Source organism: Rissa tridactyla, chromosome Z, assembly GCF_028500815.1.
Source record: "Rissa tridactyla isolate bRisTri1 chromosome Z, bRisTri1.patW.cur.20221130, whole genome shotgun sequence".
NCBI lineage: Eukaryota > Metazoa > Chordata > Aves > Charadriiformes > Laridae > Rissa > Rissa tridactyla.
Genome location: NC_071497.1, coordinates 75,026,479 through 75,086,304, shown reverse-complemented (window position 1 = coordinate 75,086,304; position 59,826 = coordinate 75,026,479). Strand labels below are relative to the sequence as shown.

The following is a 59,826-nucleotide window of genomic DNA, read 5'->3' as shown; positions in this document are numbered from 1 at the left end:
AAAGCATGGATGTGTGCAGAGCTTCCATTCCAGAGTGGTAAATCACTGGCAGGACTCCCCCTTTGACTTTGCACCATGTCTGGATCAAGGTCTGGAGATTGCTTTTAGTAATTACGCTTCCAATAGTGACACAAAAGATTTTGAAGTAGCAGCTGGAAAGAGAATCCCACAAAGTTACCATTTGCCAAGGCTCCACAATCCTCTTTTTCTATCCAGAAAAGCTACCTGGGTAGAATTTGGAGATTTTTATGGCTTTATGCTTGCCTGGGCATTACCAGAACAATTGTCCTTAGGTGTAGAAATCTCAGTATTTCTATAGTATATGCATAATTAGTCTGACACTTCCCAGAGTGTCGCAGATGGCCGTGCACGCTCTGAAGGTAGCAGGTGTCCCAAAAGTGTTGGATTTACCCTGAGTATACAGAGATTGGTTATGCATGCTGGGTCTGATACTCCTTATTTCTATTGTTCAATTAAATAACTCAGTTTAGGGCTTAGTATATTAAACAGTATGAGAGTACCACATTAAAGTAGCTGAAATCAGTATGCATTCTCTTCATAGAATCAGTATTCTCTTCATAGAGAACTCCAAGGTAACATTTAGAGCAGTGGAATATAAGCATTCTCATTTACTAAGTGTATGTTCAGAGATTGTGTACTACAGTCCTATACGTGAATTCTTTATCTTTTATCTTTGTTGCAGTGTTCTTTCTTTACTGACTGTATTTTGTGTTTCAATGTTTTAAGCAGACTGTTCTGTTCATTTTGTGAGAACCTGATTTCTTTGGGGAGGCTTTTCCCAGTCAAGGGAAAGCAGCTCTCTACCAGGTTTCTTCAGCTGAAACCTCCGTCTCCGACTCCTGCACCATCCCGTGTCTCAGTCCGGGGACACCATGTGCCCAGTTCCTCCCTGAAGGTCATTGAAGAGATGCGTTTTATGTCTTAACTAAAGCCATCTGCAAGGTCTCACGTGCCCCTTCATGACTCAGATGGCAAGCAGGAGTTCCTTCAGTGATAGCAATACAGACTACTGCAATTTCGTGTTCATCCCCTAGTTACTGAATGTTTTTGTTCTGCAAGGGCCTTCCAGAGCCAATGAGCAAGCTGAAATTTTAAGGCTTGGTCAAGTGATAATCTACATAGTAAAAGGCTGTAGAGAGGGGGCATTCCACCACTTACCAGTGGAAGCCATTTGGGGCATATAGTGCCAAAACATGAATGCAGAAGACTGCAAAACTAAATTAACAAGTACATAATGAAGAGTAGGACAGAGGCATTAACTGCTGAGAACACACCCTGGACCATAGTGTTTACTTTAGTCATAGAGACGCAGCTGGGAATTACATGCTTTAAACTTAAGGATAGAAAGCAAAGTATTGCTATGAGAGCTCAGAAAATTGAGGGAACAAAGCACCTCACATCTAATAGCAAAACCACCCCCTTTTCTTAGCTACAAGTGGGAGAAGAGGAAGTGAGTAACTAATAACTCTACCCACCCAAGGAAGCATGGGTATCAGAAACAAGAACACAGGAGTAGGGAAGTTCCCCACCTTTTTTTAGCTGTCTTGAAAGCAAACACAATTACTTGTTCATGGGCACACACAGACTTCTTTGTTGTGTGGTGAACCTCTTCCTTTTGTTCTCCAGAAGGCTATGAATCCAAATTACTTCAGTTAGGAGACTTCTCCTTAACACTAGTCAAAGGGTGAGCCAACACCCATCTGTATCAGGAGAAAGCCTGTGCCACGGCTGGATGTGAGGCAGAATTAAATCAGGGCTCACGTCTCACCCTCGTTTCTTCTCAACCTGCAGATGCTAAGGATCATAAGACCTTAGAAAGCAAGCAAGAAAATTGGATATATGGTCCTCCTGACATCAAAGAGCTTGAATGGACTATTGGAATGTCTTGGAATGAACCCCAGGAAAGAAAAGATCAACATTCAGCTCCCAATTTGGATGCCAGTCCCTGAGCTGGGTGGAGGAAAAAGTTGCCAAGGGTTCCTTGCTGGAGTTACTGGGCAGCCCTGATTCTTTCTGCCCAAGTAACTTCTCCAAACACAATGTGGTTGGAAAGTCCTTGGGGAAGATTTCCAGCTATTAATCACCAGCTGAGAATGTGGTCCCTCTAGTTAAATAGCCCTCCCTTGTAGGACTCTCTGTGCTGGACATGAGGACTTCTGCTCTGGGAGGAGAGAAGCCAGTGAGAACTGTTCTGTGTCCAAGTCATAGGGTAAAGGACAGGCAGGTTCCACTGTATCCGTCGGGAGAAATATTCAGTATTAGGCCTAGTGAGTAGCCTTGTCTCTTTGGGAAGTACACATAGAGACTTGAAGCTTTTGCTAGTGGCATCTTGTCTCTTCTGTTCTTTCCTTTAGCGGTGAAAATGTATCTGGTGCATGACTGAAGTAAAACATGTGCTTGTTTTACTTTGCCTACCAGGACCTTGACATGCTCTTGGCTTTGATTTCCTAATGAAAAATGCATGTGCAAGTCAATAACCATGTATCTGGGGTAGTGACAGAAGCTATCCAGCTAAATGCTCATGCTGTCATCCCCAGCTCCCCTACAGCTGCATACACAACTGAAAATTCCAGGCCAGATAATTTAAGAAACAGGCATAAACCTACCCCTTAAGGAAAGCTACATGCTCTTTAGCAGAAACTAATGATAAACCACAAACGTTGAGTCTAGAAGTTGGCTCTAGCTTCCCGTTTTTGTCCCTGACTCGAAAACAACCTTTGTCTAAGCAAGGTAAATCTTTATTTGGCTAAGACAAATGATTCTTTGAAGCAGCAAACCTTGTAGAAGCAGCAAGTCTTATAAAAGAAATCCATAAAACTGTATATTCTTTCTTCCGTGTTAGCAACTGTCTTTGATTTGCTATAACATTTTTCTCCAGAATTGCTGTGGTTTTCACCTCCAGGCCTTTGGAAAGTTTTGTGACCAAACTTTCTAGAATTAAAACATATTCACGCTGATGTCTGCACGGGAATTTGGCACACCTGGATGTCAGATGGGTATTTGGAAACATTTGTCTCAGGGACTCTAGAACTCACCTGTGTTTCCAGAACTCCAGAAGGTTTTTCCAAGGAAATAAGTTATTTTAAATCTTCTATTCTTTTCTGATGCGTGGGCAACATCTGTAGAGGGACTGCTCCTAAAGGGAATATATAAACCAGCAGAGAGTTTGTGGAAGTTTCTTGTGTGGACTTTGTTGCAAGCCCTTGGCTTTTTGTTTTCTCTCACCCTGCTTCGCTGCTCCTAAGGAAACACTTCAGCCCTGGCTGTTCCTGTAATAAGAGCTCTGAATTGGTCATACAGCTTGTAAATTGGCACATCTCATGCTTTTGGATATGCTGGAGAACATGCTGGGGACATTAGTTAAAGCCTCCAGAATCCTGATTTATGATTTACCACTGCCATATGAGGAATTCTTATCCTGAATCTATTGCCCTGAAAGGACCCCTGGCAGCAGCTGCAAGAAGTTTCTTAAGAAACGGATGCAAGGAAACAAAAATGCCTAATTGCATCTGAAACGTCCCTCTCCTCCTGTTGCCAGTGATTTACCAGATATACTCTTCTGACATTCATTTTCTCAAGTATTCCTTTATAACCTCTTTTTCTGTTCACCTTCCTCAGCAGGAATCCTTACCTGGGAGAACTTCTATAGCTCATTTCTTATTTGCAGCCCCCCAGTGACTCTGGACAAATTGAATCTTCTCCTATGCCTACTCTGAAATGTTTCAGTTCTTTACCCCCAAAAGTATTTACTTCTAATTTATTCATGAGATAGTGCTGATTGTGTTTCTAACTACTGCTCTCTCCTTAAGCACTAGCAGAGATTTTGTATTGGGTTTTGCTGCCATGGCAACTTAGCTGCATATTTATTTATTTATTTATTTTTAAATTCTTTTAAAATGCATTCTTTGGCAATCGAGAGGAATGCTGGAGTAGCAGAAACATCACAGTTTTTCGCTTTGTGCATTTCACAGCTAGGGGAAAATCAACTCTGCCTTTCCAACTGGAAGCTGCTGCTTAACGACACAGCGCTCTCTGCTGTCGTGAGCACACGGAGATGTTTCAAATATTAGCCCGGCTAAACCTGTTGACTTGCTGTGTAACACTGCACTGGTTTTTTTTTTAGTGGTTTTTTTTTTTTTTTGGCTGTGCAGCATTCGTTTTGATTTCCAAGTGTTTGGAGAAGGGTGCTCACACACTCCCCAATACTCTCCTCTCCGTTCACACGTAAGGGAGCAAGGCACGGACACGAGATGCATGGTTTTGTCTGTGAAGTACGATAGACGCATGAAAGGTCAGTCCCTTCTCTTCATCTTTCCCTTCACCTTTCCTCCCAGCTCATTTGTGGGGACATTTCATGTAACATTTATTAACACCTGGCCTAAACCATTTCAGCCTTAACCTCCTCAATCACCTGGCACTTCTTTTTTCCTCTCTGTGGAGCACTGCAGTTTCTGCATGAGTGGCAAATCACATACTGCACTAGGTCTTCTCTCTCTATGAAATAGAGTCTTTCTCTTCATTTTCCCCCACTATTTTTGTAGTTTGTAGCTGACTGTTTTACTACTTGATGTAACTTTTCTTTCATTTTTATTTTAGCTTTGATTTGTAGCTCTCTAATGGCCTTCCTCATTTTATTTCTTCAGTTCAACCCATTTATTCAGTTCTGTTCTCCTTTCTGATAGCATTTTTCTTGTTTTTTTTTTTTCCTCTTTCTTCTCAAAGTCATAATTCACTCAAAGACTACTTCTTTTCACCATAAAAATGCAGCTATTGAGGCAATTGATTGTCAAAAGGAAAAAGGCTGGGAAGAGCGGCTTGCTAAAATATGTGTGCCCTTCGTTCTGTAAAAGACCACCAAAATGATAATGAACTTGAAACAGGATACATTATTGGAAACAATACATTTGGGAATGAACATGTGTTGGTTGACACTCTTGATACCTGTGGCCACAGAAAGCTGGTTGCTCTGTATGAGAAATGATGGGAAACATTGTTCCGTTCAAGGTATTTCTCAATGATCTGGATGCAGGAGTTGAATGCACCGTTAGCAAGTTTGATGACACCAGACTGGGAGGTGCTGTTGACTCTCTTGAGGGACAGCAGGCCTCGCAAAGGAATCCAGATTGGAGTACTGAGGAATGATTAATGGGATAAAATTTAACAAATCTAAATGCCGGATTCTGCACCTGGGACAGAGTAACGCCGGCACAAGTACAGCTGGGAGAGGAGCGTCTGGAGAGCAGCCCTGGGGAAAGGGATCTGGGGGTGCTGGTGGGCAGAGGCTCCGTGTGAGCCAGCAGTGAGCCCTGGCAGCCAAGAGGGCAAACCGCATCCCGGGGTGCATCAAGCCCAGCACAACCAGCTGGTGAAAAGAGGGGACTGTCCCACTGTATTCAGCGTTGGTGCCACCTCCCCTGGAGCGCTGTGTGCAGTTCTATTTAAGAAGGATGTGAAGGGACTTGAATGCGTCCAGAGGAGGGCAACAAAGGTGGTGAGAGGGCTGGAAGGAATGTCCTGTGAGGAGCTGCTGAGGGCTTTGGCTTGTCTAGTTTGGAGGGAAGGAGGCTGAGGGGAGACCTCATTGCCCTCTACAGATCCCTGAGGGGGGGACATGGAGAGGGAGTGCTGAGCTCTTCTCCCTGGGATCCAGTGACAGGACACATGGGAATGTCTCAAAGCTGCACCAGGGAAGGTTTAGACTGGACATTGGGAAGCATTTCTTTACCGAGAGGGTGGTCACACACTGGAACAGGCTTCCTAGAGAGCTGGTCAATGCCCCAAGACTGTCAGTGTTTCAGAGGCATGTGGGCAGTGCCCTTAATAACACACTTCTTTAACCTTCGGTCAGCCCTGAAGTGCTCAGGCAGTGGGACTAGATGGTTGTTGTAGGTCCCTTCCAACTGGAACTATTCTATTCTATTCTATTCTATTCTATTCTATTCTATTCTATTCTATTCTAATTCTATTCCTTCTCAACTTACAAAACAAACACACTAAAAAAAATTATTGAAGTTACTGTAAGAAATTGGGATGGCTTTTAATTATCATAGGCACTTTACTGTGACCAGCATACTCCCTTGCTGATACTACAATGCTTCCTTCATCCCACCTTCCTGAAGTTGCAGTTTCACATGATATATTGGTGACACTCTGGATCACATCATCTCCATTTCTTAGAATTACCTACACTTTCCTCTCACGTGTGTAAATACATGGTATTTACCTAAACAATGCCATTCTAGATATCCTAAGGTATCTGAGGTATCCACAGGGGGCTGGCAGCTATGGGCCTGAACCCGTCCCCTTTTGGAGTGGCACATACCCTAGGAACATGCAAAATGACAGTAAACCCCTGTATTCAGGCACCGTCATCTCCCCCATTATGTTCTGACTTGCACTGTTAGCAATGCAGCTCTGCTTACTGTCTTACTAAGAAAACGTAAACTTGTATAACCAGCAAATCACTGGCAAATTTAAATATATGCCAGAAGTTACGTCTGTGATAAGGCTGTCTTACGTATTCTGGACAGAACTTCCTAATCACATATGCATACAATTAATACAAACATAATGCAGCATGCAGAAAAGGAAAGAAAGAAGCTTATATAGGGAGCAAGGTTTGTGATTCTTATGTAGAAACAAGAGGCTTTTTGTCTCCCTTCTAATATTAAAGTAACCTTTTACTATAGAAAAAGCCATTTATTTTCTCTTGGTCAGCTATTCCATTCTGCAATCTTATATAGAAAACTTCAAAAATGCATAAAGATTTCTTGATGCCACTCTATGTTTCTTTGGATTTAGGCTACCTACATCTATTGATGTAGAATATACGTGAAAGTATTTAAGCTAGGCTGAGCATCTAAAAGCTGATAAACTTTAAACTACCCTGCAATAAATGAATTGCTGGCTTCAGAATAAATATTAATGGCCGTGGCTTTGCAAAATAGCTTAAGAAAACACATATTAAAGAAGACAACTTTTAATGACTGTTGCTAATGCAGGTACGTTACGGCTGTGTTAAATGGGAAAGTGTGCACTGTGCAGGATAAAAATCCCCAGCAACAGCTGCCAACTGGGTACCAGTGAAAAACAATGACCTTTACCCTGTTAGAAACTTTAGACTTGCCCAGTATTACTAGGGCAGCATTTCTTAAAATGCTAACTGTAAAACATCAGAAAGCAGTTCAATAAACAACAGTGAACTTCTCTCAGTACTGGGAATATATATGCACATTTTCATAATCCAAATGAGAAAGTGGAACAAATGACAGAATACAAATTAACGGGTATTTACAGAATGAAGCCTTATTTTTGTTTGGATATAAATCAAAACCATTGTGATAACTCTGTAGATGACACTCCTTGGACTTCTTTTCTCCCCCAGAAGACTAGATGTCTGTTTCATCTTAAAAGGCTAAGTACCACACTGAAGGAAAAAAGAACTCTTGAGAAGATTTATAAAATAATCACTCGGGAGAAAATTTAATTTGATAGCCTTTTTGACTAGAAAGCTCTTTGGCTTACAGCTTTCAGAGAAAAAAAACGCCAACAAGCAGAAGGAAAACAGATGTTTTTGTTGAATCTATCATTGTACTTTGTAAACCTACATTGTAAGTGCAAAAAACCAGACTGCAAATTGTGCCTACTACTTCTTTTTGCCCCGTCTATTATTACTGCTATGCTATTAAAATCCATTTGGGTAGTCCAAACAAGTCTTAATTGTTTAATAAAGAAATGAATTCGGCATTGTGTGAATACTTAACAGACTAATGATCAGCAGATATTCAACCAGCAACAAGAATGTTAAATATGCGTACAAATTGTTGAAGGCATATTTAAAGTTGATTCCAACTCTCAGAAATTTGCTAGGTACAACAATTTTAAGTAGTATTAAATCACTTCTGAGTAGTGAAATAGGTCTAAAAATAGAAGCAGCAGATGAACCCGTCACATTCAGTAACTCTATAAGATTAACAGTTCATCTAGAATTTCGTAATAGGGCAAGATGTTGATGGACTGTGTCCAACAGACTTTAATTTCTAGCAATGCCTCTAGAGAGGAATCCATGTGAAACCACCACGCTGCTCACAGACAGGACAGACTAGGCAGACAAGTCAAAAGTTTGAAAAAGCTTCAAAACAGAACAGTCACATTTTCACAAACTGTTCCTCTGAGGTGGGCGCTGAGGGGGAAATTCTTGCTGTGTGTGTTTCTCTGCTGTGCATGATGACTGTGGTCATCACGTGTATGATTACGGTCATATACATATGAACGTGTATGATTTAACACACAGCACTGCTGAATAAAAAAGGCAAACACTGCTTATTAGTAAGCCACTAGCGTTACCAAACCATAGGATATTAAAATGATTACTCGCTCATAAATTGATTACTTGGTCTCGGTTTTGTCTTCCTAAGTGCACAGTGTCGTATTTGAAGTCAAAGCTAGGTCTGTGCTTTTTAAAACCTTGTTTTTCCATTCTTTTTAGATTAACAAGAGTCAGAAGTTACCCAAAACAGCCCACTAAAATGGGCAGGAAAACCAGAAACAAACTGCAAATTCATTCTTCACCACACAGCGCAAAAATAATGGTCACAGCTTCATATTTAATGTGGAATCACTTTTAAGTATACAATATTTCAAAAGATCCAGAAACTGGTTAAGAGTTAAAAGCCAGTAGAACAAAAATACAGGAAATCCAAAACACATCTTTGACCTTTTTAATCCTGAATTTTAGGGTCACATGCCTGAATAGACAAGTTTGCTTTATGAGGAAGGAAACTTTGGTATGGAGTTGAACAAGCCACATGAATAGCACCTGTAGCTTTCAAAATAAATAGTAATAGCTAACTAGACACCATGGCAGCAATATACCCTCTTAAAAAAAGATCAAGAACATGCTTGGAGCTATGCATCAAGACTGGACAACAGAAACTAGTGTAACCTTTTTCTAAAGCAACTTTAAAGCATTTCTGCTTTCTACATTTCTGATGCTGAAATCAGCACGAAATCTTTCCTACAATGAGAAAGCTTTCCGTTTATTTGCTAACCACTAATAATCACTCCCTTAAAAATTGCACTCTGATGCTTGAAGAACACTGTATTAAATTTTTTTCTTTAAGTCTTTAGACTTCCTCTATTTTTCTAAAATATTGTATTTTTATTCCACAGGCCCATGCTGTTAGCAGTAAGTGTTGCAAACAGAAACATCCCCATACTCCGAGTTACTTATTAAAAAGGTCAAAGATAAATTTGACCTCAAAATGGAACAAAAGGGTTTTTTAATAAATGGTGCCAGAAATAACAAATGAGCTTTGTAATGTGTGGTACTCTCCTACAGCCATCACTAAAGTAATTACCGGAATGTTAGTCTATGTTAATCTGTGTTTTATGGGTTTGCAACGAAGTTTAATACACATCGAACAGAGTGAGTGAAACTTCAGTTACCGGTGTATAAATGAGTTTTAGTCATTTAATAAATTTTCGTTTTTATCTGTGTGTTCCACTGTAGTGCTGTGACAACAAATCACACCTGTGTACCAGAGCATACATCAACAGTATGATGTAACTTTACTTACACCACTGCTATATTTAGCTTTTTGAAAGAGACATAAGCATACACTATGGCCACATCAAATAATTTTCTGGGTTTTTGCTTTAATAGCCTTCACTTTTTCAGTAATATTTCACTTTGAAAATGTGAATTATTGAAAAAAAATCACAGAAAGTTTATACAGGAATAGCTATAAGGAATAACCTCACAGGCACTGATATGACAAACATTTATTTTAAGGGCTAAGAGGCATTAATCGACAAAGTCGACTAAAAAGAATGACTAACTTTGTCTAAATGGGAAATGCCTGCTTTTGCTTGTATGTTGAGAAAAGAAATTCAGAAAGTTATTTTTTGGCCTTGCTATTTCACAAAGTCAATCATACAAAGACCTACGCGTTTAACCTAAAAGGATAGTTTTAACAGCCCTTCTATCAAAAACATCATGCAAAACTTTGATCAATTATGCAGCTGCTTTAGAACTGTTGCAAGACCATACTGTATATATTAGCTTTTATACTGCTAATGCACAACTAACAGCAAACTTGATTAGATTAACACAAATTTGTCTTAATTACACTGTTATATCACACTAAGGAGACAAATGCCACAAGATTGGCAAAAACATTTAATTCTGAGCACTCAAACGGCAGGATAATTATGTGTTGTAACCCCTTCACATTTAGGAAAAAAACCATAATCCTGCAGTCTCACTTTACAAAAAAATGTTCTGTAAAATATTAATTGGGAGGGGAACAGTTTATACTACCTAAAACAAAGTAACTTACACAACTAGTGTCAAAGGCAAACAAAAAAACTTCTAAATAAAAAAATCAAAATACACATAGCAACAGAAGCATTAAATACATAAAAGATAAGAAGACAATGCAGTTGTTAATAAAAAAGACCAAAAAAAAGAAGAAAAGTTACTAAAGTTAGCAACACATTTAAAGAAAACGCAATGAGGGAAAACTACTCTTTCCTACAACAACAGAGTTTCCATTTGCAGTCTTTCCATCCATAATTTGTCTGGTACAGTACATCCATTAAAATACTCAGAATCTCACAGAAGAGCTAGGTTGTTCTCTTCCAAATCTAATTCCACAGTTGGTTTTGGATGTTTTAAACAGACATTATTATGAATGAAGTAAAAGCAAGGCAACAAATGGACTTTTTATCACCTTTGATCCTAGCATTGCTGACAAACATTTTTAAAAGTTATCATAATCTTTTTTGTCTTTTTTTCCCTCTGCTTCAAATCCATCAACCCCATCACTGTCCCTTCTCCTTTTCCTATTGTTATGGATGTTGAAGCGTTGATTCATCTGTGGTAATGGATCCATTCCCAAAACTTTGTGTATTTGACGGAATGCAAGGAGTCTCAGTGCAAACTAGAAAAAGGGCAGAAAGAAGATATTTCTGTTAGAAACAAATGTCTATTTTGAGTACGTTGTCAAACAATTCATGAAGAACATTAGCAGCTGTATTACCCTTAGCTCTCATTATCCCTTCTTCCTTCCCCCAACAAAGTCAGCACAATAATATGTGTATGTCACATTTGCTGCTTCTGTACAAAATACAGCATCTTACCTAAAAAGTAACGTACATGTGTTTTAGCTGCTGGACTTGCCCTGAAGCAGCCAAGGTTTGTCACATGTCCCTTTACACGTTAGTAATCTTTAGCAAAAGGACCAAATGAAGAGGAAGGGCCTTAACCTCTTAAGCTGCTAGCATGAATTGTCAATACTGTGGGCAGATACAATAAATATTAAAAATTAAACTTACACAGATTTATTAATAAAATATTAAATGCCACTGCAGTTTTAAATCTAATAACATACCACTGTAGAGTGCTTCAAAGTTTTCAGGAAAGTATGTTAATTTTAGTGCAAAAATGAACAGTATTATACATCCTCTGGTTGTGGTATTTTTATTGCCTAGCTTAAGACCAATCATCTGAAAGACCGAACTACATTCTAAGAAAGGAAAATTCATGTCAATCATGTAACTCCATTTAAAAAAACAAACAAAAAAAAAACCCTTCAAAAACCAGCCATCAAATTTAGCTACTTCACACATGCGTTTTCTTACCTGTGCACTCGAAGTAATGTCCTCTCGTTGCTGATCTGTCATTACAGCAAGTGTATCAAAAGGATCTTTTTCACAAGGGTCCAGAAGGCCAGGACCACCTACAACGGTTAGGCTAATTAGTAGCACATCTCCACCTTATTTCAACCAAGATTACAGATTTTACATTAGTTAAGCATAAGTATACAGATACTGATCAAATGCAACTTGCCTTTAAGGATGATTCCTGAAGATATACACTCAAAAACTCTTCTCAGAGCATCCCCAGGACTCTGTGGTCCAGTAGCGCTGCTAATTGCTTTTTCCACAAGCAACTCCATAGCCTAGAGCAACAGTAAGAAAATCAGCCAATTTAGAAAACAGATTAAAACAGAAAAAAGCTGTTACTGTTGTTCAACACAGAACTATTGAATCTGGAATTTAGAAGAACACTACACATCACAGAACACTTTCAGTTAAAATGAAAAAAAATTCAGTATTTTATAAAGATGAATAAAAAGAAAGCTGGTGCAAGATTAATATTGAGTACTGATACTGATATGCTTCTTCTCAACTTAAGCTGTTTAAAAGTTTTGTAGGAATACATACAGAAGTAGCCTACATATGCAGGCAGACAACTTGCTCGGCCATTTTTTGAGAGAGTGTGAAACATGGTGGGTCGCCCACATCTGTCAGCCGCATGAATAGACAGCACACAGTGTATCTGATGAAATTAACAGGATGCTATAGAAAAATTAATCTTTTTCTACAAGGGTACAGAAGCTTAAAGCATCAAAACTTTAATGATCTTTTACTGTTTAAGTGGTTACTAGTTCTTCAGTTTAGCAAAACTGAAGTTCATAGTGTTAGACTATGTTAGGAGAAAACTTGCTAACTCAGATGTTAAACAAGTGCAAAAAACCATTGATGATAAACAGGTTTTCTAAAATGTATAAATTGCTTGATATTAGTTAAAATGGTTTAAATTATTATCTGTATTTTAAATATTGTTTTTCCTGTGAATATTTCCATTGTTTACTTTTATTAGACAATATTTTTTTCCAGAAAAAACATATAAAAGGTATTTGCAAAAGTAAAGAATAGTTTTCCTTAGGTTTTTTTCAGCATTAAATGGATGTTTTAATACCACCTCCTTAGTAACTTTAATTCTCAAACAATCTCTCTTGTTTCTTTGGTGGGTTTTTTGAGGGGTTTGCTTTTTGGTCCTCCCACTCCCCACTGAGTTTACGGTTGTTCAAATGTTGCCTTTTATTTTTACTTACCAGGAGTCAATGCCTATTCTGACGCATGCAAGTAACTACAGGCAGTGTTGATTACAATCCTTCACTAAGGGTGCCCATTCCTTTCCATTTTAGCTCCATTTAACTGACAAATTTAATTTCTTGAGCATGGTATTTCCATACTCCCACTGTATCACTCAGGATTTAGCAACAGTAATATAGTTGTTTTCAAGTATGAACCAAAATAGAGCAGGAAAGAAAAAAAGCAGACATGTTTTTGCATTTATTCAAGCCTAGTTCTTTTGGATGCTCATACAATACACTAGAGCCTGCAACTTCATCCTAGGAAAATGTGAGTTAGGATGCCCCGGTGTTTACATGCACGAAAGGCTGCATTCCAAGTTTGAAAAATCAACCCTGAATAGTAGTTCCTTCTAACTTGCAGGAACCTGACAAAATTCTTCTAATTTCATTTTTATGTTTAGGTATATGAAGAGGGTGCTATTAATGTCAACATTTAGAGTTCCTAATATTGTCTATTTTTACAACTACTTAGATTTCTTTTGAAAAGATATGGCATCTCTTTGATTTGTAACAGAGCTCTAGCACACAGGTTAGGAGAAGTTCTGCATCTAGATAAATATATTTCTACAATCTACGAAATTCCACCTGTGACTGGCAGAAATGACATATATTTAAAAATCACCATCTTCATTCTGTCATTGTTTTTATCCGTAAGACTTTGCCAACAGGCTGACTACACAGACTTCCATGTTGATCCATGTCACTGACAATGCATCAGGTACCAGGAGCAAATCAGGAATCACTTTTGGAGGGAGCTGAGACACAGCAAGGCCTGACACATGGCTTCATACCTCTCTTCCCTTCTGGATATGCCTCAGAACAGATGATGTGAGAAATAAGAAACAGCATTCCTTGTTCTTCATCCATGTGCCTGCTGCGTGTTGCAATAACACTAAGGATGCTTTTCTAAATGTATGCCAGGGTTTTTTCTTCGGCAACTAAGAATCATAGTGATATTAAGAGGGTACTTACATACTTAGCTTCTCTTAAGCTTTATTTGACAGTGTATCTTTCATGAAATGTAGTACAGAAACCGGCACTATTTTTTTTTACTTTAAATATTTTAAATCCAGAAATAACCGTACCACATTTTTTCCAGAAGCAATAAATATTATCAGAAGTAATTTAATAGAATTTTCTGCAAGCTTAGTACAGTTGTAAGACTGTAATAATAATAATGCCAAATGCTCAAACTGTCTTGACAATGTTAGCGCTCTTCCTGCCAAAACTGAAATGGAAGCACTACAGTGCAATAGGATTTTGTCTGTGAAACAAAACAGTCGAGCAAAGTTTACTTCCACACTATACACGAAACAAAGATTTTGTTTCAGACTAACTTTATCCAGTTCACAGACTGAACATCTGTTAATATTTGGAGCACAAGTTGCACTCCTGGAGAGCATCATTTCCGATCGTCAATGCAAAAGGAATGTTCCAAGAACAGTCGTCTGCAAGAATTCAGAGAGGTAACCCTGTACAAACTAGAGATCTAAGTGACTCTGATTAAAATACTAATAGTGACATACCCACAGACTGTACTGAAGTACTGTGGCATTTCATCTTGCGGAAGGGGCAAATTAACGATCACAGGAATTACTGTGATTTATTCTTTCAAGTTATCTGAAAGGTCGCAGAACTATCTGGCCACAGCTGACATTATTTTAAGTAAGTTTAAGTAAACTCCAAGCAATTCAGAATACATGGTTAGCAAAAATTAGATTCTTTTATACAAAGTAAAGGAAAAAATGCTAAAATCTAGAATAAGAATGCTACCCACAAAGAATACAAAAGAACAAGAAAATTCCTTTTGTGGAAAAAAAAAATAAATCCAGCTCCAAATGACAAAACCTCAGAAAATTAAATTTTTAGAGGAAATCTGGATCATTTGCTGGGGAAAAAAAGCAACTAAAAAACCCCTTACATTACTTCTTGAAAAGTCTACATTTAAAAACTGTAGTAACAATTCCCTGTGCTTCCCTGGCAGTACCATGTGTATTAAAAAGACTCATTCAAAAGAACACTACTCACCCAGCTTGGAAAATCAGACCAAGTTGGAACTCGCTGACAGAGGTCACGAAGAATACGTATGATAATCACACAGGACTGCAGACCATTAGCTCTAGCCTTGAGAGCAATACAAAATCAAATTAATTAATCCCAGCACCTACAGCAAATAGGACTTGTTGAAAGACTAAAACACCACTGTTCAATGGAAGCTCGGATACAAGATTGAAACAAATCATTCTACAACTTTACTCCGTGAGCTGCCATTTACAGCAGTATTTTATACAGGGTTAGTAATTTAAGGTGGTAGAAGTCAAAGTGCACAGGTTATACAAGAATAACATTTCTTGATCCCCTGTACACTTTGACCTGTGTTCACTTGTAACAATAAATACAGTATCTTTCTATATTAGAAATAAAAAGGATAAAGTAAAGATCTAAGAAATAGGTATAGAGACTGAAAGGTCAAGGGAATCTGTTTGGTTTCTTTATTGTGCCTTTGCCAGAAGGCAAAGTCACTAAACCAAACAGTTGCTTCTCACCTTTCATTCCCTACACTTAATGCACTTAAAGAAATAGGAAAAAAAGTCTTAAATCTAAACACAAAGCTTTAAACACATATTCCATTATTTAAAGCAAAGTTACTCTGCAGCCTTATGGAATATATAACAAATACACAACATATGATCACCCCAAGCCGAGTCAAGCTTTCAACATTGCCTTCTCCGTGACCAGAAAAAAAAATCATGTCAAATGAGCAATAACTGCATAAAGCAGTTCCTCCGTACTCAACCTTCTACATTTAAATTTAGGGACCAGAAAAATATTAAGTATTATTAGCATGAACAACACTGAGTGTTTCCACACAATTAAACATTCATATTGCAACTGAACTAATCTCTCATAAGGCTACAAGAAGAAAGTAAAATGATGTTCCGAACCTGGAACCACTTAGCGTGGCGTAGAGCAGCCAGAGCGTCAAGGCATTTTTGCCTGTCCAAGACGTCCGGTGGGTCTTTCACCATACCCGAGGTTACATCTAAAATGGATTGAATTGGCAAAATGCAGTGAGGAATGGGTGTTTGACCAGGTGAGCAAGACACTTCCTTACAGTAGCTTCAATGTCACACATGCCATTTAAAGTTTAAACCCTTGAACAACGAATGTAAATGTTCAATAAAAGCCATTCAATTAGGATTCGGGCATCAACCCAGTATGAAGATCAAGAGCATATTATACTTTAGCTCTGAGGTTATTTTCAAATGCACTGCAGATTATGCAATGCGTAGTACTTCTTTATTTAAACTAACACTGGAAAAACACATATCCCCTAAAATTAAATACTGAAGGAAGGATGGTTGGACACAGTGCACCAGCACAGAGAACACAAGACAGAAGGAACACAAAAATCCACTTTAACCAAGTAGAAACATTCAAACTTAGTTTCTTCTAAATTTTAATGGTCACGTGTTATTTGGGACCTATTCTTTAAAAGAAAGACTAACAAATCTTAAAGGCGCTAAATGTTTAGTAATGATGTTATTTGCCTCAAACCTCAAACTAGAAATTATTTTGCTTTAAAACCTGACTAAAGGAGTATGAAATGGTCTTCAATATTACAGAGTTCCGTTATTTTCTAGTACCCTCTCTCTTATTCCTATAAATAAAATTCCTCGGCCCATAATGTATGTGGCTCCAACATCATTTAGGATTCAAGGAAGAATCTGAAAAGGGACTGCTTTACTTAAGATTCAGCAGGAAAAAAAACCAGCAAGGAATAGAAGGAATAGTTTAAAAAACATCTGAAAGATAATAAAGAAAATATAGTAGATCTTGTATAGTTAAATGTTCAGAAACAGATTTAATTACCAAGCTGACTGCTTTGTTACCAACAAGGAAGAGACCAGAGGCCCTTTTGGAAGTGGTTTAACCCTTCACACTGGCACCACTGAACAATGTAAAATAGTATCCTCAGGTTAAAAATTGTACAGATATAATACAGTAATCAGCTTTAAAAGTTCTTTGTTTTACTAATTATGAAAATGGCTATTGTGCCTAGTAACAATGTATTTTGGTAGTGTAACTGGTGATACACCAGGTAAGATGAAACAAAAAGCCCTCAGTCAATGGCACTCATTTCACAGGAGCTGGCTGTATGGAACAATATAGTTTACTCCAGCAAGATATAAATTTAGGTAAAACAGAGACTAAAATAAAATAATAATAAATAAAAATATTAAGACTCATGAAACATGCCTGCAGGGAGAAGCTTTTACGGATGCTGCAGAAAGACAGCTCTGAAACCACCTATTTTACACAAACGTAAAATAGAATAGGGGGATACTTTACTAGACAGAGAGCTAAAAGGCCATGAATGAATATGGTGGTACAACTTTGCAATATAACAATTAAATTTAGTCTGAAGTACTGCATTCAGATTTGAGTATTTTTTATAGGATAGTCCCATTGCTCTGCACAGAGATAAAAGGGGGAAGATTTCAAAATAAGAACGAAGCTGAGAAGAACATAGGTATCTTCTCACAGATATTCCAACTTATGGGCTATGTGTTAAAGTGGAAAGATGAAAATCTGCACTAAAGGCAATTACAGAGCAAATGAAGATGTTTAAAGTGCTATTTCCTTTAAAATAAAACAAAAACAAACCAAAAAAAAACAACCCTAAACCTATACAAGAGAGGTGCCAGGTAAGGTAATTGATGAAACAAGTACGATCTAGATATAAGAGACAAGGAGTACATTTAGAGAAAAACCACAGCAGGGAAAAAGTGGCAAAGTAAGGTTGAGAAATTAAAAATAAAAATATGGGTTGTTGGGCCTAGTAGCCTAATCAGTCAATTATTTAAATTCTTCTAAAGCTAATATGCAAATAGGTGACACTGCAAACTTTTAGCACAGTAATTCATTACATAATTTGAAACTCCAATTACTTCTAGCTCTGAAAAACTTCCATTTTGAAAATAATTTTACTAAAAGGAATTAAGTATAGTTGAAGAGCACAGAAAAGAATCTTACTCAGTACTGGAAATGTTAATCTAAAATGTGCTACTAATAGATTATCATATCAACACCCTTGAAACTTAAAAAGACTCTAAAAGTCAGAAGTTGCCAAGGCACCTATTGCACTGACAATACATTGACTGAAAGAAGGTATCAAGGTAACTCTTGTAATATTTAATCTGTGGATTTTTGCATCTGTTTCACATTTCAGGATTAACCCCTTAAAGACTATTTAGCTAAATTCAGATGCCTAACTTACGACCTTGTTAAGCTAAGGCAAAAAAACTGAATTAATTTACAAAACCGAAGCTCAAATTCTTACCCTATATAACTTAATTTATTACTAGCCTAAATATAAGGGGTTAATCTTCAGTTAGACATGCTGTGTCCACACTACCTCTTCATTAAAAGTTAACAGGTATACCAAATTTTGGTAAGTTTTATTATGGGAAATACATTTTACCCAGTCAACTATTTCAAGACTAGTGTGAACACTGCTTAATTCTAGGAGAGACAAAGACGAAAAGAAAAAAAAAAAAAAAAACCACACGAATTAACAGCAGATGCTAGGACTATGCATCCAAACCCCCTCCTTTGTAAAGCATGGCAGGTGTGACACTGAGCTTTAGAAAACCTTGGTCAAAAATCCTTCCGATGTCTTGGCAGCAACCCCTGACAGGAATCAAGTCCCTCTGCTAGAAGGCTTTGGACCGGGGCTGTTAGCTAAGGATAAAAAAGACACACGCGCACACATATATGCGTTTACAAGTATGTACACTTTGTTTGCGGAAGGAAAGATTCCACAGCAGGGGTTAGAGCACTTTGAATATAGCAGATTCGGTAAACTGTCAAACGCACCATACTGTAAGAAACAGTAGCTATGCGGTTAACAATTTTATTTCACTGTATTTTTTTTTTTAGCCTTTTATCACGTAATGGGATTATTACACATCAAACATGATTCTACTCCAGGTGCAAGTCTCAGTCTCATCTTTACATAAACTGGTTCTTCCGGTAAAGCCTTCCTTATCACCTGAACTAGCTCCCCAAGCGGGCTAAAAAAAAAAAGAAAACTTTAAACCATTGTAAGACACAGAGCATGAGAAGCTGCAGTAAGAAAAAATACAAATACATACTGTTACTCTGCAGCAAATAAGTAGCAGTCTTCATAACAAGGCCTTCTTTGCTGCAATAATTTGCAATTCAGTCTTCTATTTGCTCTAGTTTCAAAAGCGAACTTTTCTGCACATCCATTTTATACTGCTCAGTGTCTTGAAGAGAAATCTAACTTGATTTTGCCTGCCTAGAGGCAGTACTGCGTTCAGCAGTGAATAAACTCACAATGATCATTTTAACTCAAGTGTGGGTCAGACAAAAATACAGATTTGTTTCCTTTAAGTGGTATAAATTAAGGGATTGATGGTAGTAGTTTGAAATTTGTTTTATTTTCAGTCCATATCTTAGATTTTAGGCCAGAAACCACGTAATTGAAATTGCGTATTGTGGCAGGGATCAATACTGCACTTTTGCAGAATACATTAAGGAATAAACATGGTGTTTAAGGTTAACTTCATTTAATGGTTAATCTAATAATCAAATCTTTTAAGTTAAAGGATTGTTAAATTAAAGTATCAAGTTAAAGAACTTGAATAATATGTGAAGTCTGATTCAGCATAGACAAACCAAGAGTCACGTTACACTTTATCAAAAAAAAGGTAGAATTGGTTGGGTGTGACAGTACATGTACAAAGCCTTTATAGCTAGGATAATATTCACAAGTTAAAAATCATGTACAAAGCACTCTTAAAGACTCTTCAGTAGTCATCCAAACCAGAGAATGCATCTTTAAATTTTTCTTTTTGATTACGTAGGACGACTTTGTTAACACTGCTTGCTTACGATGCACTGGTCACAGCTACAGAACATTTACTAATGCAATATAAAAACCTCAAGTATTTTAGAGGACATGTAATGATGAGATGAAATAAAAAAACCTCCGTGGCTTATATAAATACGTATATACACAAGCACATGTATACATACACACATACAATTTTTTTCGACCTGCATATGAGAAGTGTTAAGATAGCCTCAGATTTCCTATTTGTAGGTTCACTGGCAAACACCAGAACCCTGTTTGCCATTGATCTCTTTCCACTATGAAAATACTGGATTAAAAGGAAACAAAAGTTAATTTTATCTGACCCGTAAACAAAAAGAACCAATGTACTGCAGACGTTAATCATGCTTGTTGGCTTAAAAGCTTCTGGAGCTTTGAAAGTGTTACAGAACAGACCCTAAAGCAACACTGCTGGCACCAGAGAAACTGTGGACTTCAGAAAAGTAAATTGATTTACAAGCTCCCCGTTCTGCTTCAGCTCAACGACAAAGCCATTTCTCTTGTTGTACTAGTCTGGGTTTGCCAGTTGGATAGAAGACTGATTGTAATACCAGGAGCCTAAATATACTCAAAAAAGCACTCCAGACCAAAAAGCAACCTCAGAGAGCTGGAAAAAATCGCATTGCCTTTTAAAGTTAGAAGCACTGTTACCACCAAAAGTATCATGAAAATGCATTTCAAGTGGCGCTGCTATTTGGAATGTGTAAGTGATGGTAATACTGATCCAGTTAAACCCAAAAACCTGTGATTTGATTTTCTAAAACCATACAATCTTTCTCTTAGGGCAAGACTCCTCTAGAAAGCCAGTTTACAGCCACTTGCTATAAAGTACTTATTTTTCCACATAATTTTAAAAGACAGGAAAAAAATAGTCAAGTTTGTACCTTTTCCAGAAAGCTGAGGTTGGACATGAAGTTAGAAATTTTTAAAATTAAATAAACGCATCATATAAGCATTTATTTTAACCAACTGTTCTCTACCGAGACTGGTTGTTAAAAAACAAGGTTTTGATCAAATACACGTGCCAGCATGTTGCCTTCCAGGACCTTAATGCCATCTTAAGCAGAACATAGATAAACATAAAAAAACAGGTGAGAAAGAATTAACATCTTTAACAACTTCCCAACCTCCATCCCTCATGTTCTCCTCCCGAATGACTGGAGATGTCAGTGTGATAGTAACTTGCATTTTGGGTTCCACACATGAATTTAAAATTATTGCTGCTTCTGGGACTGCACACTTGATATCGTATTTCTCAGGACTTATTACCTAAATATCGAGAAACAGAAATTTCCATTAGCATGTAGACAATAAAAGTACGGGGAAGTAAACGGATTTCAAGAGTCTTTTTAACAGAAAGACAGAAACGCAATATAATTATATGAAGCAGATACCTCTGTATTCAAAGAAACAATGTTCTTCAAGCTTGCAGTTACAGGATGGGTACTGCTAGGTACATCCTATACTTGGCTGTCACAACACGGTAAGAACAAAGAGCATGATAAACACCAGGGAAAAAATGTAAGAGTAACTAATAAGGTGGTTATTCTGAATTGCTTCTTGCAACTACATTCAATGATTCTATACACCCCCAAAAGAAAGCTGTAGGCACCTCTGTCACCTTCTTCCATAAATAGAGGGACAAGTGACTTTTCCACAGAGCCAGACCAAGATGTGCAGTTTCTAAATTTTCTTATGTTCTGTTACTTCAAAAAAGACCAAACTCAAGAGTATTTTCTAATTAATCTGATCCTGCTGAAACTTCTACCATGCCACCGATTCTGCTGAACATTTCACCAGAACACACTGAAATACTCATGTTGTGACAAGCATTCTATAACAATGGTGGACAGGCTTTGTTCAGCAAAGACTTTCTTTTATATTTTCATTTCTTGTGGAAATAGAGCAAATGGTTTGTAAGAATTCTGCTGAACGGTCTAAAACTGCATGTACTTTTTTTTTTTTTTAAGGGACAAACTAAATAACCAAACACACAGGACATAGTTAACTAATTGTGGAACTACAAAGCACTGACATATGCAACTTGGAAACAAGATGTAAGTACAAACAGACTGGCGTTGATGGAGAACTTTGACCCTCAGGCAGCAAGCTTCCTTTAACACTCCACGAATTACCTCTACTGCTGCTGGTAACTAAGTAATAGTCTTTCTTCTGTTCATTTCTACTTCCCAATTAAATGAAATCTATTAAATGATGATGGATATGATACCACTAGCATAAACACCTAGACGCTTATGTGGACACAACATACAGAAAGCAAAACAGGCAGCACAGTCCCTGAATTCAGATGGCAACGCTCAGAAAATGGAAAGAAACTGAACCTGAGCTATAAAACGTGGCACAGTGAGCCCTGTAGACGTTAGACTTGAGGACAGATTTTTACAGTATTTTTACAAAAACTCAAATAAAAAAAATCTGAATTCTACTTACTGCAAGTTGTTTGGGAAGACTTTCAGCAATACGGCTGAGTAATGTCTTTGAAGGCTTCTCAGCGCATAACAAAACAAGATTGACGTTTCGGTCTCCACGGAGTAGCAAACCTTTAGCCAAAACGCCTACCCGCAAAACTCCTTTCAAAGCTCTGTGAATTACAGTTAAAAGTTGCATTTAAGATAATATAAAAAACTTAAAACTAAGAAGAACGAAAAGTGAAATAAAATAGGGGTATGCCACATACTTTTGAGGCCACAGTGACATATACCATATCAAAAACCAAACAGAATCTCTGGAAGCACTGGTAACAGTGTAAGGAAAAACTTCAGAAACAAATGATGACATTCTTAAGAAGTGATTAAAAAAAAATAATACCTGTCTTTACTGCCATCTTTCTTATCATCTCCCTCTTTGTTCTTGCTTTTTTCATGATCAGTCATGTTATCAGAAACAAGTTTCAAAGCCCGCTCAGTAATAGAAACAATTTTTTGGACTGCTTGGAGTTCCTCCTCTGTTGGATATATAGCGGCGTGTTTGGTCATGACATAGCGGTCATCAGAGGAGTCAGGGCGGCGTAGAGGCTGAACAGACAAAAAAGCATATTTCTGAAATCTGGGTACACTTCCAAGTTCACAAATGGTAAGTGACCAAAACTCAAACATATAGCTAAACAACTGCATAGTCAAAAGTCAAATAGCTGCAATGTAACAAATCATGAACTGAAGTGTCCTTAACAACTTGCACTTGTCACAATCAATCATGTCTGAAAAAACATGAAATGTATCAAAATTAAACAAATTATGAAATCCTAGGATCAAATGTATCTCCCCAAGATAAATATCTATTGCCTATCAACTGGGAAATACTTGCATATTGCTGCAAAATAAAGTATCCATGATTGCTTTCACAGAATCACGGGAGAAATTAAATGGGAAGGGACATCAGGAGGTCCTCTAGTCCAACCTCCTGCCCAACCATGGCCAGCTATAAGACCATATCATGCTGCTCAGGGCTTTATCTAGTTGATTTTTGAAAACCACCAGAGATGGGGGCCGCAAAACATCTGTGTGAAATAATTTATTTCCTGTTTTCAACCCAAACCTCTTTTGTCTCAGCTTAAGCTGGTTTTATCTTGCTCTCTCATGACTACAGAGAGCCTTGGCTCCATTGTCTTTATAATGCACAGGTATTAGAAGGCTATTATATCGCACTGAAGCTTCCTCTTCTCCAGGCTGAATGAGCCCAGATCCATCAGTCTCTCCTCACAGGGTATGCATTCCAGTCCTCTGACCATCCTGGCAGCCCCATCCCAAACCTGCTATGATTTGTAGTTTCTTTATTGTACTGGAAAGACCAAAACTGAATGCAGTATTGCAGTTTGGGTCTAACGAAAGCTGATCCTTCCTCTACCGATTATGCCCCTGCTAATATAACCCAGGATGCTGTTGGCCTTCATTGCTGCCAGGGTACGCTGTTGACTCCTGTTCAGCTTGCTATCTGCATCCTCAGATTCCTTTTAGTTGGGCTGCTACCCAGCCTGTCACCCCCCAGCCTGTATCAGTGCAAGGGCTTATTCCTTCCCAAGTGCAGCATTAGGCATTTATCCTTGCATAATTCCATAAAGTTCTTGTTGATCCACTCCTCCAGTCTGCCTAGGTCCCTCTGGATGGCAGCCCTGCCCTCAAAGGTATCAGCTGTTCTCCCCACCCGAAACTAACTGAGTTTCGTGCCAGCTGCAAACCTTATGAGTGTGCACTCACTCCATCACCTTTCAGATCATTGATAAGGTGCTAATGAGACACATACCACGACAAACCCATGTGGACTGCCCTTGTTACCGACCTCCAGGTAGGGTACGACCCACCACTAACCATTACCCTCTGGGACTGACCATCCAACCACTCTTTATCCATACATTTGTCCACAATTAGATAAATAATGTTGTATAATGCAATTAAATAAAATTAAAAGTAGCACACAAATCCAGAGTGATTTGTATTTCAGAAGAAACAGTATTTGTCTTTAAGGCATCCTTTTGTCATTTCAGTGGACTTATTTTGGAAGACACGTCCACCTACACAGTTTCATTAGCATGTAATTTTGTCTTCACTTTTCCAAATCCATTATGAAGGAACACTGGAGACAACTGAAGCAGCACTGAATAATTTACAGTTCTAAACTGTGGCTCCTGATAAGTATGATTTCATTTTTTTTCTCAAGTTAAAAAACTCACTGCTGGTCCTTGGGGCTGAGGAGGCATTCCTGGTCTAACTCCCAGCAGGCCTAGAGGTCCTGGAGGACCATGAGGATATCCTCCATCTGGTATTCTGCGACGGTCATCCCAGTGATGCTGCTCTTCCTCCATTCTCCTCCAGTACATGTCCTCTTCATATCGCCTGAAGTGCATCAATTGTTCTCTTTATATAGCAGTTAATACTTGCAACCATTCTACATAAATTCTTCTATGTCCTCACTAACTCATTTCTAGTAGTCATAAGCAAATACCACCGAACTGCAGAGGGTAACTAAAATGAATGGTTATTTTGAAAGAGGGTCTAAATTTATAGCAAAATAATTCTAGTAAGTCTGCATTCCTCAGAAGAATTGAACACTAACAAACAAAAACCCCAGAGGGATAATGACAACTTAATTTACAACAAGACAGTACAGAGTTCCCAAAACAAGTATTCAAAATAAGTAACTACAGAAGCATAGTTAGTTTTAGATAATCTGACTGCAGCTTTGTGTCATTCATTGATAAAACAGAATGCATTACCTCATTTCCATCCTCCAGCGTTCTTCCTCTTCTCGTCTTCTCCAGTATTCTTCTTTCTGCATCTGTTTCCTCATCTTCTCTTCTTGAATTTTTCTTGCTCGAATACTGGGCTTTACTTCTACTTGTAAGTCTGGGTTTACTTTTTTCTAGTTCAGAAAAATAATGAATTAAATGTTGTTTTTCCTCTACTCATCTCAAGGCTACACAGTTCTCACATATTTAACACACGATATTAGTCTACAATAAATTCAAGGGGAGTAAAATGCAGTTTTAGAACTGCATTGAATGAGTAGTTGAAGAAGAAAAATCTGTGTGCTATATTTTAAAGGAAAGAAATAGCAACATATTACAAATAGCATGAATTCCCTCTTCACTTATAAAAGAACAAAGCAATTTAAGATTAAAATATTACATGAAATACTGCGTAACTTGTTCATTCTGTCGTAAGATGACTACTCCATAGCCTGAAAAAACATTCCATCCTAACCACAGTGTGATTCCTGATGCCCTGTTCCTGAGGGGTCCCTCATACAGCAGCATAATCATGAGTTCCTGAATAAAATTTTCTGTCAATTTTTTCTCTTCTTTCATCCTTTTCATGATTATGCAGGTCCATTGTATCTCCTGTGACCACACTAGATTCTTCCAATATAATCTTACAACGATCAAAATGCACACCGTATGTTGTTACTGGTGCATCTCCACTCATGATTGCAAAATATGCAACACTTATTTCTGAGATGTCTCCACAAATGGTTTATTTGGTTTATCCTGGCAAAAACATTGAGCACTACTATTTTACGCTATTTGAAATTCATGGTAAACAACACAAAGCGCCTACTGTTGCTTGCATACCTTGTACCATATTTTAACATTGCAAAGGTTGCCTGAAAGCAATGTTCAAAATGTTTAAAAGAAACGCAAACCAAAATACCGTTTCACAGCCTGCATTACTTCTTTAAAGACTATAATCCCTAAGAAATATATTTCTCTACCTTTTTTTTATATGTAGTTTACTCAGAGTACCTACTTTTGTCTAGTCTTTAAATATAAGAACATGTAATCAGTCAGCTGACTTCTGGTGGCTTTTCAGATAGAAGCATCACCATTTCTACTAACCTTATACTGAAGTCTGTGCCGCCTCCCTTTCAGGTGCATCTCCTTGGCATTAGGATCGTTAAAGCTGCATTCGCAAAGTTTACAGTGAAAGCGGATCACCTTTCCTTCATCATTTCTTACCTGGAAAGTAAAGTTATAACATATTTGGCTTCTTTTTTTTTTAAAAAACCCAAAGCTGATGTAAAAATAAATCTAATTTAGTGACACTGGATAACATCCACCTATCTCAAAATTGTCTAAAAAGTTCACACAGTAACTGAAAGAAAACAAAGTAGAACTTTCAATTCTGACAGACACACCACTGTGTTTGGTAATGAACAAAGTTCTTCCACTCCGAACAGTACACAGCTATAAACTTGAGCCTGAAGATACTGAGTTGAATAATTACAAACTTGCAAATCATGAAAAAATGTTAGGCTTCATCCACATATCTCATGCCGTCCACATGAAGAATGCCCCACTAAGCATAAAAGAAAGATACACAAAAAAAAGAAAGATGCACAATACAAAAATGCAAACATATGCACAAGCCTTTGCAGGTTCAATGCCTTGCCATTCTTATCTTCAAGGAGGAGCCAGGGAATTACAGGTCAGTCAGCCTCACCTCGATTCCTGGGAAGGTGATGGAGCAGCTAATCCTGGAAACCATTTCCAGGCACATTAAGGGCAAGAAAATCCTCAGGAGTAGTCAGCATGGCTTCACCAAGGGGAAGTCATGCTTGATCAACTTAATGACCTTCTGTGATGAAATGACCAGCCTGGTAGATGTGGGGAGCGCAGACGATATTGTCTACCTAGACTTCAGTAAGGCCTTTGACACAGTCTCATACACAAGCTGTTGATGCATGGGCTACATAAGCATACAGTGAGGTGGGCTGAAAGCTGGTGGAATGTCCAGGCGCAGAGGGTCGTGATCAGTAGAATGAAGCCTAGTTGGACGCCAGTAACTAGCAGTGTATCCTGGGGGTCAATACTGGGTCCAGTCCTGTTTAATATCTTCTTTAATGATCTGGATGATGAGGCAGAGTGCATCCTCCACAAGTTTGCTGATGACACAAAACTAGGAGGAGTGGCTGCTACACAGGAGGGTTGCGCTGACATTGAGAGGGACCTCAGCAGGCTGGAGAAATGGGCTGCCAGCAACCTCATGAAGTTCAACAAGGACAAGTGCAAAGTCCTGCCCCTGGGGAGGAACAACCCCTTGCACCGAGATGCGCTGGGGATCATCCAGCTGGGAAGCAGCTTGGCAGAAAGGGACCTGGGGGGTCCTGGTGGACACCCAAGCGGAACAGGAGCCAGCAGTGTGCCCTTGCAGCAGGGAAGGCAAATGGCGTGCTGGGCTGCATCTGACAAAGTATTGCCAGCAGATCCTTCCCCTCTAACTCAGCACTGGTGAGGCCACACGTGGAGTGCTGTGTCCAGTTCTGGGCTCCCCAGTACGAGAGAGACTGGACATACTGGGGAGAGTCCAATAAAGGCCCACAAGGCCTTTGAAGGGACTGAAGCATCTCTTCTATGAGCAAAGGCTGGGAGAGCTGGGACTGTCTAGCCTGAAGAAGAGAAGGCTGAGGGGGGATCTTCTTAATGTCTGTAAGTACCTGAAGAAAGGATGCAAAGGGGACCGAGCCAGGGTTTTTTCAGTGGTGCCCGGTGACAGGACCAGAGGCAATGGGCACAAACTGCAACACAGGAGGTTCCCGCTGCACATCAGGGAACGCTTTTTTACTGTGACTGAGCACTGGCACAGGTTTCCCAGGGAACTTGTGGAGTCTCCATCCCTGGAGATATTCCAAAGCTGTCTGGACACAGTCCTAGGCAGCGGCTCAAGCTGCTTGAGCAGGGGGGCTGAACCAGATGACCTCCAGAGGTCCCTTCCAACCTCAACCGTTCTCTGATTCTGTGATTTTGACAGGGAAGATGTTTGTAGTTGGTACTTTTTCAGGCAAATGTAGCGTCTCAAGCTCGGTTCTTTTTGTCTTGTATATTATCATTGTGGACATGGATGTTGACTAGACTTGAATAAAATCCATGTTTTGATGATGAAGAAAGCAGTACAGGCAATGGGCTGTCCGTTGTGTGAGTAAAGGAAAGCAGATACGGAGCACATATTGCATCACTGTAGAGACGCTTGCAGTTATATTGCGATGTACGGTGAGGAAAACACTGCGGAATTTAATTGGATTTAAATCAGGTTGTGAGACTGTATGCGAAGATTAACAAAGCAGCAAGGGTGTACTGAAAACATGAGGATGTTAATCTCAGAGGTGAGTTATTGATAGTATATGCTTTAGATATCTAATAGCAATCAGTCTTTTTTGTTTGTAATGGTATGGTGCAAGGATGTTTTTAGAAACAAGGAAGAGGAAGGGAAAGTAAAAATTGCTACAAAGCGCCGTCTTTCTCAGGCCTTATGTAGTTAAACCGTAGCATGTGTTACTCGGAGCTGCTGAAATTTAACAATTCAAGACGGGATTGCACATTTGCATGCCTTCAGGCCTCTCCTTGGATTCTTAGTGAATTGCGTTACAAACAATGTTTGTTTCACAAGATTGTAATTATAGGAAATAAAATTTTTCATTAAAGTTCCAAAAAAACATATTTGGTCTTCATCCGGATTTTATGCCCGTAGTGAGTGACAGGCTGTAGAGAAACAGAAGTGAAGCCACTTCTAAAGTACAGCTTACTGTAGTGTGATATTTCATTTCACCATTTTGTGCTGTTTATTGTCAAGTGTGTTTAGGAGGAGAAAAGCTCGCTTTATTATTATTTTCTAGTTATTATTATATTATTTTTGCTTTGCCCAGGTTCCGTTAACACACTTGAAACTTCATCTGACCAGTTATTCAGTAGTGCCCCTTCCCAGGTTAGGATCTGGAGCAGCAGCAGATTCTAGTGCCCCTCTCAGTTTTTTTAGAGTCAGGTCATACTTGTCTCAGTTTTCACAGCCCTGAAAGAAAAACTACAAAACTGTATTTTTTGCTATTCTGCTACTAACAGAATAATCTTTGAAACCTTGAGAAATCTGGCAGTTAGGTCTCTACGAATATGGTCTCCTTCATGCTAAAATTTTCAAATGTTCTTAAAAGTTAGAATTCAAGAAATAAGTCTTAATTAGTGGGGATTTTTTAGTTCAAAACATTTGTATTTTTAAAATTATTTTAAGAGTAGCTCAAATGTTATGCTAAGCTAGCCTGAAAATCACTTCTTTAAATGAAAAAAAAAACCTGCAAGAACTATATTTTACAAAAAGAAATGCATGCTGGTGTTTTCATACAACTTGGACAAACGTAAGTGTTCAGGCTAGATTTTTTCCTGGCTAAGCATCTACATGGAATTATGCATTTTTTTAAAGCCGTACTATAGCTTAATAGATTTTGTGGTGTAGAATCGGGCAGGGAGATCTTCATAATTCTTTGATGCCTCGGTGTTTCCGAGTGGAGACTTTGCAAATGAGAAAGAGATTTTTACACGTTATACTGTTTCAGAATCATAGTACTGAGTATACGCAGCTACGTCAAATGTTGATACGGTGAAAGCAGCTGCGGTGTTGGCCTTATGTCCAGCTTGCAAAGTACCAGGGCAAAACAGGCACCTGTCTTGGGAAAACACACTTTCACTTAATGAACAGCAATGTGGACAAAGCTAATTTTTGCTGTGTCCTTTGCTCTGGGATGAGTTCTGCAAGATCGTGAACCAGTGTGTTCCTTCACACCCCAGAAAATCAGACTGACGTGGAGCTGGAGATGAGTGTGGAGAGAGATACATGGTCACAGCTCACTGCAGTCAGTCTTGCTAGTAGGTTTAATACCGTGATGGTATTTCATAATACATGGCACTTGTTCTGATACTAATGCCTCGGAAACGTTAGTATTTCCCATCATTAGTGTCAGAAGAAGTTAGAATAGGCGTTATTCAAAGATTTAAGTCAAAGATATTTTACAAAAAATACTTACCTCGTGCACTGTAATACAATAATTGGGAATAAAGAATTAATTGTCTGGATCTTGAGGTTACTTAGGATGTGGAAGATGAGGGCAAGCTAATTATACGCTGGGGCGTAAAACTTCTGAACAGAAGGAAGCTTATTTGGGAGGAGGAAGCAAAGAGCAGGGGGAAATAGCGATATGCATGTAGTAGTTTAAAGCAGGTAGGGAGAGACTGGAAATGACCTTGTGTGCTTGACTGAAACATCTACAGAACCTGGAGCAGAACAATTGAGTGCAACATGTAGACTGTAAACTGGCTCTGACTGGGATAGTGAAAATGCAGTGAAACAGAAATTTGAGCTGGAAGACGAGCATCTAAGAATTTGTGTTGTTCTTAGAAAATGGAAATCAAAGTCAGCGTGGTGGGGAAGCACTGTTACCATTATGAGCAGCTAAAGAAGCAGGTGTCGTATGAATAAAACACATTCTGTTGGAATGAAAATTTCTGGTGGAAGAGGTAATATCATAGCACTACAGCAGAGTAAGAGTACTATTTGAAGCTGCCAAGTCCTTCACCCGTAAGTTCTTAAACCAAAGAATGATGTTTATTTTGATAGTAAATTAAAACACTGTAAGAATTGTAATATGAAGTTACATTGAATTGAATGGTCACAAACTGGGTTTGCCTTAAGTAAATGTGGGTCTAGAGCTCATCTGCTTTTGAAACCAAAGCTTTTATAAACTAAGGAAAAAATTATTGACAGTGCGGGTGCTCAAACACTGGAACAGATTGTCTAGAGCAGTCTTGCAGCGTCCATTCTTGGAGGTGACGGGAACCTGACTGGACAAAGCCCTGAGAAACTTCATGTAACTTCAAAATTAGCTGATTTGAGCACTGGGTTAGAAGAGATGACCTCCAAGTCTTTGGTCGAACCTAAGTTGTTCTGCGATTTGTAAGCTTCACCTAGTTAATAAAGCCAATTGGACTGAGTATTTTTTCATATAAAGAGAGCTGGAATTCACTGAACACAAAGATGCTAATAGCGGTATTAAAATTTACTTTGCGGGAGAGAAGAATTGACCTACAAATAAAACTGGCTGCTACCTGGTCAATGCGTTAGCTTCTCTGCCTGCTGTGCTGCAGTACCTGTTTGCATGTCCTTAGCCCACAGAACAGACGGAGTAATTTGGTTCAACTTTTTCCCACTCTCTTAGGAGATTAAGCTAAACTGAATTACTTTGTTGTGGTGAAGAACGTGCCTGTGGTTTGTTACCGTAGCTCAGCTGACATACTGTATTTCATTGTTGCTTTAATAACTTGATCACGTGCCTAGATCTTTTGGACTCTTATTTATTGGGCCTAAGTTGAAATACTTGATGTGGAGCAGTACGGAAAATTGTTACTTAAGGTAGAGATTAGTAAAAGAATAGTGTAGAAGGAGCCTGGTGGAGGTGGTTAGTAGAATTAGCAGAGTGATTATTAAATAGGAGTAATTGCAGTGGAGTTCCCTAGGGATTGGTTCTGAGTCTTCCTTCGTATTTATATTAGTATGGCATGTCATGATATTTGATGCAAGGGAAATATTGTCAATGCATGGGTAACTTTACAAGAAGCTGCTTTGAGGAAGCTAGGCTGTTTGGATAAAAAGCACTGTCTGGAGCAGAGTGGGTAGAAATGTAATCTGAAATGTGGAGTCTCCATCCCTGGAGATATTCCAAAGCTGTCTGGACACAGTCCTAGGCAGTGGCTCAAGCTGCTTGAGCAGGGGGGCTGAACCAGATGATCTCCAGATGTCCCTTCCAACCTCAACCATTCTCTGATTCTGTTCCATGTTGAGCAACTCTTCACTAAAATAGTTAAAAAATAACACAAATTTTCATATCAATACCTCCTCCACATAGTCATGGCCCACTGGCTGGACATCACTCTGCAAGGCAGCAAGAGTTGTGGGAGTCACTGGTTCAGCTGCTGTGTCTGGTTTTACTTCCTGTGTTTGTACTGTAGCAGCAGGGGTTGTTTTAACACTTTCAGCTGATTTCATTTCTTCCAGTTTACTTCCTGTTGTCTGAAGCTTATTGCCACCTACAAATCAAAAAAGTTAAATTGTTAACTTTCATAAAACGAGAATGTGATTACACATGATGTGCAAACTGAAGACTTTATTTGCAAATATCAGTGTTCTGTCCAAAGCATTGTCTTTTAAAATTAGCTAAAACTTAAACATATTTTAAATACAATTAAAGATTTTTAAAAATAAGTTTGACAACATTCAAATTATTTGAAGACTTAGTTTTTTATTTTAGCAAGAAATTCTTTTGCTTTATATAATTGCAATATTCATTACTAATTTTCAAGTTTTTTCAAAAGAGATAGGACTGAATTGGAACAACTCAGCAAATTTATTTTTAATAATAAAGTTTATAATTAAGTTTGCCCAGTTATTAACTGCCAATTTACTGCAGGTTGCCTTAATAGCCCAGGCTGTAAACTGAAATTAGGACCAACTACAGTATAAACTGCAATACTCCTGCAGCTACTACATAAGAAACCAACAGGGGGTGCTTCTTATGAAGGTGGGAGAAGCTGCCAAGAGAGGCCAGGTGGAGACAACTGGGCAGAAAACACTGTAAATTTCGAAGCAAAACTTCTATATACATTCTTGTTTTCACCTATCGGTAATTCTTTTAGATGCAACAGAGTTACTCATGCATATAATTAACTAAATACGCTTGTATTTGCTGCACTAAGTCTTAAAAAAATATAGAATAGGTTAGGTTTCAAAATAAAGACTGACTTCTGTACTTGCCAACAAAGTTTATTTTCGGTGTAGATATTTTCTTTACAGCTATATTAGCAGCGGTTGCAGACGTTTTGTTGTTGGACGCAGTGTTAAGTGGTGTGTTTGCTGTGGGAGTAAGAATTTTCACTGCAGAGGATGCAACAGAGGAGTTCACAGTACTGCTGCTAGTTGCTATATTTGAAGCCGAGGCAGTTGGTTTGGAAGCAGATGTGGATGTTGAGGACGTAGCTTGGGTAACCACATTTGGTTCAGTTGAAGGAATGGGTTTGCCAAGTTTTGTGTGCAACTTTACTACCTATAACAATAAAGAGAAATTCATAGCATGATCTCCCTGGGATAACTATACAAAATCACGTAACGCAAACATCATTGTAACTAAAAAAATCAATATAACTAAAAAGTTAGCTAATGCTTCTTTACGCAAAGTTATCTTGACAGAAAAAAAAAAAAAATGGACATGTAGAAGCTCTTGTCATCTGTAGCACGGAAACAGTTAATAGTTATTTCACATTGCTTATTTCCATTCCAAATTCAGACATTTACTCCAAAAGCTGTGTGGGTGAGAATTGAAAGCCAGTAAACTCCCAAGCCAGTACAACTGAAGAACACATTTTGCTCAAACTGTTTCAATGTGACTGTTTTCATTGGCTGGTTCCTTTTCACTCTCTCTCCAAATAGTGTAGTACATTGAACTATTTTGCTTCCAAATAATATTTGTAAATAAGAGTTATTTAGTTCAGATTCAACAATACTGTCTCTTTTGATCACTGCATTTTAAGAGTATTCATATTAAAAAACTTTCCAGGTTACCTAGCAGAACCGAACAGATTCCCTAGACATAGGTTTTCTTTCTTTTTCATTTTAAAAAATAGCGCATCTGCAGAGACAGTTAAGGAGGATGTGAGAAGCAGATTTCAGAGCTGATAGAAAGTATCTGTATCAGTATTCAGTATCTGATAGAAAGTAAAGAGGTACATGCTTATTTTTAAAAGTAATGAGCAGAGGCCTTTCCAGAACATGCTTGAGATAGTACTTCTTTTTGGTGACAGCTGACCATCACCTGAAAAGGCAATGCATTTAGTCCGTAAGAACAAAACATGCAAAATCAAAACTAAAGACTGGGTTTGAAAGTAGGAGTAAAAAAAAAAAAAAAACTAATCTGTGAGACATGCCTTCAATGCAAACACATGTACACAATCACGATACGCACACAATTCTACACATACGCTTCTTAGGTTTTTCGTTCCTAATTTTTTTTTTAAAGTACATTCCCCATCAGAATACAGACATATTACTGTCACATAATACTATAAATTCAAGGTCAAGCACCTCTTCAAAATTAGTTTTTCTAGTAGAATGTAAAAGATTCTTCAGTGTACTACAGCAATAAATAGAGTCCTTTGAGATTTCATTTTTACACTGGATGACAACCAAATTAGCAGTGGTTAGCGACTATGCGTGAGGAAGAGAAAGCTACACCTAAATATATAAGGATAATATATACTACACTCCATATATCTATGGAGTTATTGGGCACAACCCAAGAATTTAATGGCTCAACTTATTAATGAAAGAAAGAACATTCGGCAAGTCTATCTAAATTATGATTTTTGCTCTTGTACTAACAAAAAATTATGTTGGGAAAATTGTTTTAAATCTGCTATGAGACTTATTTATTTTAATAGTAACGATGTGTTACTGACGCCACTTTGTACAGTGTTCGAGATTAAAAGAAGTGTAAAAGCTATTAAGACTGTATTTGTTACTGACATTAATCTACCCAGAATTATGAGGAAAATCTGTAATATCTAAACATTCTACACTGCCATTGCATTTACTATTGTACAGACATATTTAAAACACAGGTCACAGGGGTCCACAGTGCAGCCCACAGTCTTTATTCCAGAATGCCTACCTAACTGCACCCAAACAGCAGGGAAAACGTGCTTACCAAAAGTCTTCCAAACATACTCATTATAAAGTCTACTACAGGATACTGTTCCTTGCTCCCATATGCCAATTTTCTTTGGAAGAAATACCAAGGAATGATGCAAAATAGTCCCGTCCCTTGGCACTGACTCAGTGCTTACAGTGTTTCAAAGCGCACTTTAAGCTTCACAGCACCAGACAGACAAGACGAACGTTGAGAAAAGTCTTGAAAAGAATGAGGGGGTACAAGCATGCTACCACATGTTCCAATCTTACTCTATGCCTTCTTCCTATGATTTACATACTTTACCCAATACATCCTCTTCTCACTGACTCTGTGGCAATATTTTTCCTCCTTTCTCCCAATAAGGCCCTTCTAATAGTGATCTTAAAGTTTGAAACAAAGAGCTGAACTAAGCACCTTTAAACAAAATAATTCAAATTATATTGTTTCTGTGTATCTCCCCTTCTCTCAGGTGAGAAAAAAAGATGGGGAAGAAATATACAACTGACTTGTACAATAAAAACAAGAGAAAAGTCTTACCTTCTGATGCTTGGCTCCACGGATATGGGCAGCATAAGCATCTGCCCCTGTACAAGACACATCACAAAGCTCACAGCGCAACTGATTCTGAGTTCCACGAGCAGAAGTGCTGCTGTTATTGGTGTTCTGGGAAGCTTTTAATGCTGCTTCTTTCTTTTTGTGTTTCTGGCCTTCTAAGTGTTCTTTATAAGTCTGTTTAAATAAACAATACACACACAATAAGCTGTCCTTGTACTGCTCGTTCATCATTCATGTGAATACATGTAATCAGAACATAGCATAAAACACATGCTTTGTATATTAAATACTTCCTACACTGAACATTTCTTCCATGTGACATCTCTAAGGCACTAGCAGGACACTTCTAAGACCAAGCAATTTTCTTCTCCACCACCAGGATTCCACTTTTAGGTAATATAATACGGGCTTTTCTCTAACTTCTCGCTTCCTCAGTCAAGTACTGGTCAACAGTACAATACCACTGAAAACTCAATATGATCAGAAAACTGCAGTTTCCTGCATTGCATTAGATTATTCTTGGTTTTGAATTTTCCTCAAACTACGAGACCACAGTGATCAACTGCATCCAGAGAATTAAAAAAACAATCCAAAAGAAGGTAGTGCATAGATCAAGTGCTGAAAATGAAATGCAGAAGTTGATATTTGTTTCTATACCAACACTGGCAATCTAGAGCAGAGAGGGTGAGAAATAATGACAAGTTTACCTAAAGAGCAAGAACTGTTTAGCCAGACGCACACATAAACACTGCATAAATCGGTATCTACTTTCTACGCACTTGTACCCACTGTGAAACTGAAGGGGGGTGCTGGAATACAATGAAGAATACACTTTCAGGCTTACCATTCCCAAAATTTACAGAATAGTTTCGAAAAAAAGTATTTTCTAAGAAGTTCGCTACAGTAAAAAAGCATATCAATTTCAAAGCTCAGAATCTTTCTGAAGTCCAAAGCACAGCTGAAGCTTCTCTGTACAAGCTCAGGAGATGCATCTTTTGGTCTTCTCATAGGAACTCTTTCTATATAGCGCACATTTTCATTTATTTATTCCTTTAGTAGAAGTATAGAACATGGTCTTTAAAAATTAACAAATATTCTTAAAGGGGTCAGTTTTTTAGCTGAAGAAAATATGACTAAAGTGTATAGCAGAATATTACGTAATACAGGTACCTGTGGTCCAGCACAGCTGATCTTACAAACATCACAGTAGTGGATCTGGGGTGGTTTAGGAGGTTGTTTTGGTTTCAGTTGCTTATTTTGGAATGGTGCCTTTTTAGTAAAGGTGGTCCCTGTCCAAGCAGCTGTTGCAGCAGCAGCAGCAGCTGCTGCTGCCGCCTGTTTCTGTTGCTGCTGCTGCTGCTGGTAATAGGACGATGCAGCTGAATACACTGCGGCTTCATAGCCGGAATAAGAGGTACCTCAAAGATCAAAATAAAATAAATGTTACATCACTGTACATCATGTATCAATTACATAATACACTAATTCAAAACATGTTGCATAATAGAGTTGGGGGGGGAGGGCAGGATATAAACAATTTATTCAGATCTTGCTAGGCAGTTCTGAATTTTTCTTGACGTTACACAGTCTACAAATACACAGCTACCAATTATGTCAGCAATATATTTCATTTTAGACATATCTTTGCAGACACACAGTTATGCTAGATATATCAAAGCATCCCTAAAGAATATGTGAAATTTCCTGGTACATCTGGTAAAACCGAGTACGATGTAACAAGAATTTTAAGAAAGGATTTAACAAAGGCCACTTGAAGTACGCAGTCTTCCAGAAACAGATTTGCTGCTGAAGTTTCAAACTGGCAAGGAGGGCAGACATTATGTAGAGGATGGGGGGAAAAAATGAAGATAAAAGACAGAATGGCCAGTGCTACTACATTCTATTTCCCTGAGTTACGTTGTTTTAGTGCAGAGAAGCTGCTTGCCCACTAAAATCTGGCTATGCAGTCCTTGATTTCTAGTATCAAAGCTGAATAAATCAAGGAAACTGGGCCTTCATACCTTTGAGCCAGTTTTCCCATAAACTTTCTACATCTACTCGTTCAACTATTCTAATCCTCTGATCAGGCTCTATCTCAAGGAAGTCTTAAAATCCCTTTTAAAACAGAAAACAAAACAAAACAAAAAGTTCAAGGTAGCTATAATATGCCAGTTGATTACCATCTGGCCATAAAGTTAATATCTTTTAATCTTTAACTACTTTTTGGAATTATAACATTTGAAGGAAAGTCTTTTTTTCAGCTTCCATTCTCCTCCTATTTTGGGTCAAGACAACACAAACTTCCAAGACTTATATTGGACTGCTCCTCCCTGTCTCTGTAACTACTGTTTGATAGCAGCATGCTCTCTTCCAATTTCCCGGGGTAATATTTGTGTGGATGTAGATAATACTTGTGTGGATATGTTCCCTCATTTTTTTCTATCCCCTGTCTTTTCTCTCCAAACCTTACAGTAAGTCACAAAACACCATGCACGTAGCGATGCCAACACTTTTTATATTCTCACATGTAACAAAACAGGCACATACAAACAGCAAACCTCTTTTAGAGATACAGCAAAATATTTTGCCATTACAATGATATAACTGGTCAATACTTCTCAGTAGATTATAACGTAATTGAACAGGAGATGCTAAAATTCTGAGTATTTAAAGCCTCTCTTGTAACAACTGCAAAGATCCCAAAAACATAACATGCAAAATTCTTACCAGAGTAAGTAACCGCTGTTGTACTGTACGTTGCGCTTTGAGTATAGGATGGAACAACAGTAGCTGCAGCTGCTACTGGCTGCACAGTAGAGGATACCGGATATATAGAAAATGTAGTTGTTGCTGGACTTGGGGTTGCAGGTTTTATAGCTGTCACTTGTCGTGTTTGCTGGGCTTGGGTATACTGAGTTGCCCCTTGGCTATATCCTGCTTTTGGAGCTAATTAGGACAGAAAATAAAAGTGTACAAACATTGATATGTTTTAGCTGAAAATGCAAGCCATATTAAGTGATACTTAACAATACACTAGGGAATCAGCATGGTTACAGTCATGGTTATGCATTATGTACCATGCATCTATCACAAAACTGGTTAATCATGTCATAGCTCACACCAGTAAGCCTCAGTTTTATTTATTTATTTTTAAGTGTTCTGCCGTGTTTTTAAACAACCTTCTCATTCAATGATTTTACTAGAGTACACTAAACCAAAGTATACCTACACTTTACTATTATTTCTAATTAAAGTAAAAAAAAGTAAATAAGATATATGCCATGCTTTGCAGCAATCATGATACCAATAATTAAAGAACTACATACATTAAGTAACTAAACAATTTTAAAAAAGAGCCTCTCTAAGCAAGATATCATTTAAACCCACCATTCACTATTTGAACCTACTTCAACAAGGTTTCTGGACAAACCAACAAGAAATTTGCCTAGAAGTAAGTTCTAAGTGTATGTAATAACAATCCAAACCTGAGAGATAGCTACTTATGGCAAAGTCACGACAATGTTCAAGTTCTAGGAGCAGCAAATTTTTGCACACGTTGACAGAGATTACATGACAAAACTTAAAAAAGAAAAAAAGAAATCTGGATAACATGAAATATTCAAAAACTATTTTTAAGGTGTTAAAGTAGCACACAGACTGTGCATAATGACAGCAGTTTGAATCATGCCACCCACCTGTCTGGTAGTACGATTCAGCTACTGAAGGCTGAGGCTGGGCAGCAGCAGCCACAGCCGCCGCAGTCGCTGTTGGCTGTTGATAGTATTGTTTGCTGTCATAAGCTACAGCTGGGGCGGTAGATCGAACATAAGAATAGGAATCCTAAAAATTCAGAATAGAAAAAACAGCAAATTTCTCCTTTAAGTATATATCTGGAGTAATAAAAGTAATTAGCAGAGTCAAAGAAACAACATATTTTCTTCTGGTCTACTAAAGTAGATTTAAAATAGTTCACAGATACAGTATATACGAATAAATGCATTAAAGAAATTAAATTCATGTTTACAGATACTTCAGGCCTGAAAACAACCCTGACTGTCCTTTGCAGACTTAATACAGGAATTAACCTCCAGCTATTAAATCACTATCCCTACCAAACTATTTTTGTTAATGAAAAGCAGTACTCTCACTAGTCTCTCACAATGACTGTATCAGATTACATCTCTGTTAAATATGAAGCAAAAAACCACCACAGATCTTCACGAAAAGTTAATTTCTACAAACCACAATAAACTCACAAGTTTACAAACATGACACTACATTGGCTTTAAAAATCCCATCATTAGCAATACTTATCTTGGTTATATTTTTTAGAGTATGAAAGTGATACCTTTAAAGCTTTCTACTTTTTCGTGTATCAACCGGTCCATTAGGGAACCATATCTAGTCTATAATGGCATGGCAACTAGTCCATTTGACACCTCTAGAACTCAGAGGATAGCTAGTAAGCATAGAAGGCGTACATATATTCTCTCATCCTTATTATATTTATGGTAAAGCGTAAACTGAGGTGTAGCAAGGCATGAACTACTATTGCTGAAATGTACAATTTTTTTTTTATTTCCAAGAAATATAAGAATAAAATCTCTTTTCCATCTAACCTCTGTAAACTGGAATTGTTTTTATTTAATTTAGGGGATTCTTTTTTTTATCTGGATGCATCTAATAACTGATCTCGTAAATTAGGAGTACACATGCTACTGGAAAGCCTCCTACGTTATGATTCATTACCATATTTAACAAATTATCAAAGCTGTACAAAAGAATCGAGAACACACAGCAACAGTATAATCCAAAATACAAATCAGAATCTAGGTAACACCTTGATAAGTTTAGGAATAAAAGATAAGAAATTATTAAAAGACATACTATTTCAATATCCAAGAAAACAGACAAAGAGTCCCCTTTTGTTGAAGCCTGTAGTCACGTGACATTTGGCAGTGATCTCACAAAGAATACTCAAAAACTATCGAAAGGGTAGTTCCTCTGCTAGGGTGATCTTCCATCCTCATATGTTTGGTACTAGAACTCCTGTAGCAACCAGGAATCTGACAAGCGAACCACTTCTACCTCCACTGAAAATTTTCATTGGAACAGTTTTTTCAGCTACATCATTTCCATGACCCAGCTTACTGCATGCCACTCGGACATTTCAGCTAGCTGAGACAAGACAGTACTACTCTTTTCAGCAGCAGTTTCACAAAATCACTTGGAGGCAAACATCTGTTCTTTGCTTATTGTATGAATGTCTAAATCTTAGCTTCTGCACTGCTAGCGCTAATAATCTTCTATAAGGGCCATATGAGACTGCAATCACTTCACATCTTATCAGTTTTCGCTACTAAGTAATTTGTGTTGTACTGAAACTGTGATTCACAGAAGAAAAAAAATATAAGTATCATCACATTCTTTTATCCAAACAGGCCTCCTCCTTTTAAAGCACCATTTAAAAATCATACAACACAAGTTAATTTTTTTTTTTTTGAACCCACCTGGTAATTCTGTGTAGTGACAGGAGGTGGTGGTGGCGGAGCTTCTTGTTGCCTCTGGGTATAACCATAATCCGTAGCTGTGTGCGCTGTAGGATAGCCTCCGTAGGCAGCGGCTGTGGCGGCAGCTGCCACGGCCACGGGAGCGGGCCTGGCCACCGCAACCGTGGCTGCTGCAGGAGCGTAGGCTGCAGTAACAGTGTGCGCAGCCACTGGTGCCTGGTGGACAGTGTAGCTAGCAACTGTAGTTGGATGGGAATAGGCTACACCCGAAGCTGGCTGCTGGCTGTATTAGAAAAAAAGACAGTGAGCGATTAATCCAACATGCTAAGCTAATGCCTACACGTTTCAAAATCCCAGATCTGGTTAATACTTGTCTGTTCTACAAACAGACCCGGAGCAGCTATCTATCTATGCATACACTTTAATGGCTTTTATTACCTCTCTTCCACCCCCATTTTAAAGGCTGTGTCATTTTGAAATTTCTGTGGATGTACACATATCATACAGCTGACTACTTTCTTAGCAAGGGGGGCGTTTGTGTTGGGTCTTTTCTCTCCCAAGCAGTGGAACACAAGTCTTTCATTCAAAATAACACGGAAGTCTTAAACTGTTATCTTTTCATGACTAACAAGTTTTTAAGTGCTTTAGTAGTTCTTCAATAAAACTGAAATACCTGCCAAATTAAGAAAAATACTAGCCCTCTGAAAGCTCATTACTGACCTCCACTTGCATGACGTTTTTCAATAAGCCACATTAAAAGTGATGAGATTTTAAAGACTCCCATGAAAATTAGCTCAGAACTTTTACACTTAATGCAGGGACACTTTAAAGACACACCTCTGATAGGGAAGTTCTCCCACAAAAGTTTAGAATTATAAAAGCTGGCCCCACTCACTCGTATGGAAGTCCACTGCCTCACAAGATGAAGCATCAAAAGAACAGAGAGAAGATCGAGTAAGAAGACTGCTACCAGAGCTCTGGCCATCTTCCAGGCATGTGCTGAGACTAATCTGCGTCTCTAAAATTTGCAGGTAGGACATTAGTATGTCCTATTTACTAAGAGTGAGTAAATATGAACAGTGGAAATAAAAAATGATGTCTTCAAAGGTCTAATTATTTGAACAGAAACTAATATTACTGCCGATACTAATGTGTAACTGCGGATTATGTTGTCCTATATTGATGTGTAACTGCGCATTATGATTAGAAGCTTAGAATATTTATTTTTATTTTTAAACAAATAAAGAGAACTGGGCAAAATATCACTATCTGGAACAATGATAAGAAGTGAGGATTGAGTGATTATTCTGAATTTTTTAGTACAGTTCCTGCACTGTTGTTCGGTAATACTTAAGAATCTCTACAGGGTTTCATATCTCCATAGCACTACTAAAAGATAATTCAAAACCAACCCCATGCCTATCAAGGAAGTAGTACCCCCTGTTTTTCAGAAGAAAACAGAAAAATGAAATCTCACTCGATGCAAACATACTCAGTGTCACAATGGAATTGCAGTATGGTTATGCTCAAAACAAAAATGAACAAGTTACAGTATATTTTCCTGAAGTCTGCAATATTCTTTCTGACATAACTGCCAGAAACAAAGCACCTTTTAACTATACCTACTATTATTTTGCAAAAGACATTTCCATAACTCCCTTGTCTTTAGTAAATTTTCTTGATTTGTATTTGTTTTTAGAAAAAAAATGATTTTGTCATTTTAATTACAGCAGAACCCATTCACTTCAATATACGAAAAACCCAAAACATTCTTGCAGCAGAAACAAAGAAATTATTACTATTGGACTTCCATGCCTGGACTCCACCTTCTTCCCTTCATAGGCCCCTGATTGCGTAAAAGACCACTTGCATTCCATCCAAATTAAATTCAGTTGTGAGCTGCACTCACAATTACACTTCATTTTATTTTAAATTTCTTAGCATAACAGTAGAAGGAAAAGACCTAAAACACTTTGGTGTAGCTCCCGCAACTGCTTGAAACGATTCCTCCTACTTGACTTCCATAGAAAGATTCTCTGTTTTGTCAGTTTAAGGTGAGAAATTGGACTCCATCAGAAAATTCAGAAAGACTATTTTAGGATGGTAAAAGTGAATGACAGTCTACAAAATTAGGCTGCATTACCTATGTAACTAACAGTACAGAAGTGTAAAATATTCACAAATTATGAGGTAATTATCATTATCATATATATCTCCCAAAAACACATTAAATTGAGAAAACAGCACACTGCAGCTGAACATATCAACAATCCAATGACGTGAAGGAAAGTCTTGCACCACCCTATCCCCACTCTTATTCTCGCCTCCTCTCATAAACTGAACCTGGCTATGCCATCCTATTCCATCCACTTCAAGCTATTCAGTGCACTGATTTAACTTATTAATCTAGCAGACAACAATGAGATTTTTTTTTCTGGCCTTGTTTCCTAACATGGTGAAAATGTTAGGAACATTGGAGCTTACAAAAAAAGTCTGCGGAGTGCCTTAACCCATGTAAGTTATATGCAGAGAAACAGAAAAAAATGGGAAGTGGAGAAAAAAAAGGGACCTGTCCAGGAAGCATTAACTTGGCTTTTCCAAGTTTCATGAAACTGTGCTTATATTACAATTACAAAACAGGATACAGTGCTCACAATACACTATGAAGTAGCAGTACCAGTTAGTTTATCAAATGAAATGCTTTTGTTCTCAGAATATACATAATTAAAGCTACCTGACGGCTTTCAGTATTTAATATTGTGAAGAGATTATGATCCTTATCAGCAGGACTATTAACAAGATTCTGGTACAGACAGTTTAATTTCTTCTGTGCTATTTTTGTATCAAAATTCCTTATCATGGTATAGAATTAACAGCCCAAATCATTTGATTTCTAAGGCTAATACAGTTCTATGACCATGTTTACTTTAGCAAACCTGTTCCCCTTGCTTCTGCAACATCATGCAGAGCTAGTGATCGAGTTTGCAAGACTGAAAGCAAAATATCCTAGAATTGACTGCTTCTTCCTTTTTAAAAGTTATGTTACATTATGTTACAGAAATTCATGGTGACATCTTTTCTAAATTTATGACATTCCTTTTTTTCCCTGTGCTCTTACTGAAAACCTTTTAACATTAATATGACCGGACACTTTCATGTAATTAATTTACATAAAGTGATTTTTGTGCCAACTTCTTCATTTAACTTACAAGAGTTTTTATCCTTGTTTGGCGATTAGTGCCTTGTCCTGGTTCTGGCGGGGACAGAGTTAATTCTCCCCAGGACACAGGTATTCCATGCCATGTGAGCCATGCCCACCCTGAGCTGCCAGGGGCGGGGGCAGGAAGCCACGGCTTGGAGCGGGCTGGGGCATCCCGGGTCCATCAGTGAGTGGCGGTTCCTCCTTAATCGTGTTTCTATATTCCTCTGTCCGTGTTATTGTTGTTGGTTTTTTTCTTGTTCCCTTTGCTGTTCTGTTACACTGCCTTTGTCTCAACCCAAGAGTTTTGCCTTTTTCTTCTGATTCTTCCCATATTGGGAAGGCCCGAGAGAGTGGCACATGGTTCTCTGTTGCCGTCTGAGGCTGAACCACAACAGTCCTTTTTGGCACCCAACGTGGGGCTCAAAGGGTTCAGATAATGATAGAATCCAACCAGAGCTTGAACAAGCGAATGTGTTGTATGTGTTTATTTTGTTAAGTAAATAGTCGCTGGTCACCATGTTGCTTGGTTTGTTCTCAGGGCTGTGTTATGTAAATTCCTATATGGCTTATGTACTCCCTGCGATGATTTTTGTTACTTCTGGGAGAAGGATGAGGATTATCATTCTACTGTCCTGTGCAATATCGGCTTATGAGATGATAACATCACTTGTTAGAGAGTTACTTTGGGGCATTTATGTGGTATTGCTGTCCTGTCCATACATTGGGCACCGTCTCTCAGAACTTATTAATAATTACACCCAGTCTGTGGGGGAAGCTGGGGGGGACACCTTCCCCAGCTCTTTTGCCTCCCTTTTCTCATTCAGGCCAGGTACCACAGCTTTTGAGAATTCTGAATATCTTTGGGATGCTCAAACCAGCACGTTCCTAGTGTTATGTCTCCTGAATGTGTTCCAGACCTTGCTTTGGGTTAAACAACCATTTAAGACTACCGCCCAGAGATCTGCCCCGAGGCTGGATAGTCAGGGGTGGCACGGCATGTGGGAGAGCATGGGCAGGTACCTAGAGAACTTCTCACCTCCCATGGTCTGGGACTTCACCCCTGAACAATTACAGGACCCTGATAGAGTAGTAGAATATCCGAAGGGAAAATGCTGTGGCTATGCTAGAGAGGCACAACTCCCCGCACTGTGCTGGGCCCTGGCCGGTATCTCCCAGGCACTGCTCAGTGTTACGCGGCACCCTCAGCAGGAAGACATGTAAACCAGACCGACAGGCACTGCGGGTACTGCAACCCCTGCGGCAGTCACTGCAGCTACTCCAACCCCTGCGACAGACACCGTGTCTGAACCAGGAAACCAACCCGTGCCAGTGGCAGTTGCCCCCGTACAGAAGAAGAAGTACACGAAGAAACCAGTTCGCTTAGTAAGAGATGATGACAAACCAGGGCCATCACGAGAACAGGAGGAAGAGGCAGGACCAGAGATAATTACCCGATCCCTATCCTTAAGTGAGCTGCGGGATATGCGGAAAGATTTTAGCTGACTTTCAGGTGAGCATTGTCACCTGGCTGCTCCGGTGCTGGGATAACGGGGCCAGTAGCCTGGAATTAGAGGGTAGGAAAGCCAGGCAGCTGGGATCCCTGTCTAGGGAAGGCGGTATTGACAAGGCAATTGGAAAGAAGACCCAAGCCCTCAGCCTCTGGAAAAGACTCCTGTCAGGCATGAGGGAGAGGTACCCCTTCAGTGAAGATGTATGCCACCCAAGCAAGTGGGCTATCACGGAAAGAGGTATCCCGTACTTGAGAGAATTAGCCATGTGGGAGATGATTTATTATGACTTGGACAATGCAGACAGACCCACAGACCCCGATGAAGTCCAATGCACAAGGCCTATGTGGCAGAAGTTTGTACAAAGCGCACCATCGTTATATGCCAACTCACTGGTGGTAATGGAATGGAAAGGTGAAGAGGGACCAACGGTGGATGAGGGGGCAGGAAGCCGCCGGTGTGCCGGGTCCAGTCGGTGAGCAGCAGTTCCATAATCATGTTTGTATATTCCTCTATCTGTGTTATTGTTGTTCTTTTTTTTCTTGTTCCCTTTGCTGTTCTGTTACACTGCCATTGTCTCAACCCAAGAGTTTTGCCTTTTTCTTCTGATTCTTCCCGTATTGGGAAGGCCCAAGCGAGCGGCATGTGGTTCTTTGTTGCCATCTGAGGCTAAACCATGACATGCCTCATCACATTTGCTGAGATGAACTTACCTCCTCCTAGATTATTTTGCCAGACTCCTTATTCTACTAATCTTTCTTGCAGTTCATCTGTGTGCCTATCCTAGTATTACCTATTCTTCTTTCTTGACTGCAGATGGCAAGAACTGCATGCATCAGTTCAGATGAAGTTTCGACCCACTCTGCTCCAGACAGTGCTTTTTATCCAAACAGCCTAGCTTCCTCAAAGCAGCTTCTTGTAAAGTTACCCATGCATTGACAATATTTCCCTTGCATCAAATATCATGACATGCCATACTAATATAAATACGAAGGAAGACTCAGAACCAATCCCTAGGGAACTCCACTGCAATTACTCCTATTTAATGATCACTCTCCTAATTCTACTAACCACCTCCACCAGCTCCTTCTACACTATTCTTTTACTAATCTCTACCTTAAGTAACAATTTTCCGTACTGCTCCACATCAAGTATTTCAACTTAGGCCCAATAAATAAGAGTCCAAAAGATCTAGGCACGTGATCAAGTTATTAAAGCAACAATGAAATACAGTATGTCAGCTGAGCTACGGTAACAAACCACAGGCACGTTCTTCACCACAACAAAGTAATTCAGTTTAGCTTAATCTCCTAAGAGAGTGGGAAAAAGTTGAACCAAATTACTCCGTCTGTTCTGTGGGCTAAGGACATGCAAACAGGTACTGCAGCACAGCAGGCAGAGAAGCTAACGCATTGACCAGGTAACAGCCAGTTTTATTTGTAGGTCAATTCTTCTCTCCCGCAAAGTAAATTTTAATACCGCTATTAGCATCTTTGTGTTCAGTGAATTCCAGCTCTCTTTATATGAAAAAATACTCAGTCCAATTGGCTTTATTAACTAGGTGAAGCTTACAAATCGCAGAACAACTTAGGTTCGACCAAAGACTTGGAGGTCATCTCTTCTAACCCAGTGCTCAAATCAGCTAATTTTGAAGTTACATGAAGTTTCTCAGGGCTTTGTCCAGTCAGGTTCCCGTCACCTCCAAGAATGGACGCTGCAAGACTGCTCTAGACAATCTGTTCCAGTGTTTGAGCACCCGCACTGTCAATAATTTTTTCCTTAGTTTATAAAAGCTTTGGTTTCAAAAGCAGATGAGCTCTAGACCCACATTTACTTAAGGCAAACCCAGTTTGTGACCATTCAATTCAATGTAACTTCATATTACAATTCTTACAGTGTTTTAATTTACTATCAAAATAAACATCATTCTTTGGTTTAAGAACTTACGGGTGAAGGACTTGGCAGCTTCAAATAGTACTCTTACTCTGCTGTAGTGCTATGATATTACCTCTTCCACCAGAAATTTTCATTCCAACAGAATGTGTTTTATTCATACGACACCTGCTTCTTTAGCTGCTCATAATGGTAACAGTGCTTCCCCACCACGCTGACTTTGATTTCCATTTTCTAAGAACAACACAAATTCTTAGATGCTCGTCTTCCAGCTCAAATTTCTGTTTCACTGCATTTTCACTATCCCAGTCAGAGCCAGTTTACAGTCTACATGTTGCACTCAATTGTTCTGCTCCAGGTTCTGTAGATGTTTCAGTCAAGCACACAAGGTCATTTCCAGTCTCTCCCTACCTGCTTTAAACTACTACATGCATATCGCTATTTCCCCCTGCTCTTTGCTTCCTCCTCCCAAATAAGCTTCCTTCTGTTCAGAAGTTTTACGCCCCAGCGTATAATTAGCTTGCCCTCATCTTCCACATCCTAAGTAACCTCAAGATCCAGACAATTAATTCTTTATTCCCAATTATTGTATTACAGTGCACGAGGTAAGTATTTTTTGTAAAATATCTTTGACTTAAATCTTTGAATAACGCCTATTCTAACTTCTTCTGACACTAATGATGGGAAATACTAACGTTTCCGAGGCATTAGTATCAGAACAAGTGCCATGTATTATGAAATACCATCACGGTATTAAACCTACTAGCAAGACTGACTGCAGTGAGCTGTGACCATGTATCTCTCTCCACACTCATCTCCAGCTCCACGTCAGTCTGATTTTCTGGGGTGTGAAGGAACACACTGGCTCACGATCTTGCAGAACTCATCCCAGAGCAAAGGACACAGCAAAAATTAGCTTTGTCCACATTGCTGTTCATTAAGTGAAAGTGTGTTTTCCCAAGACAGGTGCCTGTTTTGCCCTGGTACTTTGCAAGCTGGACATAAGGCCAACACCGCAGCTGCTTTCACCGTATCAACATTTGACGTAGCTGCGTATACTCAGTACTATGATTCTGAAACAGTATAACGTGTAAAAATCTCTTTCTCATTTGCAAAGTCTCCACTCGGAAACACCGAGGCATCAAAGAATTATGAAGATCTCCCTGCCCGATTCTACACCACAAAATCTATTAAGCTATAGTACGGCTTTAAAAAAATGCATAATTCCACGTAGATGCTTAGCCAGGAAAAAATCTAGCCTGAACACTTACGTTTGTCCAAGTTGTATGAAAACACCAGCATGCATTTCTTTTTGTAAAATATAGTTCTTGCAGGTTTTTTTTTTTCATTTAAAGAAGTGATTTTCAGGCTAGCTTAGCATAACATTTGAGCTACTCTTAAAATAATTTTAAAAATACAAATGTTTTGAACCAAAAAATCCCCACTAATTAAGACTTATTTCTTGAATTCTAACTTTTAAGAACATTTGAAAATTTTAGCATGAAGGAGACCATATTCGTAGAGACCTAACTGCCAGATTTCTCAAGGTTTCAAAGATTATTCTGTTAGTAGCAGAATAGCAAAAAATACAGTTTTGTAGTTTTTCTTTCAGGGCTGTGAAAACTGAGACAAGTATGACCTGACTCTAAAAAAACTGAGGGGCACTAGAATCTGCTGCTGCTCCAGATCCTAACCTGGGAAGGGGCACTACTGAATAACTGGTCAGATGAAGTTTCAAGTGTGTTAACGGAACCTGGGCAAAGCAAAAATAATATAATAATAACTAGAAAATAATAATAAAGCGAGCTTTTCTCCTCCTAAACACACTTGACAATAAACAGCACAAAATGGTGAAATGAAATATCACACTACAGTAAGCTGTACTTTAGAAGTGGCTTCACTTCTGTTTCTCTACAGCCTGTCACTCACTACGGGCATAAAATCCGGATGAAGACCAAATATGTTTTTTTGGAACTTTAATGAAAACTTTTATTTCCTATAATTACAATCTTGTGAAACAAACATTGTTTGTAACGCAATTCACTAAGAATCCAAGGAGAGGCCTGAAGGCATGCAAATGTGCAATCCCGTCTTGAATTGTTAAATTTCAGCAGCTCCGAGTAACACATGCTACGGTTTAACTACATAAGGCCTGAGAAAGACGGCGCTTTGTAGCAATTTTTACTTTCCCTTCCTCTTCCTTGTTTCTAAAAACATCCTTGCACCATACCATTACAAACAAAAAAATACTGATTGCTATTAGATATCTAAAGCATATACTATCAATAACTCACCTCTGAGATTAACATCCTCATGTTTTCAGTACACCCTTGCTGCTTTGTTAATCTTCGCATACAGTCTCACAACCTGATTTAAATCCAATTAAATTCCGCAGTGTTTTCCTCACCGTACATCGCAATATAACTGCAAGCGTCTCTACAGTGATGCAATATGTGCTCCGTATCTGCTTTCCTTTACTCACACAACGGACAGCCCATTGCCTGTACTGCTTTCTTCATCATCAAAACATGGATTTTATTCAAGTCTAGTCAACATCCATGTCCACAATGATAATATACAAGACAAAAAGAACCGAGCTTGAGACGCTACATTTGCCTGAAAAAGTACCAACTACAAACATCTTCCCTGTCAAAATCACAGAATCAGAGAACGGTTGAGGTTGGAAGGGACCTCTGGAGGTCATCTGGTTCAGCCCCCCTGCTCAAGCAGCTTGAGCCGCTGCCTAGGACTGTGTCCAGACAGCTTTGGAATATCTCCAGGGATGGAGACTCCACAAGTTCCCTGGGAAACCTGTGCCAGTGCTCAGTCACAGTAAAAAAGTGTTCCCTGATGTGCAGAGGGAACCTCCTGTGTTGCAGTTTGTGCCCATTGCCTCTGGTCCTGTCACCGGGCACCGCTGAAAAAACCCTGGCTCGGTCCCCTTTGCATCCTTTCTTCAGGTACTTACAGACATTAAGAAGATCCCCCCTCAGCCTTCTCTTCTTCAGGCTAGACAGTCCCAGCTCTCCCAGCCTTTGCTCATAGAAGAGATGCTTCAGTCCCTTCAAAGGCCTTGTGGGCCTTTATTGGACTCTCCCCAGTATGTCCAGTCTCTCTCGTACTGGGGAGCCCAGAACTGGACACAGCACTCCACGTGTGGCCTCACCAGTGCTGAGTTAGAGGGGAAGGATCTGCTGGCAATACTTTGTCAGATGCAGGCCAGCACGCCATTTGCCTTCCCTGCTGCAAGGGCACACTGCTGGCTCCTGTTCCGCTTGGGTGTCCACCAGGACCCCCCAGGTCCCTTTCTGCCAAGCTGCTTCCCAGCTGGATGATCCCCAGCGCATCTCGGTGCAAGGGGTTGTTCCTCCCCAGGGGCAGGACTTTGCACTTGTCCTTGTTGAACTTCATGAGGTTGCTGGCAGCCCATTTCTCCAGCCTGCTGAGGTCCCTCTCAATGTCAGCGCAACCCTCCTGTGTAGCAGCCACTCCTCCTAGTTTTGTGTCATCAGCAAACTTGGTGAGGGTGAATACGTTAAACAGAAAAAATGCTAAATCTCTACAAAATGCAAGTTCTCTATAAAAGGAAATGAACTTCACTAGTATGGAAAATTGTATTCAATCCTTAAAACATTCTGTATTTCCTGCCTTCAACTAGTACTTTGCTTTTCTAGTAACAATAATGCAACTACACTTTAACCTACCATTGTGGCATTTTAGTAGGAGACAAAATTTTACACGTAATTTAACACTTCAGAGTTAGGCCTACAACCATCGATCCATTTCGAGGTTACAACTACAAAGGGCATAACTATACCATTAAGAGAAAAGCTTCCCCAAGTGCTTGGTTCCTAAAGACATGAGCCTGCTACAAATTTCACCTAGTTGGCAGATTGCCTTCCTAAAAATGACAAAGGCTCCTCTGATTAGTGAGGCACCTTTTCTACTCAATTACCACCACCTCCTCTGTCTCCCCATCATTAGTCAACTGCAATGCTGGCATACAGCCCATGTTAACAAACCCAGAGCCCCTTACTGCCTTTCTAATGTTGGCATACCTCCTTTGAGAGTGGGACCTCACTGATTTGAAAATAGGTCCATCAAAATCTTTTTATAAATGGCAGTAGCTTACTGGAGGCTTCTTGTATACATTAAGTAAGCTAGAACAGCATGTTTAGGAGAGCACTTAAGATGTAACATTGGCTGAACAAAAGACAATCAGCACCACACAGCTCTATCATATTCAGTGAAGTCTCTTACTAAAAATGCATATACTTTAATATATAAAGCAACTCAAGACAGCATGGGCATAAAATTTGCAGAAAGCAAGCATTTGGAGTTTTTATACTATAATATAGGTAGATTCATCCTATGAGAAAACTATGATTACTTTCATTTCCCATGCATTTTCGCATGGGATGTGTATAACGCAATACTGTAAGATGAACACATGTTTTTCTCAACGTAAGTTTAAGACTAGTAGTACGTTTCCCTTCAGAATGAGCCATAAGTCCTGCTAAGTATTGTCCTTTTCTTCCTGTCATCCACTAGTTCAAGTCTGAATTATATTTAGTGATACTTCAAGCTTGGGCTAGTAGGTCTGTGTGGATTACAGCCCTAACGTCTCTGAAAGACTGAGTACTTTTGAAAACAGTATCTAGTTGAACAAGAGGTGTCCTGATTTCAGATAAAACAGAGTTAATTTTCTTTCTAGCGGTGCTGTGTTTCAGATTTGGTATGAAAGGAATGTCAGTAATGCATACTGGTTTAGTTGTTGCCAGGTGCTGGTTCTATTTTTCAAGAACTTTTTTCAGCTTCCTATAGAAGCTGAGAAGGAGCCTAGACAGAATGATGGAATGGCCAATGTCATATTCCATACCATAGACGTGCATAAATGGGGGTTGCCCGGGGAATGGGTACTCACCATCACTGCTCAGGACAGTGCCAATTCACCGGGTGGTGAGAGTGACTCCTGTCATTATTATTAGTATCATTGTTATTTTCCTTTTCTGTTATTGTTCTATTAAACTGTTCTTTATCTCAACACATAAACTTGTTTATTTCAGTTTCCTCTCCTTTTCTGCCTCTTCTCCCCACCCTTCTGGGGAGAATGTGGGGTGAGCAAGCGGCTGTGTGGTCCTAGTTGCTGGCTGGGGAGGTAACTGGGGCAGGGACTGAAGACAAAAGTGAAGTTTATTAGAAGTATTAGCAAATGTGAAAAAAAACACTCCACCCCTAAACAATTCTCAATAGCCAATGTATCCATCCACAGCACTTCACCTTCCTTTGCCGTTCTGCACCAGCCTCAAATATCCTGTAACATCACGGATTGCACTTGCATGCCAAACCAGCTATAATTGCAAGAGTTCACTTCCATATGGCTGCCTAGAAGATTGCATCTTACCATAAACTCACAGGTACTGTGGTGTGCTCTGGACTTAAACTGCTAGAATTGCATTTGTCTGTGAAGGCTCGCCACACTTTGTAATATTCACACTACTTGAGGGCAATTCAAACTTAACAAAACACTCCTAACTACCCAAGAATCTCCCACCTGTGACCTGTCTCATTAGAGCAGGGACGTGGTAAAAATATCACTAAGATGAAACTCAGACACTTAAAAGATTGTGTTTTTAACAGAAACCAAAATCTTAACACACGACTACCACATTTGCACACTTGTCTGTCCAAAGATTTCTCAAAGCCCCTATCTCTCCACCAGCATTCCCACATTCCAGTCAGCCAACTTTAGAATAAAAGCATAACTATGCCTCTCTCCAGTACTGAATCAGAAATACTAATATTTTTTACACATGAAAGACAAGCAATATTAGGTTCTTCGTCTCAAACTGAACAGACGCACAGTGGTTCAGGTGACGTACAGGGCACACACACACAAAGAAAAGAAGACTAGTATAATCAAATTGCACATTTGTTTCAGGCTCCTAAATAGGTGAATGAATACAGTTACTTAAATAAGTGACAGATGACGTTTGATTGCATGCAGGTCTATAACCTTAGGCCCTAATACCACCACCAGCAGAAAGCACACATTGTAAATGTATTGCAATAGTCAGAAAAATTTCCTGTATCGGTATTTGCATAATCTAATGCTACCCTCATTAAGTCATGGTATTATTACCGGGTAGTGGACACAAAGAATTTTGAATGAGCGGGCAGCAGGAAGTTTTTTGCAGTGACAACACTGAAAGGAATAAGAAAACTTCTAATCCATTATTTACAGGTTTAAAGGGCACTTAGCTCTTTTGCTGCCTTTGATTAAATATGAAACGAGTTAAGATTATGAATGCGCTTTATGAAAACTAGTATTTATGAACTAATAAAGACAGACATCTATTTCCTTTCTCATCTAGCCAATTCAGGGAACCATACTGGTTACACTGTTACAACAGTAAATATATTACCAACTCCTGCACAGGGTACTCACAAAGTTCCCAAATCCAAGATCCAACACCTGAGCAGCTACCAATCTGGCCTTTTTAACTGCTTCAAATACCAGTACTTAATCTTAAGACTATATTCCTTGGACAAATTTTAATTTATCCTTCATGTGAAGGATGGGAGAGTATTTAAATGATCCACCATGGCCACACATAAACTACAATCACTGGAAGACGCAATGATGTCTATGCCAACAATAGCTTCATCATCTTTTCAGTTGTTGACTTAAAGAAGCTATTTCCTTGAATCCAACAGTTGCAACATGTTGCCCCTCCACTAATTTTAATGCAAATTAGAATACTGTCATAGACATACAGATTACCAGATCAAGAAGAGGAAATTCATGAAGCCTTCTACAGACAGCTGCAAATAGCCTCACAATCACAGGCCCTGGTTCTCATGGAGTGCTTCAACCACCCAGATATTTGCTGGAAAGGCAACACAGCCAGGCACACACAGTCCAGGAGGCTTCTGCAGAGCACTGATGGTAATTTTTTGATGCAAGTGGAGAGTTGTGCTGCTGGACCTTGTGCTAACAAAAGAAGGACTAATTGGGGATGTGAAGGTCGGGGGTGGCCTTGGCTGCAGTGACCATGAGATGGTGGAGTTCAGGATCCTGTATGGAAGAAGCAGGGCAAAAAGCAGAATTACAACCCTGGGCTTCAGAGGAGCTGACTGGCCTCTTCAAAGACCTACTTGGAGGAACCCCATGGGTTAAGGCTCTGGAAGGTAGGGGGTCCAAGACAGTTGGTTAATATTTAAGCATCTTTACCTCCAAGCTCAAGATCAGTGCATCCCTATGAGTAAGAAATCAAGCAAAGGAGGAAGGAAACCTGCATGGATGAGCAACAAGCTTCTGGAAAAACTCAAATGGAAGAAGGAATTTTTCAGAACATGGAAAAAGGGACTGGACACTTGAGAGGAATACAGGAACGTTGTCAGAGTATGCAGGGATGCAATGAGGGAATTAAACCTGACAAGGGCTGTCAAGGACAACAAGAAAGGCTTCTTCAAGTACATCAGTAGCAAAAGGAAGACCAGGGAAAATGTAGGCCCGCTGCTGAATAAGGTGGGTGCCCTGGTGATGGAGGATGCAGAGAAGGCAGAGTTACTGAGTTCAGTCTTTACTGCTAAGGCTGGCCCTCAGGAATTCCAGACCCTGGAGGTAAGAAGAGAGTTTGGAAAAAGAAGACTCTCCCCTGGTCAAGGATGATCGGCTTAGAAATCATCTAGGCAAACTCAACATCCACAAATCCATGGGCCCTGATGGGATGCACCCACGAGTGCCGAGGGAGCTAGCAGATGTTATTGCGAACCCAATCTCCATCATGTTTGAAAGGTCACGGAGAACAAGAGAGGTGCCTGAAGACTGGAGGAAAGCCAACGTCATTCCAGTCTTCAAAAAGGGCAAGAAGGACGACCTGGGAAACTACAGGCCAGTCAGCCTCACCTCCACTCCTGGAAAGGTGATGGAACAGCTCATTCTGGATGTCACCTCTAAGTATGTAGAAGGTTATCCGGAGTAGTCAACACACATTCACCAAGGACAAATCATGCTTGACCAATCTGATAGCCTTCTAGAATGGTATGACTGGCTGGGTAGATGAAGGGAGAGCAGTGAATGTTGTCTACCTCGACTTCAGCAAGGCTTTTGACAGTCTCCCTTAAGGTCCTCATAGGTAAGCTTAGGAAGTGTGAGCAGACAGTGAAGTGGATTGAGAATGGCTGACTGGCAGAGCTCAAAAGGTTGTGATCAGGGGCACAGTCTAGTTGGAGGCTGTAACTAGCGGTGCTCCCCAGGGGTCAGTACTGGGTCCAGTCTTGCTCCACATATTCATCAATCATCTGGATGAGAGGAGAGAGGAGGGGACGTGGAAAGGGAGGTGCTGAGCTCTCCTCCTTGGGATCCAGTGACAGGACACATGGGAATGTCTCAAAGCTGCATCAGGGGAGGTTTAGACTGGACATTAGGAAGAATTTCTTTACTGAGAAGGTGGTCACACACTGGAACAGGTTTCCTAGAGAGCTGGTCAATGCCTTAAGATTGTCTGTGTTTCAGAGACATTTGGACAATGCCCTTAACAACACGCTTTAACTTTTGGTCAGCCCTGAAGTGGTCAGGCAGTTGGACTAGGTGATCATTGTAGGTCCCTTCCAACTGAAGTAGTCTACTCTATAATATTCTTTGAAATTATTTATCAGAAACCGTTTAGACTCTCCCTTTCATGATGCAAAGTTTGGGGTTTTTTTTTCCTGCATGTTTCCAGCTGAGGTTTTAACAGTTTCATACTTTGAGATACTTTTTGGTAGATTTATGAAGCTGACCTATGTATTAACTATGCAGACAAACATCCATTTGTTTATCTATTATCCTGGTTTCTACGAATGTAAGAATTTTATTATTGTATAAACTGTTACTTCAAATACTGGTAACAATCTTAGAAGACTTGTTGCAATATTAAATCTTTTACTATCTCCCCCTGCCACGACCATTTCTTTCTCAAATATACTGGAGTAGAATATACATTTTGTAGCACTCTCTAAACAAGCTACTAAGCACCTGCCAAGTCCGCTTAATGAAGGTAAGATCTCTTTTAGACATTTTAAGTGACTCCTGTGTTTTCTCCTCAAAATATTAAATTAATTCTTAAGAAAGGACCGCTTTAACACTGATTGCTGTGTCTCTTCACTTTCAAATGTGGTAAACATACCAATTACATTTTTAGAATGTAGAGTCTTTTACTGATAGCAAATGAAATAGTAACTAGCACTTATGATAGCAAAGGAAAAAGCTTCTTTCAATCAGTTTTTCCATTTGCTCAAGAACACATTTAGGATTAACTAGGAAGACAAGTTTTGAACTTGAATGTTATTCCAACTATACACTTTTATATTGCAATTCAAATGAAAATTTCAAATGAATTGTTCAGGTTCGTAAGCCTAGAGACCACCTCAGCTCCACAATAAAAGGAATAATAATTTTCAAAATTCACCTCCACTTTAAAACTGCACACATATGAATCTCAGTTAAATATTCACTTAAAGATAATGTACTTACTTACAAAAAAAAATAATCGAGAAACTCCTGCATACCCCAAGACAACCTAGTTTCAAATTTCACTATAACTGTCAAGTAAAACATAAACATACTGCAAACACCTCATCTTAAAAGAACTAGAAGACTAGCTAAGTTTAATCCTCTCCTTTAACTATTAAACATTGGAGTAAATGAAATGTAATGTACTTTATGTCCACGTCCAGGAAAAAAATAGATAGAAAGAATAGATTGGGAGTCATTCCAAGACCTCCATAAAACCTTATATTCCTGAAACTATGTCAGGTATGCAATTTTTATTAGCTACTTAACAGCAGCACACATCTGTGTTCGTTTGTTAATAACCCCTCATATATTTGCTTTATTCTTCTGTTTTTCCCATTAACCAAGACCTATGAGTTAAGGAGTTCTTAATTACAGATTTATGAAATGAATAACATAGATTCAAATGTGGACCTTAAGGTACTACTCCAATACAAGCCAAAAATGTGAAGATGTTCCCAATTATATCTTTTTTTTGCCAAATTAAGTAATCTGATTTCAGAAAAAGTGAGACAATAGAGGGTACCAATTACTTTTCAACATTCTGATACACAATTTGGATGCACAAAAACTACAAAGGTACAAAGATAGCAGCATGTCTATATGATATGTACAGTTACAGGTCCCCAAGCTCCACTATAAGCCATCAAGTGGATATCAAAGTAGGAAATCTTTTTAAAAGGTGCCTGGCCCTGAAAGTACCTTCTCTACTTTCTTAGAGACATTGATTATAACATTGCTTTCCCTGTATTTTCTGGTGCTTCAGCTCCCCCCCTTATCCATACAGGTTCCCATAGGTTGGGTTCATATAATTTTAACCTATGTCAAAAAGGATTCTGTCCTCCCACACGGACATAAGTCGGGGCAAAGACCTGGGGGGCGAGCCCCATCTTCCCTGAAGCTGAGGGAGGAGCAGGGCCCGGGGGCGGCAGGCGGTAACTCGCTGGTGGTGTTGACTGCAAGTGGCCATTTTAATTTAAGGGCCTCGGGACCTGATGCTGCCGCCGATTCTCCTCCTCCCTGGTGCCCAGCTCCACCTCCCCACCCTCACACCACCGGGGACGGAGGGAGGATAAGAAAACACACCGGCGGGCGGGGCGGACAAGCAGCAGGCTCCCAGGCACGACCGGCCCGGAGGAGCGGGGTGCCGCTGAGAGCCCCGCGGGGTTAGGGGCGCAGTCCCGATCCCTCCCCCCGCGGGGCCGGCAGATCCCGATCAGGGGCACGGTGCCGGAGGGGAAGCCGGGGGCTGCGGGCCCGGACAGCGGGAGGGGCGGAGCCGGAGCGCGGTGGTTACCTATACTGGGCAGCAGCCCCGCTATGGGTGAATCCAAAGTAGTTGCCGGTGGCCATTTTGGCATCTTCTCCCAGCCGGCTGGGCACTGTGGCGACGATAACCAAGAGGCAGCGGCAGCGGCGGTCGGGGCCATGACAGGAGGCCCGGCAGGAGGGGGGGGAGGGAGGGAGGAGGCGGGGGGTGGAAGGGGGGGGGTGGGGGGGAAGGGGACAGACAGACAAGGAACAGAAAGAGCGCAGGAGCGCCAGGTCAGACACGGCACCTTAGGAACAACCGCCCCCACCCGCCCCCGCCCTGCAGCCGCCGCCGCGACCGGGCCGCATCGCCCTCCCCCCCGCGCATGGACACACAGACACACACCGAGCGCCGTTACTCACCATAGGTGAACGAAACTACCGGGCATATGGGAATCATGAGTCCGAGCTGGCTGCGACAGCGGCGGCTGAACTCTCAACTCTCACCCCCCCCCTCCCTCCTCCTCGCCGCCGCCGCGCTCGCTCCCTTCCCCCCACCCACCCACCTACGGCGACAACGGCGAACTGCGGCCGGCCCGGCCCCGTGAGCATGCGCGGGATGTGCGAAAGGGCCGCCGGGAGTTGTAGTCCGCCCCATGCCCGCAGAAGCGGCGGGGACGAGCTTTACGCGAGCTGCCTCGCCTGCGCATGCGCGGGATGTGCAAAGGCTGCTGGGAGCTGTAGTCCCTCGTCCTGAGGCCCCGGCGCCACGGCTGGCCGCCCTCCCGCCATTACCGCCGGTTCCTCACCCCGGCCCGTGGATTCATACTGCAAAGACAGGGTGGGTTTCTCATTCTTGGCTGCAAAGGCACATACACCACAGTTCCAGCAGCAGAACTGCCGGTGAAGCAGGGCCCTGCCGCCTGCCCGCGTTTCTCCCCCACACCCGTACTGCGCAGGCTGGTGTTTACTGGCTTTCCCAAGCTGGAGCCTGACGTTCACAGCAGCAACCTAGTTATCACTCTTGCAAGGCCTGGGAGCTCGAAGGCAGCAGCTGCAGTTAGTGCTCTCGTGCAGAGTTTACAACAAGACCCAGGACTTGTCTGCCCTTGAAACCAGCGTCCAGGTTCATCCAGGCCCACAGCTGCCCCACCACAGCCGCGCACCTGAGGAGCGATGCTGCTGTCGCCCAACTGAAGCCCATCATCTGACCTGTCAGACACCACAGCTGATCCATGTCCACAAATTAATTCTGCAGTAGCTCCCATGTGCTTATAGCACACGTGAAGTAAAGCCTTCACCCGCATAAGGCCCATTCATGTGAAGTTTCTAGGCAGCAGCAGTCCATCAGGTTGCTCCTAAAAACCGCAACCAGCACAGTAAACTCCCTTTCCAAGTGGGTGGATTTGCACCTGTTCCCCATGACTCTCCCACCTCGAGGCGATCCTT

At 39.8% G+C, this 59,826-nt stretch overlaps 1 protein-coding gene and 1 non-coding gene across 7 annotated transcripts; both read right to left on the bottom strand.

Moving 5' to 3' along the window:
* Positions 1–8,607: 8,607 nt before the first annotated feature.
* Positions 8,608–58,867, bottom strand: ZFR (zinc finger RNA binding protein). 6 transcript variants are annotated; one of them, XM_054184908.1, is made up of 20 exons: positions 58,801–58,866; positions 58,424–58,508; positions 40,965–41,247; positions 39,150–39,294; positions 38,182–38,400; positions 36,625–36,872; positions 35,437–35,628; positions 32,958–33,258; positions 32,052–32,245; positions 26,237–26,356; positions 25,118–25,263; positions 24,575–24,737; positions 22,717–22,922; positions 22,339–22,489; positions 21,015–21,156; positions 15,911–16,008; positions 14,994–15,089; positions 11,873–11,984; positions 11,665–11,762; positions 8,608–10,964 (listed from the first exon to the last, which is right to left on the bottom strand). In XM_054184908.1, the coding sequence occupies exons 1-20, from the start codon at positions 58,835–58,837 to the stop codon at positions 10,785–10,787; spliced, it is 3,216 nt and encodes a 1,071-aa protein (XP_054040883.1). In that variant the 5' UTR covers positions 58,838–58,866; the 3' UTR covers positions 8,608–10,784. The 6 variants fall into 6 exon arrangements, 2 of the variants coding, with proteins under 2 accessions (XP_054040883.1, XP_054040884.1); XM_054184909.1 differs by having other exon boundaries at positions 32,970–33,258; XR_008463706.1 differs by lacking the exon at positions 8,608–10,964 and adding an exon at positions 12,250–12,364 and having other exon boundaries at positions 58,801–58,867.
* On the bottom strand, positions 43,816–43,952 carry LOC128903135 (small nucleolar RNA SNORA66). Its single transcript, XR_008464026.1, has one exon. It is a non-coding gene; the product is annotated as a small nucleolar RNA SNORA66 (small nucleolar RNA).
* Positions 58,868–59,826: the final 959 nt, after the last annotated feature.

What these genes read in the sequence shown, in the direction of transcription:
- ZFR (XM_054184908.1), bottom strand. Translation starts at nt 58,837, where the DNA reads ATGATTCCCATATGCCCGGTAGTTTCGTTCACCTATG. An exon ending in GTCTTCCCAAACAACTTGCA is followed by an intron (nt 21,157 to 22,338) that starts GTAAGTAGAATT and finishes CTCGATATTTAG; the next exon opens with GTAATAAGTCCTGAGAAATA. An exon ending in TTCAGGAATCATCCTTAAAG is followed by an intron (nt 11,763 to 11,872) that starts GCAAGTTGCATT and finishes TAACCGTTGTAG; the next exon opens with GTGGTCCTGGCCTTCTGGAC.